This window comes from Humulus lupulus, chromosome 3 (genome assembly GCF_963169125.1).
Source record: "Humulus lupulus chromosome 3, drHumLupu1.1, whole genome shotgun sequence".
Taxonomy (NCBI): domain Eukaryota; kingdom Viridiplantae; phylum Streptophyta; class Magnoliopsida; order Rosales; family Cannabaceae; genus Humulus; species Humulus lupulus.
In genome coordinates, this window is record NC_084795.1 from 141,574,877 (window position 1) to 141,646,965 (window position 72,089).

General features: G+C 39.5%; 2 protein-coding genes across 2 annotated transcripts; both read right to left on the reverse strand.

Annotated features, from left to right (window-relative positions):
- Window positions 1-21,268: 21,268 nt before the first annotated feature.
- LOC133821386 (potassium transporter 4-like) lies at window positions 21,269-23,323 on the reverse strand. The gene is made up of 4 exons (XM_062253714.1): window positions 23,261-23,323; window positions 23,129-23,194; window positions 22,729-22,923; window positions 21,269-22,078 (listed from the first exon to the last, which is right to left on the reverse strand). Exons 1-4 carry the CDS (start codon window positions 23,289-23,291, stop codon window positions 22,068-22,070), a joined length of 303 nt encoding a protein of 100 aa, XP_062109698.1. The 5' UTR covers window positions 23,292-23,323; the 3' UTR covers window positions 21,269-22,067.
- Window positions 23,324-25,904: 2,581 nt separating this feature from the next.
- LOC133825107 (protein TAB2 homolog, chloroplastic-like) lies at window positions 25,905-29,359 on the reverse strand. The gene is given in 10 exon segments (XM_062258097.1): window positions 25,905-25,928; window positions 26,381-26,548; window positions 26,889-27,009; window positions 27,527-27,632; window positions 27,724-27,867; window positions 28,018-28,189; window positions 28,638-28,707; window positions 28,799-29,061; window positions 29,064-29,187; window positions 29,325-29,359. Coding segments are annotated over 10 exon segments (1,227 nt in total).
- Window positions 29,360-72,089: the final 42,730 nt, after the last annotated feature.

Genomic DNA, 72,089 nt, shown 5'->3' on the forward strand with positions numbered 1-72,089 from the left:
TGCAGATTGTTGAGTGTCAATCTCACTTTACAAAGATAGATAGAAAGATGAAGTATAATGTTTTTCACTCTCTTTAAGGTTGATAAATACTAGTTGAGAACCTAGGGAGAGATGATCACACTTACTAATAAATCCATAAATTTTTTGTTCAAGTGTGTGAAAACTGTTTTGGAATGATCTACATAGGGTAAGATCTAATAACATTTTCTCTAGCTTAATATTATGATTTAAAACTGGTATTAGACATCCATTAAATCTAGAAGTAAGTTTTTTTATAGAGGGAAGCAAAATAGAGTCGTTGGGGGCATTTTGGAGTTCTCTAACTTTAGTCGGGCGAGCAGCTGGTCGACCGAAAAATAGAGTCGTTGGAGCCGTACTTTCAAAATAAAAGCTGCCAAGCTGGGGTGACATGCCGGTCGACCAACATGCTTAGGCCGGTCCATCGGCATGCATAGGCTGGTCCACCGGCCTATGAAATTTCTAGGAAGGTGTCCTTTTTTGCTTTGGTAAAAAATTCAAGGTTTTTCGAGTTATAGATTTGTTACCATCTGGTTACGAAAATGCCACTCTTTCTTGATCATTTAAGTAAAAAACTTTCCAACAAGATAAACGTTTTTGCTAAAAAATCAAGAATGGTTAATGACATCATAATCAAATATTATATATCATAAAAACAAGAGTGGTGATGACCTTGAGTCAAGAATCTCCCCCTTTTTTATGATAGCAAGTATTTGATTATTTGAAGGGAATAAAAATAACTTTAAACAAGTAAGCGTAAGCTCCCCTTAAAATTATGACCAAAAGAATATTTTTATTTCTTATACTCTCACACTTAATCATATAATAAAACAAAATAGTCTTTCATTTTATGCATCAGCCGCAACAGGCTTACTGCACTATGCCCAAGTGCGTGACCGGTCCATCGAAAGCATACTTGAGAGGAATTTCACCAAGCCTTTCACATTCTTTCCTCAATTCCCAGATAGCATCCTAGCACCATGGAGGGGAGTTAGCACTGCAGACGCTGAGGAGACTAGCGATGAGGACGCCGATTGTGGCGATCAGTGATAGGAGGGAATGTTCTTTGCCTTATGTTTTTATCTAGTTTGTATTTGGACTGTTCTTGTTGTTGTAATTTATTGTTGCTGTTGTTCTTTGTTGTTTTTTGTTGGGTAGAATTGAGGACATTGCTCTCTCTTAAGTATGGCAGGGGGTGTTGTTTTTAATTGCTATTGTGTCGTCTTAATTTCTTGCAATTTCTTGTCTTAAGTTTTAGATGTTGCTTAGGGTTATTTTGTGTCGAGTATAGAGTCTAGGTTGTATTGGAATCAATTTTTGTAATGGTTTTGTTAAGTGTGGGATAGCTCGATGATAAAATTCTAGAAAAGCAAAATTGCAATATTTGTTAACTCTTGCGTATTAGTGAGCCTTTACTACTAAAAGCTTTTGGTGCTCATTCAACCATAGTGAGATTATGTCCCAATTGAGTATTCATAGTTTGACCATAAATTCCCTAAACCAAGAGTAAACTAAGTATTCATGAAGGTTTAAGTTTTTAGAATTGGCTTGATAAGTCTCTTCATTCGAAATCCTAGGAGGCTTAGTGAGAGAGGATTTAGGCAATTTTGTCGGACCGTTTGAGCTTTTCATGCCTACCTTGTAACTATTATCCCTAGTAACCCAACTTTGAGCTTGTTGGCCTATTTTGTTCAAATAATCTTTACCATTTCTCCCCATTTGATATCATCAAAAAGCATTGGGGAGGTGATCAAACTTGGAGGTTCTATTTAACCATAAGCATGTTAAGAGTCAAGCTTTCAAATCCTGAAACCACTTCTTACTCCAATGCTCTAGAAATGGCTATAGAGGTGGAAAGACTCCAAGAAAATGTTGTTAAGGAGGAGGCCAACAAGTCTGAACTCGTGCAACAGAATCAGACTCAGAATGGTCAAAGCCACAACAACAACCACCAGCACAACAATAATGGCCAGAAAATGAAGCATCCTAATAGTAAGCATGCCGACAATGAAAAAAGAGCACAGACAAATAATGGAAGTAATAGGTCAAGTGATATAGAATACCCGCAGTGCTCCAAGTGCCAGAAAAGACATCTTGGGGAGTGTCGTGCAAACACCAAAGGTTGTTACAGCTGTTGCCAGGAAGGTCATTGGAAGAAGGAATGTCCACAGTTCAAATAAGAAGAAAAGAGGGACAACAAGATGGTTCCAGCCAGAGTCCTTGCCTTGAACCAGGGAGAAGTCGAAGCTAGTAACAAAGTGGTCACAGGTCAGATTCCTATCCTCGATAATATATGTTCAATATTTTTTGACCCGAGAGAAACACACTCGTATATCTCGTTATGAATGGTAGAAAAATTAGACAAACCTTGTGAAAGAGTTAGAACTAGGTTTGTGACAGAATTGCCTTCAGGCGAAGTAGTCCTATCATCGTGAATAGTATGAGGAGTACAGATCATAATCGAGGGCACAAAACTAGAAGGAGACTTGATAGAGCTAGAAATCAAAGACTTCAACGTAATACTGAGCATGGATTGGCTAGCAAGGCATGGCACAAGCATCGACTGTAGACGTACGCAACTAACGTTCGAAACTCCTGACGGTCAGAAACTATGTTTTATGGGAAAGGTTTCAGGACTATAGACACCACTTATCTCATCTCTCCAAGCTCAGAAGATGATAGAGAATGGATGTCACACATTCTTAGTAAACATCACGGATGTTGCAAAAGAAGCACTACTAAAGGTTGGAGACGTCTATGTTATAAAGGAATTTACAGAAATATTTCCTGACGACTTACTAAGGTCACCGTCTACTAGGGAAATTGACTTCACAATAGAACTAGTACCAGGAACCGATTCTATCTCCAAGTCACCATACCGAATGGCACCTACTGAACTCAAGGATTTGAAAGCACAGTTGCAAGAACTCTTAGACTTGGGTTTCATCAGACCAAGCCATTCGCCATGGGGATCACCAATTCTATGCGAGTGTGTATAGATTACTGCAAGCTAAACAAGGTGATAATTAAGAATAAGTACCTGCTACCCCAGATCGATGACTTATTTGATCAACTCCGAGGAGTGACTGTATTTTTAAAGATTGATCTACGGTCCGGTTATCACCAGCTCAAGGTATAGGAACAAGATATACGAAATACATCTTTTAGAACTTGATATGGACATTACAGGTTTCTAGTTATGTCTTTTGGTCTTATCAACTCTCCAGCAAAATTTATGGATTTAATGAAACGGGTCTTTAAGGATTACATGGAAAAATTCTTCGTAGAGTTCATTGACGATATTTTGGTGTACTCCAAGGACGAAGTCGAGCATGAGGAACATTTAAGATTGACTATGCTACGACTGAAGGAGCATCAACTTTACGCCAAGTTTAAGGAGTGCAAATTTTGGCTTTTGCAAGTAGCGTTCCTTGGCCATATAGTATCCAAAGACGGAGTCATCGTAGACCCAACTAAGATTGATGCTGTGAAGGATTGGCTAAGACCTAAGAATGCGTCAGATGTTAGAAGTTTTCTCGAGCTAGCAGGCTATTATTGGAGATTTGTAGAAGGCTTTTCTCTTGATAGCCACTCTGCTTACTAACCTGACCCGGAAACAACAAAAGTTTAACTGGACGGATAGATGTAAAGAGAGCTTCCAGTTGCTCAAGGATAAGTTATGCTCAACACCAGTAATTTGTGTACCGACACCCAACGACAAGTTTGTAGTATACTATGATACGTTAAAGAAATGTTTGGGTTGTGTGCTGATGAAAAATGACAAAGTGATAGCCTACGCCTCAAGGCATCTGAAGGAATATGAGCAACACTATCCAACACACGATATGGAGTTGGTAGCGGTGGTCCTCACATTGAAAAGCTAGCACCACTATCTTTATGGAGAACGGTGTGAGATTTATACGGACCACAAGAGCTTATAATATTTCTTCACACAGAAAGAGCTCAACATGAGGCAACGCAGGTGGTTAGAACTAGTAAAAGATTATGACTGCAAAATCCTATTCCACCCAAGAAAAGCAAACGTAGTTGCAGATGCGCTAAGCTGGAAGAGTTACAGAATTCTAGCAACATTATCCGGTATAGAAAAGCCGTTTCAGCAAGAGCTGATTAATGTTGGAATAGAAGTAGTCATTGGTCAACTGGCTAACTTGTCCATCCAGTCAAGTCTATTAGAAGATATACAGATCGGGAAAGGGCATGATGACACGTTAGTATGATATACAGCTACATCCAAAGAAGGCAAGACCATAGATTTTTCTATATCAAGACAAGGGTTCTTGAGATATAAGGGCCGGGTATGCATGCCAAATGACCGTGGAATTACGATGAAGATTTTAGAAGAGGGACACACTATCCCATACTCAGTGCACCTGGGATCGACCAAGATGACTCACGACCTTAAGGAACTATAATGGTGTCTGGGAATGAAGAAATACATAGCAGAGTATGTGTCCAAATGTCTTGTATGCCATCGAGTAAGAGCGAAACATCAGCGACTGGCAGGATTATTACAACCGCTTAGTATTCTTGAATGGAAGTGGGAAGATATAGCCATGGACTTCGTGATAGGATTGCCACGAACAAATAAGCAGCACGACTCGGCTTGGGTTGTGGTAGATAGACACACTGAGTTAGCTCACTTCATGCCTATCAAGACTATGTACATTGCAGACCAGTACGCAGACATTTATGTTCAAGAAATAGTATGACTGCATGGAATCCCTAAGACCATAGTATCAGATAGAGGATCAGTGTTTACATCAAGATTTTGGGGAAGCTTGCAGCAAGCCATGGGTACCAAGCTAAGTCTTAGCACGACATTTCAACCTCAGACTGACGGTCAGTCCTAGTGTACCATACAAATTTTAGAAGATATGTTGCGCGCTTGTGTACTGGACTTTGGAGGATCGTGCAGTAAGTATTTGCCACTTATAGAATTCTCCTACAATAATAGCTGCCAGGCAACAATTGGTATGGCACCCTATGCGTTACTTTATGGAAGCAAGTGTCGATCGTCGTTACATTGGGACGAGGTAGGAGAAGGACAACTTCTTGGACCCGAAGCTTTTAAAGAGGCTCAAGATGCAGTGGCGCTGATTAGAAAGCGTATGCTCACTGCTCAGAGTCGACAAAAGAGTTATGCGGATGCCAAGCGGTGAGATGTGGAATTGAAAGTCGGATATCAAGTCTTCTTAAAGATGTCTCCTATGAAAGGAGTGAAGCGGTTTGGGAGGAAAGGCAAACTTAGTCCTCGATTTAATGGTCCTTTTGAGATATTGGACAAGGTGGGAACAATTGCATATAGAATAGCCCTACCGCCAGCTCTAGCAGATAGCCACAATGTGTTTCACATCTCGATGCTTCGTAAATATGTGTCAAACCCATCTCACTTCCTCAAGTACGTTATGATAGCACTCTAGAAAGACATGAGTTACGAGGAATGACCGATTAGCATCCTAGAGATGGGGATGAAGGAATTACTGTCTAAGAGTATTCCAATAGTCAAGGTCCTATGGAGTAATAGTTCAGAACGGGAGGCAACGTGGGAATTGGAGGAAGACATCCTAGCACGGTATCCAGAATAGTTTGGTAAGTAAATTTCAGGGATGAAATTCTTTTAAGTAGGGGAGAATTGTAGCGTCTCAGAATTTTACTTAGCTAGATAGTAGAAGTAGTAGCTAGTAATTGTGTGTATTATTTTAGTTTTCGTGGTTATTGGTTCAAGCCGGGATTTAGTTGGAAACTCATAGAAATAGTTATGGATTTTACAAGTTTAACCTATAGTTTAGAAATATTAATTTTAACATAAGGTTTTATTAATATAGTTGGTCCTAGAAATGTTATTTATTATAACCTAAGGTTTAGATAGAATAAATAAGAACGTGACACTTGTCACATGCTTGTTTATTAAGGATTTAAGGATTTTAGATGAATAAATTAATAAAAGATAGATCTAGAAGCTCTAGAAACTTCCAGCAGTTGTTAGGATCACGTTTTACTCAGTCAAAGCAGTTTAAAGAAATTCAAAATATGTTGAAAGAGTGCAAATATGTGTTTGATATATCAATGTATGCCGATATATCGCCTACGGATGATACGAAAAATATGTCGACTTCGCACGAACGAAACCATGGAGGCTCAAAGCATAGGCACAAGCGATTTATCACCTAGGGTAGGGCGATATATCGGCCCTTGGGTTGATTTTTGAAAACATGGTAGAACCGAGCTAGAAACAGCCCTCAACCACTTGGACTTACTCTTTAACATTTTTGACCGGGTTCTAGGCATCTGTTGAAACGAAAATTCCAATTTATTCAATTATTATTCATTTATTTATTCATTTTAAAAGGGGTTATTTTCACTCCTTCAACTTTATATATAGGACCTAGCACTCAGCCTCCAAGCTGCTAAGTTATTCTAAGAGAGAAAAACACTAGAGTTTTGGGATTTAAAAAGATTTTCAATCTAAGCTTTATAAACACTTGGGAAGTAAGATAGAGTGTTATTTCAGTATCGAGGTGTAGATGAAAGTTCTTGTCCATTCAAGGTATTCATATTCTCAAGTTTAATCAATCATAGTTCTTTTATTTTCTTTCAAATCCTAACTCATTATTATGGATTTTGGTCAGGTGTTTAAGTTTCTATCTTGATGGTTTAGATATCTTTTTCATCTCCATTTCTTTAGAAACTCATGATTCTTATTGTTGATTTTAGGAGTTTTCCAATCCCGTTCTTGTCTCCAATATCCCAGTTTTTGGTAAGGAAAATAGGTTAGAATATATGTGTTATGATATGTTTATATGCTATTATATGTTATGTGCTATGTATATATGCATAAATATGTTTTGTTGTCACTTGGGACTTATAGCTGCTTAGATAGAAAATCCCAAGATTTTTATCATTATCGTGGAGTAGAGTTATGATTTACCCTACCTCGATTAGTAGACAGAGGACCTAGATGGGTTATCATATACTACCTTGTGCTCTAACCTACCTCGATTAGTAGACGGAGGACCTAGATGGTTTTATCACATGCTACAGTAATGAGCTAATCGCCATTAATATTGTAGTCCTATATGATATACATTTTTACGCCATATGTTTTATGATATAGTCTTATGATTTATTATATATGTTTTACTAGAGTTTCCTTGGAGGGCATTAGGCTCATTCCTTTTATTTTAGACGATGTAGGAAAATGGGCGTGGAAGGCGAGTAGGATTCGTGGCAGATTGACATGTGTATTAGGGATGGACTGATTGAATAGACTGCTGGAAGATCGAGGGTGAAGTTATTTTATGTCATTATTTCTGTATTTATTTTCCACATATAGTTTTGGAAAATTAATTGAAGATTATGATTTCTTTATGTTTTTATGTATTAAACAATGGGATCTCGTACCGTATTTTGGATTTTTAATAAAGTTATAATATTTTATGTATACATGTATTAGAAAATAGTAGCTATGTCTTAGTAGTTTTTAATGGTCAGAGGTCTAGAAATAGTTGGAGTATTACACACACGAATCTTGAAGTTTCAGTACCTTCTCGAGATTAGGGCACGTGAATTAGGGGCACATGTGAGGCCACAAATCAGGGTATTAACTCTGAACATTGCTCGTAGATACTTTAGGTTGAGTAGTAAAGCCTTAGAATCTTAGGTTTCCATTTCTTCAATTTTTTAAACTAGGTTGCATCACTAGGTGGCTTCTATTGAATCATTTTGTTACTAGGTGAACTAAAAACAATTGTTATGGCCCAACTAAAGAAAAATACTGTTGCAAGCTCCTCTTCTCAGAGAAAGGATAAGTAGGCTGCCTCAAAGACCCCCATCCCCCACTTTGTTCCAGTGGTAAAGGATTAGATCGAGGTAGGACCAGAATGTTTCTTCGAGGCCTAGAGTATTGTGTCTCGTATTAATTCTCAGTCCATGGTGAATAAAATAATGAGTCATGGGATCAAGATGACCCCAAATTCAACTCTCGACCTCCATTGGAGAGTGAACAGAGTTATGCCCCATTGTAGGGACCTCTCGCTAGATCAGTACTTTGCAGACTTCTCGAACTACATGAAGCTCACCCCATTTTAGCTCCTGCCAAATTCTTATTGCCTCCTTGGTGGGTTAAAGTATCAGTTCCTCAAGATTTAGTGGGAGGTCTCCAACCCAGAGCATATTTTATATTTCTTCAATGTGAATGCTAATCTAGACATTAATACCTAGGGCGATGGTTTTATTACCTACCTGATTTCCCAAATATGCAAGAATTATGGACCTCCCCAACCATCCGAATGACTTAAAAGACCAGATCTGTAATGTCCCAAAAAAAATACTAATAAGGCTTAGTGCATTGATTAGTGTCCCGAGAGGGCCAAATTGGATATATGTGTGAAATTAATTGATTAAATGTGTGACTATGTGGCATACATGATTTAAATGATAATATGAATATATATGCATTTTTATGAGTATTAAATATGCATGTGGGCCGATTCTTGTTAAATAGGGCATATTTGTGATTTTGGCCCGTTGAGGGCATAAATGTGATTATATATGTGTAAATGATTAAGACCACATTATTATGTGGATATATTTGTAGTATTCGGCTCGAGGCGATCCTGGTGAGCAAATTAGAGGAATATTCATAATGGGGTCTAATACCCAGCTCGGTGTGAGCCTAGGGCATTTTGGGGAACTTAACGTATATTTGGGATTTGTCGAGTAACAGGTAATTATTTGGAGAATAATTGGGCGTGTCAGGATTAATTGAGAACTTATAGAACCACTTTAGGATTAGCGGGAAATGCGGTAAAGTGACGGGTTTGCCCTTAAGGGCAATAAAGGGCTGAGGTAACAGTAGGGGTATTTTGGTCTTTGTACTAGGGGATATACTTATAAGACTTTAGGAATTAGCCAGAAGCAAGACAACCATCTCTCTTCTTCTCCTCTCTCATGTTTATCTCTCCCACTTTCTCCCCATTGGGTGAACTTGGAAACCTTGCTAAAAACCTTGGGAAATTGGTTCAGAATTGACGAAGTTGGGAGCTTGAAGTCCTGGGATTTAGCTCAAGGTTGGATTCTCAATTGAGGTAAGGGTTTTATTTTGAGTTTTGGTTGAGCTATCTCTGTGAATTTCCATGGTTAGTATAGGTTTTCTTAAGTATTTAAAGTTTTAAAGGGCTTGTTGAATTCTTAGTTCCTAGGGGGATTTTTGTTAGATTTCTTGATGATTGTATTGCTCCAAGTATACTATTGTGGTGTATACGCCCAATTCTTGATTTGATGAACATTATGTTGGGTTTTTATGAATTAATCTGAGGAAAAACGTAGTGAAAATATGTAGGTTTTTCTTGGTTTTGGGCTCGAGCTGCGACCCTATTCATCAGGCGTCGCAGCCCGTGTGGGCAGGCCACGACTCTAATTGGGAGAAATAGCCAAATCAGTGTTTTGGGCTCAGATTCTAAGACCTAACTCCTCATGTGGGAAGGCCTCGAAGGCTAGTACATTATTCTAAATCTTTTAATTTGTTTAGGTTTTAATAGTTATCCATTATTGCTTTGTGATTAGGGTTACCGTTACAGCTCAGGATTGAGGATCGTGCTTGGGACTGCTCTACTCCTTCAGCTTAGATTCTAGGTATGAAAACTGCACCTGGTTTGTGAATGAGGTTGAGAGCCCCTGTAAATGAATATGTGTGAGTATGTGAATATAGTTGAGTCTGAGGATATCTGGATAGGCATGTTTGTTCGTGCTTCTTTCGATTGCGTGTATTGTAATCTATCTATCTGTTATATTTGATCTGAAAGTCCGACCTAACTGAGTCGGGGTTGATGTTAAGCATACATAACGCAGCCCGACCTTAGGGAGCTGGGTTCAACTAAATAACTAGAGGGCTTGGCCTAAGGGCGGCAACACTTAACTAACTGTACTGAATGTTGAGATTGAGTTATATGTTGGATTAAATTATTTATTATTGCCTTGCTTGTTTCTTATGTTATGCTATTATTGACTTGAATGGTTTGAATTTACTAAATGTATAATGTTGTTCAATTGTGAATGTGAATTAAGTTTTCTTGATGAGCCTTGGCTCATGGGTGCTATGTGGTATAGCTAAGGGTAAAGGAAAGCTGGACCAGTCGTGAGTTGGAGAGTTTTGGGGGCAGTGTGTACATCAACAGCTGTTTGACCGCCCTGATTGAGGGATTGATAGGGACTAGAGCCAAAATTATGTTTTGCCACTTAGGCTGGCTTTAGTGTTAATTATTTTGAGGGTTGTAATTGCCTTGTAAACTCAATTTTGGGATCACATGTACCAACTCTTATATTTATTGAATTTTAACTATTTTATGATTAAAATATTTTAACCTTAATTCGACAATTACCTTAGTAACACGTTTATGTCCAAATGGCTTGATTAGCAAGTACTGTACTATTTAAAATACAAAGTGTAATGGTCTTGGCTATTTAGGGCATTATAATTTGGTATCGAAGCTTTCTAGATTTAAGGGTTTCTGAAGACTATCTTGGCATGTACACTCGCCGCTAAAGACAAGATCAACTCAGGGTTTTTTAACCATATATGTGATTACATGTTTGATTATTTAAGTGAAATATAAATGTCTTATATTAGGAAGAATGAGATATACTGATAAGGCCTGACCCTTGACTGCTATGTGTATATGATAAGGCATTCTTATTAGCATTGCTATCTTATGTGAATTATTGTTAAAATGCATGTTTGCATTGTAATTTTATATTGTTGCTTGAGTCTCGGCATTAGACCATGGGGTGATTTTAAACTGTTATCATTGTCTGATCAGTCGAGTCATTGATTACAGATAAACTTGGAGAGTTATGCCTCCAAGGCAATCAATTCGACTAGCCGGGATCGAGTTTTGAGATGATGACCAGGGCTAGAACCCTCCGCCAATCCCTGAGAACTGGCAGTAGTTGCTTGCTGACATGCAAGCTAGACTTCACAGTCAAGAGGAAGAGATTCATCTTTTGAGGCAGCAGGCTCCACCAAGGAACGTTGCACCTAACTTGCCACCTGTTGTGGCACCAGTAGTACAGCCGCCTGAGATTGGGAACAGGTGTGAGCTGCTGTATGAAAGGTTTAGGAAGCAACATCCTCCAATCTTTGAGGGAGGATTGGATTCACTTAAGGCAGAAAAGTGGATGACCCTGATCTCCTCTATCCTGGACTTCATGAGGGTGGTAGATAATGATATGGTGGTTTGTGCCACTTACATGTTTCGAGATGATACCGGTATTTGGTGGGAGGTGGCATCCCCAACTCGAGATGTTTCTACCATGAGTTCGGACGAGTTTAGAGATATGTTTGACCAGAAATATTACAACATTGTTGTCATGGTGGCAACGGTGAATGAGTTCACCAGTTTGGTACAGGGCAGCATGACAGTTACTGAGTATGCCCTGAAATTTGACAGATTAGCGAAGTTTGCACATGATCTAGTGTTTACCAATGTAACCAGGAAATACAGGTTTGTTCGGGGGCTGACTGCTATGATAGCCCAAGATTTGCGGATCACATCAATACCTGGGAAGACTACTTATGCCTAGGTGGTTGAGAAGGCCCTCATAACTGTGGAGGGAGAGAGCAAGATATGGAGGGAGATCACTGAAAGATGGGATGTTCGTAGGGCAGTGCCTCCACTTACAGGATCTTGTAGGGGGAACGCCCCAATGATCATAAGAGGAAGACCCCTGACACCTCGACCACTGCAGGTCCTGATAGGAGGGACTGAGGTGTCCAGGGTGGCCGCCACAGTGGCAGTGAGACATGGAGAAGCTACCCAGAATGTGTTAGATGCAGGAAGCGCCATCTGGGAGAATGCCGGTCGAGAGCCTGTTACTTGTGTGGGGTGATTGGGCATCTCAAGAAATACTATTCGACTTTAAAGAAAGAAGAACTAGAGAAGGCAGACAGCTTGACTTCAGCTTGAGTGTTCACCTTGACTCAGGCAGAGGCTAAGGCTAGTCCCTCGGTTGTGACAGGTCAGCTTTCTAGTGCTGACACTTCATATACCTTATTGATTGACTCTGGTGCTACAAATTCATTTGTTTGTAGTAAAGTGATTGATAGATTGTGCAGGCCTAGTGAGTATTGTATTGTGAGGTTTGGGACTATACTGCCTACATGGGAACTATTAGTTCTTAAGAGATGGATTAGAACACTACCAGTGCTGGTCGACAACAATGAATTATCAATAGAATTGATTGAGTTGGGTATGGATGACTACGACATGATTTTGGGGATGGATTGATTAGTAAGAAATGGGGCAACTATAGATTGCAGGAAAAAGATGGTGACTTTTGAGCCTGAGGGTGAGGACCCTTTCATTTTTCTTGGTACTATGCATGGACCTTGCATTCCCATGGTATCAGCGTTGAAGGCCAGAGACCTATTATGAGGAGGTTGTATAGGTTTTCTAGCCAGTGTGGTGGATACCACTAGGTTCATTAGAGTTGGGCTAGGGGAGACTAGATTGGTATGTGAGTTCTTGGATGTGTTCCATAAGGACTTATTGGGAATGTCGCCGCATCAGGAGATTGAGTTCGTCATTGAGTTAGCATTGGGTACCAAACTAGTTTTGAGGGCACCATACATATTGGCTCTAGCAAAGCTAGAAGAGTAGAAGATACAGTTACACGAGTTGTTGAATATGGGATTTATCAGACCTAACTTGTCACCATGGGGTGCTCCAGTCTTGTTTGTGAAGAAGAAGAATGGGACCCTGAGGATGTGCATAGACTACAGGGATTTGAACAAGTTGACTATTAAGAACAAGTACCCATTATCGAGGATAGACGACCTGCTCGATCAGTTGCAGGGCAAGACAGTATTTTCAAAGATTGATCTTCGATGTGGTTATCACCAGCTGAGGATCAAGGATGAGGATATCCTGAAGATCGCCTTCCGCATGAGGTATGGGCGTTACGAGTTCTTGGTCATGTCATTTGGATTGACCAATGCCCAAGAAGCATTATGGATCTGATGAACAGGGTGATCAAAGATTACCTAGATCAGTTCATAATTATTTTCATCGCGACATCATGGTTTACTCTTGTTCAGGGGCAAAGCATGAGCAACATCTCCTATTGGTATTGCAGAGATTACGAGAGCACTGATTGTATGCTAAATTTAGGATGTGTGACTTATGGCTACCAGAGGTAACATTCCTTGGACATATTATCTGTGGAGACGGGATTAAGGTATATCCAGCCAAGGTAGAAGAACTTAGGGATTGGCCGAGGCCATGGAACACCTCGGAGGTTAGAAGTTTCCTTGGGTTAGTAAGACATTACAGATGGTTCATGGAAGGTTTTTCAAAGATTGCATTACCATTGACTGAGTTAACATGGAAGAATCAAAGGGTCCCATGGTTAGACAAATGTGAGGGTGGTTTCCAGGAACTAAAGCAAGGATTAATTAATGCTAGGTCTTCCTTCAGATGGGGACAAGTTTATGGTGTAATGCGACGCGTTGAGACTGGAGCTAGGATATGTGTTGATGTAGAGTGGGAAGGTTATTACTTACGCGTTGCGACAACTGAAGGAATACGAGCAACAGTACCCTACCCATGATTTGGAGCTATCAGTGGCGGTATTTGCACTGAAAGTGTGGCAACATTATTTGTATGGAGATAAGTGCGAGATATACACCGATCACAAGAGTTTGATGTATTTCCTCACTCAGAATGACCTAAATATGAGAAAACAACATTGGTTAGAGCTGGTAAAGGATTACGACTGCGACATCCTTTATCACCCAGGAAAAGCGAAAGTAGTGGAAGACGCTTTGAGCCGAAGGGGCCCAGGATAGTTGCTTAGCTCGATACAGATATCGAAGGAATTAGTAGAAGATATGACCAGAGCGAGGATAGAATTGGTAGTGGGCTAGTTGTCCAATATTACTGTAGAGTCTACCGTCTTGGAGAGGATAAAAGAGAACCAGATGGGTGATACACAGTTGCAAGAGATTAGAGGGGATGTCTTAGTTGGAGTAGCTACGGATTACTCCATTTTGGTGATGGAATTGCTAAGGTATAAGGATTGGATCTGTGTTCCGATGGGATTCTCGATGAATCTCATACCACACCATGCTCACTACATCCAGGCTCCACGAAGATGTATCAGGATATACGGTCATTGTACTGGTGGCCTGGGATGAAGAAGGACGTAGTCGATTACGTAGCAAAGTGTTTAACCTGTCAGCATGTGAAGGCTGAACACCAATGGCCAGCAGGGATATTACAACCTTTAGGTATTCCAAAATGGAAGTTGGAGGATATTACCATGGAATTTGTGGGAGGCTTGCCCAGGACAGTGGGGCAACATCACTCGATATGGGCAATAGTAGGCAGATATACCAAGTCAACTCACATTCTGCTAGTGAGGACAACCTATATTGTGGACCAGTATGCGAAGCTGTATGTGAGAGAGATCGTACGTCTCCATGGGGTTCCAAAGTCTATAGTATCAGACTGGGATTCCATATTTAATTCCAAGTTTTGGGGTGGTTTGCAGAAGGCGATGGGGACTCAATTAAAGTTTAGTACAGCCTTTCATCCTCAGATAGATAGGCAGTCTGAGAGGACAATTTAGATATTGGAGGACTTGCTTAGAGCATGTGTGCTAGACTTCGAGGGGTCTTGGAATAAGTACCTCCCATTGGTTGAATTTTCATCAAACAATGGTTATCAGTCAACAATTGGAGTAGCTTCATACGAGATGCTGCATGGAAAGAAGTGTCGATCACCCATTCATTGGGATGAGATGGGGGAAACGAAGTATTTGGGATTGGAGATGGTTTAGAAGACCAATGAATCTATTGAGAAGATCTGAGCTCGAATGCTCACTTTCTAGAGCAGACAAAAAAGGTACGCTGACCCTAAGCGTAGGGACATGGAGTTCCAAGTAGGGGACCACGTATTTCTATGAGTTTCACCATTTCGAGGGGTAAGGAGATTTGGGAAAAAGGGAAACTTGAGTCCTAGATTCGTAGGACCTTTTGAGATCCTGGAGAGGATTGGGCAGGTTGCCTACATATTGGCTCTTCCCCCATCATTATAAGGAGTTCATGATGTATTTCACATCTCAATTCTTCGAAAGTATGTGTCTACTACGACCCATTTATTGCGATAGGAGGATCTAGTGCTACAAACAGACTTATCATATGAGGAGCGACTAGTTCATGTCCTAGACCAAAAAAGAACAAGGTTCTAAGGAACAAGACGATTCTTGTAGTCAAAGTCTTATGGAGGAATAGCAAGGTCAAGGAAGCAACCTGTGAGCTAGAGTTCGTTATGCAATATCAACATCCCAAGTTATTCAGGTAAATTTCGAGGATGAAATTTTTAGTAGGAAGGGATTGTTGTAACGTCCAAAAAAATTTCTATTAAGGCTTAGTGCCTTGATTAGTGTGTCGGGAGGGCCTAATTGGATATATGTGTGAAATTAATTGATTAAATGTGTAACTACGTGGCATACATGATTTATATGATAATATGAATAGATATGCATGTTTATGAGTATTAAATATGCATGTGGGCCTGTTCTTGTTAAATAGGCATATTTGTGATTCTGGCCCATTGAGGGCATAAATGTGATTATATGTATGTAAATGATTTAGACCACGTTATTATGTGGATATATTTGTAGTATTCGGCTCAAGGCGAACCTGGTGAGAGGATTAGTGGAATAGTCACAACGGGGTCTAATACCCGGCTAAGGGTGTGTCTAGGGGTATTTTGGGGTATCGGGTAACGGGTAATTATTTGGTGATTAATTGGGCATGTTGGGATTAATTGAGAACTTATAGGACTACTTGAGGATTAGCTAGAAATGCTACATAATGTTGGGTTTGCCCTTAAGGGCAATAAACGGCTGAGGAAACACTAGGGGTATTTTGGTCTTTGTACTAGGGGATATACTTCGAAGACTTCAGGAATTAGCTAGAAGTAAGATATCCATCTCTCAGCTTCCCTTCTCCCACGTTTCTCTCTCCTTCTTTCTCTCCATTGGGTGCACTTGGAAACCTTGCTGAAAACCTTAGGAAATTCGTTCAGAATTAAGGAAGCTTGGAGCTTGAAGTCTTGGGATTTAGCTCAAGGTTCGATTCTCAGTTGAGGAAAGGATTTCATTCTAAGTTTCGGTTGAGCTATCTCTGTAAATTTCCATGGTTAGTATAGGTTATCTTAAGTTTTTAAAGTTTTAAAGGGCTTGCTGAATTCTTAGTTCCAAGGGGTATTTGGGTTAGATTTATAGGTAATTGTATTGCTTTGAGTATACTATTTAGGTAGAGGCTCAATTCTGAATTTGGTGCACGTTATGTTGGATTTTGATGAATTAGGCTGAGGAAAAAATTAGTGAAAATATGCAAGTTTTTTGGCTTTTTGGGCTCGAGTCGCGACCCTATTCTTCAAACATCGCGACTCGTGTGTACGAAGAGGCTAGGAGCCACTGAATTTTTCCTAGGCACCATGGCGCAGGTTTAGGCGCACTGCGGCCTGCGTCTCTTAGAAGAGTGCCTCATGGGTCTCTGACTTGTAGTGTGTCGTGACCCTAGGAGTAGGTCGCGACTCTAATTTGGAGAAATAGCCAACTCAAGTTTATGGGCTCGAGAGCTCAAACCTACATCCTCAGAAAGGATTCTACTACCCGATTGAGTAGAATTCGAGGTCCCGGATGCTAGTACGTTATTCTATCTCTTTAAATTGGTTTAGGTTTTAATAGTTATCCATTATCGCTTTGTGACTAGGGTTACCGTTAAGGCTCGACATTGAGGATCGTGCTCGGGACTGCTCTACGCCTTCAGCTTGGACTCGAGGTAAGAAAATTTCACTCGGGTTGTGAATAGGGCTAAGACCCCCCGTGTAAATGAATATATGTGAGATTGTGAATATATATTTGTCTGAGGATATCTGGATATGCATGTTTATTCGTGATGCTTTCGATTGCGTGTTTCACAATCTATCTATTTGTTATATTTGATCTAAAAGTCTGACCTAAAGGAGACGAGGCTAATGTTAAGCGTGTAGAATGCAGCTCGGCCAAAGCAAGCCGAGGACAACTAAATAACTAGTGGGCTCGGCCTAAGGGTGGCGACACTTAACTAACTATACTGAATGATGAGATTGAATTACATGTTGGATTAAACTATTTATTATTGCCTAGCTTGTTGCTTATATTATGCTATTATCGACTTGATGGGTCTTAATTTACAGTATGTATAATGTTGTTCATTTATGAATGTGAATTAAGTTTTCTTGTTGAGCCTTCACTCACGGGTGCTTTGTGGTGCATGTAAGGGTAAGGGAAAGTTGGACCAGCCGTGAGTTGGAGAGTTTCGGGGGCGGTGTGTACATTAGCAGCTGCTCATCCACCACGACCGAGGGATTGACAGTGACTAGAGCCAAAATTGTGTTTTGCCACTTAGGCTGGCTTCAGCTGTAATAATTTTGAGGGTTGTAATTACCCTGTAAACACCATTTTTGGGATGCCATGTACTGACTCTTATTTTGAATGAAAGTCAACTATTTTATGATCAAATTCTTTTAACCCTAATTTGACAATTACCTTAATTAGTAACACGTTTATGTCCAAAAAACTTGATTAGCAAGTCCTGCACTATTTAAAATATACAATGTAATGGTCTTGGCTATCGAGGGCATTACAAGTTCTTTTTGTGACACGGATTCCAAACTGCAAACACTGATACTTCCATCGACCTCTTAAGTATCTTAACTTTTAAACTATTCATCTGAATTCTTTACTTTTTCTATGTTTTAATTATTATGATAGAGTTTTTGTTACCTCCTATAGCCATTTACAACAGGAAAAAATGGTCTAAGACCCTAGGGGGTCAATATAATACTCTGGCTAGCACTCTTGCCGAGGAGAAAGAGGGCAAGGCGAAGGTGAATGACGTAACCATGGTGGCCTCCAAGCTGATAAGGGAAGATCAAACCCTAGCCATCATTCCTCGAGGTCCTCTCAAGAGGTCACCTCCGGTCACTGAGGAGGTCAAGGAAAAGAAGGAGTTCGACCCTTGGTGTGTAGGAGAAAGACTGCTGAAGGCTGGCAAAATAATGACCAAGGTCAGGCTTAATCGGGGGCAGCAGTCGACACCTCTGACTAGGGTAATAAATAAAGGGAATTAAACCGAGTTGCTGCCAATTTTATACTAACTCGATTCAATCTAAGGAAATTCATGAGCAGACATCTCGAAGATCCGAACCTGGATGTAACCTTGCATTAGTGTGTCGACCAATTGGTTGTTCGCCATGACATAGCCTACCCTTAGTACACTATAGTAGATAACACTTTTCACTTTAGGTCCACCTTTTTTTAACAATATGGTACAAACCACCGATCATGGCATTCCTTATATCATGGTTCCTTTACCCCACGTATTAGGAAGGCCAAATATGAGCCTAATGTAGATGAGGAACTCAAACTTAGTGAGCTATGCGAAGTAATAATGTTAGAGTCTCCCCCAACCCTAACCATATAAGATTAGAGGTTGTGCCTAGCCTTGTCCATAATCTGGAGCTAATCATAGTAACGTCCTCCTCCATTTTGGATAGTAGGGTTCTCACACTTTTTATTTCATTATTTTTTAGAATTATAAGTCTTAGTTATAACATTTCTGTTCGTTCTTGTAGAAAAAGATATGAGCCTCCAGGAAATCTTTAGCATCAGCCCTACCATCATGAGGCAAAGGATTTTCAAGAAGGTCATATCTGAAATTAGAGCTAGAGTGGGGTTTCCAGCCAAGACCAAGGGAACCAGCTCTAGCCAGCAGCAACCTCAGTACTTCATGATTACGACCAAGGAAGCTCCTCCCCCAGCTCCTCGTGATACTGTGGACACCCCCCAGGTCGTCCAAGCCGCAACCCCAGCAGTCATTATCCTAGGTTCTCGTATCAAGGTGGGGAAAAAATCAGATGCCCTACGCAGCTCGCTCGAAGAGATTAGGAATGACCTGATGGGGCATGCAAAATAGGTCAACACCAAAGAGTTGTAGGCCATAGAAGGGAAACCCTCTGCGACCATCCTTGACTCTGCACTGGGTATGTCTCTAACCGTGTGTGTAATGCCCCAAATTTCCTAATAAGGTTTAGGACCTTGATTAGAAGGCAGGGAGGACCATAATTGATTTATTATGTTATTGAATGATAATATGCATGTTTAGGTGTATTAAATATGCATGTGAACCCATTTCTGATTAATTGGGTGATTTTTATATTTTGGCCATTTCAGGCATATTTGGCACATATGTCATATATGTGTGTAGTGCTTTATTATTATTTGGTTACGCTAGGGTTACCCATCACGAGACGATCCTAGGAGGTAAGCTAGTGGGAAAGTCACAACTAGATTTATTCTTGACTCGGAGTAAGTCAAGGGGTATTTAGCATTACCAGGTTATTGGGTAATGGGAATCAATATTTGATGATAAATTGGGAGTTAGTAAGATCAGGGGGAAATTCTGGAGGTTTTGATTATTTTGCCTCGAGGGACGTTTTCGGGACCCCGAGCATTAGGATTTGTTTGAGGCTACTTAAGCTTGAAGTAACCTATTAAGAAATAAAAAGAACATTCAGTAAGTTCTCTCTCCCTTCAAGTTCCATTTTCGTCATCCGATCACATTTTCGAAGGAAACTAGAGTTCTAGGACTCGGATTCAAGCGAAGATCAAGGCATAGTGATCCTAGGAAAGATTAGACGCTTATTACCCGGAGGATATAGTTGGGAAACAACTCAATCAGAGGTAATTCAAGTTTTAAGTTCTAAGATTTTAAAGATTTTAAGCTTGAATTGGACTTTGTATTTTAGTGAGTTTTTGAGTGATTTGAGGCTTGGGTTATGTTGGTTTTGGATCATGGGGATGTTTGCGAACTTTATTTTTGAGTTTAGAGATGTTTTGATAGGATTTTGGAAGGTTTTAAAAGGTTAAAAATGGGGAAAATGGCTAGTCCGAGGTTGGGCCGCGACCTTGTTCTTGGGCGCCGCGGCCTAGGCTGGAAGAAGCAGGTGGAGAGTTTTCAAAGGGCTTGGGGCCACGGCGCTTGGTTAGGGGACCGCGGTGCTTGGCACTGTTTATGGCTAAAGTGATTTTTTGTTTAGGGGATCTCAAACCTTAGATATCTCGGAGGCTAGGTTTTGGTTCCAGGATTGGTTTTAGAACTTGAACACATTGGATCACCCACTACAAGAAAAAATGCTTTTAATAACACCAAAAATGTGTTATCAAGACATACGATAACACTTTCTGATGTGTTAAGACCGACTATGTTATCGTAGGTCAGGGTACTTTACATAACACTTTATCAGTGTTATACAGATGTGTTATTGTACTATCAACGATAACACAATTTCTGTGTTATTTATAGTCGATTATTGAACACTTTTTTTGTGTTATACTACACTTTAGTATAACACTTATTTTGTGTTATACTACACTTTAGTATAACACATTTTTTGTGTTATACTACACTTTAGTATAACACATGTGTTATATTAGCTTAGAGAAACATAATCTTTTTTTACTTACACAAAACTAGGAAAACAAATATGAAAGTTGAAGCCAAATAAGGTAACATAAATAGATTTTTATTAATTACTCAAATATAATTACAATATTTAGTCTACTAGTCTAGGCTTAAGAAATCATATTACAACATAATTTATGCCCAATTCAGATTCCTTTATCACTAAATACAAAACAGGAAATGTATACCAAAATTAGTGAAATACATTCTTCCATTCTAAAGGCCTCAACTACAAATGTTGTCAAGAATCGCTCCAAAGAAATCATCTAAATATACCTGCACATTGTAAAAAAAAAAAGTCCTTTTATTATTAAGAACAAAAGTTCTTGCCACCACAACAACAAACTTACAGTCTTTTCTTAAATGATACATTGAAAATACTTATCTGTTTTAGTTCAATAAAATAAGAGAGCTATCAAGAAAGAGCTAGGGAATTTTCAGATGAACAATAAAATAAGAGAGAATCAGTAGAGAATTTCTCTATGGTTATGAGTCTGATGACTCAAAACAGTCAGTTGGGACTGTAGATACTATACTGCTATATATAAACTATCATATTTAATGATATTCTTTTATTCTTATATATAAATATATATAAATAACTATCATAGCTGGTTTCTCTGCCAAAGCTAGCTAGCTCACGTTTAGAAATCATTTACATAAGAAACTATACATGACCCTGAAATTTTCATAGTATTAAAACAAAAGTGACCTTCCAATTTGAAATTCAAGTTATAAATGCTAACCCAAATGCTGAAAAACAAAATCATATTTACAAATAAAATGAAGAGAAATAGATCAATGGTGCTGAGAGAAACATGTATTTTGGTAATTTAAGAGATGAACTCTATCTCTAAACAGAGATATACACCACAAAATGTAAAAACCTATCATAACTTAAAAAAACTTTCAAAAAGATCACTCATGCAACTAAGAAGTTTATGCTCAGTCTAATATAAATTAAAATACTAAATAAGAGGAACACCTCATGTAGTTAATGACCATTAAATAAATAAGCTCCAAAGCTTTTTCAGAAGTTCAATAATGGTATCATGAATAAATATGCTTTGATTTACAACAAAAATGAATTTAATACCTATAACCGCTCTGTGAATATTGGGCTAACAATTCAGAGAAAGCAGGATGACTTTTAAGCTGGAAATGGAATTAAAAAAAACAGAGATATTATGCTACCTAAAATTTATGAAAAACTGAAAGAAAGTGAACAAGTTCCAGTTAAGATTTTAGTTAAAATGAGCCCTCAAAGAGCTCAATACTTCCCAATTAATTTAGGACAACATGCCTGAACTATTTATCTAAACTAACTATACCAATCTTAAAAGGGAAGCAACAAACTTTTTTAGACATGGTGCTCATCTTCTGAAGTATGGATACAGATAAACTTCCAGTATCACCAGCAGCTAATTTCTCAATCAAATGCACCATGACTAAACTAGCAGAAACCTGCATATATTTACAATATAAATTAACTTAAAATGCCAATAATCAGTAATCACATCAAAGAAGCCATCTAAAACTATATGATCTGCAAACATTTTGTTAGGCATCAGATATTGAATAGAGCTATATAGGATTAGTGTGTTGACTTGTAAATTTACTCATGTTCTATTGGTTGGCTAGTAAGTGTTATTGTTAGTCTATAAATAGTATAAGAGAATACTTGGAAGGGATATATAGAAGAATTTGGTTACTGTTTAAAGTTTAGAATTTCTACTCTAGGAGTTTTTTCTAGGTTTTCTCAAATTAACATAGACTTTGTGCAAGATTTGGTTCTTTTCAGTACAATTCATTTATCCTAACATGAAGTTTCTGACCTGTGCTAGAAGTTCTAAATTGTCCCAGTTCCAACATAGCTTCGGTTCCTGGAAGGAATTAGAAAATGCCTATCGTTAATTTAACTAACAGAAACATATACTCTAGAATTATAACGACATTTTTTTTAGGGTATTATAACGACATTTTGTCCTTAGTAAACTACATAGAACTTAATGGTTGACCAGACTTATAAAGATGAGTAGTGGCATAATGGAATTTAACATAACAAAGCCAATGAAAATGATGTTTATTTCCATTAAGTAGGATATAGCACATACCAGTTATAGAAAGAAGAATCCCACCATGAGAAATCCAACCATCTTTACCAGTCTCCTTAAAGAACTTGACAATATAATGGGGTGAAAAAGCATAAACAACTTTTGGGTTCCAATGTATTGTGTTGTAGAGACCAATAGAAAAAAAGGAAAATAACCAGATCAATACGATAGGTGCAAATAAAAAGGCAACACCATCTATAGAAAATAAATCCAAAACAGAAACTTTCAATCAACAATTTACAACTGAGCCTACAGCACTTGAATAAATAAATAAGTGCTACACAGGTCCAACTATAGTCTATGATATAATCTAGTTCTCTAAAAATCATTGGATATAAATGCAACTAAGTACACAATAAATAGATATTGTAACAAACAAACAAAAGTTCATGTTAAATACCTCCATACTCCTTGTTTTGTGGATCGATGTAAGAATCAGGGAGTACAAAGATAACTCCAGGTAGACCTGTTCAAGGAAAAAAGTTAAGAGCATGACTATTGAACTTCCATAAACTTTGTCACATTAAACTACCATTAAACTTCTCTGACTCTTCTTCGGTCATTACAGCTTGAAAGCCTGTGTAAGTTGTTGTGCTACAAGAATAAATTTTCTTTTCTCCTCTTCCATACTGTATCCAAGAAAGCAATTATTACAAGGCTAAATTATTTTGAATACAAATCTAATCTAGAGTACAAAACTAATAACATGTTACATGTCTTGAGACATAAAAGAATTTGCATAGGCCCTTCAAACTAATGTAAATGAAAGCAAAATATTATTATTTTTATATAAAAAAATGAAGAAACAGAAGACAAACCTAGTATCATGATCAATTTATTATCCAGCTATTCAAATTTTCTCTCCATCAACAGGGCAACATAAAATCTTTTTCCAAAAATCAGTGCCAGGCCACTGAAAACCAAAAATTTATATGAATCATTCTTCTAACTAGCTCTTTTAGTACAAAACAAAAATATGTTTAAAATGAAAAGATTCATGACATATAGTGATGTAGTAAAGAAACAAAGATGAAAACATTTTAAAAAAATGTAATCCCATTCAGGCCACCCCAACCCCAGGAAGAAAAAGTTATAAAACACATACATCCAAATTATTCAAAACATAAATATATAAATGAATAAGAAAATCCCATTTGATAATCATTTGGCCTGGTACATAATGAACAGAAAGAAACCAATAAAAGGCATCACCCAAAGAAATAGAATTCATGAAAATTTCTACTCATTTCTAATCTTATAAAATACAATAATAGAAGAAAAAAGAAAAAAAAAGGGGAACATATACCATATAAATATATATGTATATAGACAGAGAAAGGGTGAGATTAGACCTGATCATTAGCTCAATGAAGTGAATAAATATTAGTAAGAAAAGCATTTGCCCAATTTAAAAAGGCTGAGAAAAAATAAACATAAATAACTGATTGATTTCTCCAACTTCATGCGCTAAAATTTCTCCCAAAAATAAACATCAGGAAATAAAAATACATTAAACATTGAAGTATTCAGTATTGAAAGCTTTGCAATTATTATTCAATAAACAATACTAACTTGAGAATCATGCTGGTTATAGCCACTGAACTGGGGAGCAAATCGAGCTAATTTTCCCTTGAAAACACGTGGTGCAATTGTATTTCGCCCTGAGGACCATAATTTCCTCAATAGCTCACCAAAGGCGATTGCAAGCTCACCCTACACAGCTAAAATATACTTTAGAAACCGTATAAGCACCAGACCTACTTAAAATTCAAGTTATCCCCATAAAAAAGAATAGAAAGAAGATAAAAAAAGAACTAAAACCTACATGCATTCCCAAAGGATTTTCAGTATTGATCTCATCTTTGTAATCTTGCAAGAAATACTCAACAAGAGGAGGCGTGTGAACTAAACATTGCAGGGCACTGTTCATAAAGAAAGTATTTCCCAGATTCTGCAATCCAGCCAAACCTCCCTTTTCTCCTTTTGTTGACTTGTAAACATCATATCCATCATCAATATATGAGAATGACGAACTTACAACATTTCCCTGATATAAATTAGAGCTATATCCAGTTGAATGGCCATTTGACATTGTAGGCCCCCCAGCAATTGTAACTGAAGACCTGGATGGTTCTATAGATACCAAAACCAACTCATTTCCTGTTGAATCCTTGCCGAATGGAGAAGCATTATTTACATCTTACACCTCAAGAAGAATCTGCATATAAAGAATTCATCAAGAGGGTGTCTTTAGTCATATTAAAAACTACATACCCACCATACAGTCAGAGACAATTCTTTTTACTGGGTAGCTGGTGATACTGTCACCATACTTGAGGAATGTGAATGGATAACTAAATTAACGTGTATAATACAACAAAAGCCAGATTTTCATAGCACTTATTACATTAATACTCAACAAGGACAACCAAATTTCAGTTTAGGGTAACCTTAGTGATAACTTCTTAATTAGTTTGAACAATAAAAAAGTGCACGAATACGAAGGAAAAGTCTCCATGATAGAAAGAGGGAACCAAGTGCAGGGAAAAATAAATCAAAGAAATGTTATGATTCGAATCAATGATTTAAATAATCTTCAGCGTTATCAATTACTCACTTCTTGATCCATCTGCAAGTTTGCCTCCTCCAAAGTTTGGTTTGTGTTACTCAGCCTTGAATGATGCCATTTATTGAAATAGTCCCAAATAAGTACCTGACATTTAAAGAAAGACTACAGTTAAAAAAAATTACTTTTAAATTAAATAAACAAAACCATACAACAATAACAACAAAATAAAAAGAACCTTTTCTTTTTCTACTCCACGAAGGCTACACACCCTCTCATAAAGCTCCCTTGTAGGGGCCTGAAAAAATAAAACATGTTAAAACATTCTCATTGCAGGAAATCTCAGAGACCTTTAAACCAAATAGAAGCTCTACAAAAGAAAATTTATTTTATACAACCTGTAATTAGTTTTTTTGGAAATTATATTTCAGCAGAGCTTAACTGTAATACTACAACTGAAATTTAATTTTGTTGATATAAACTTTGAAACCCAAAGATTATCTATAAATATATACATATGAAGAACTACTAAACACTTAAAAATATATGTTTAGTTCAACCACACCGAATAAGAATTTCCAATCAGATCACCACTCATATAAAGTTTAGATTAAGAATCAATACCCACATCACCCTACATACACATAAGTTAATATACAAAATTAACCATGCATTAATGGCCTAGTTAATCAGCATAAAAAAGGAGCAAAAGCATTAGTGCTATGTTTGGTAGAGAAGAAAGAATATAGGAAAAGGAAAATATAGGAGAGATATAAAGTTGGAGGGAGGTATAGAAAGGAAAGTATATTTACTTCTTAGTTGTTTGGTATGTAAGAATGAAAGAAATTTTACTTATTCTAAAAATACTATAATATCCTTAAATTTTTAATATGCAATTTTTCTACAAAAAAGGGGGCTCCCTGATTAAACTACCTTAGACCAACATAAAGTAACAGATTAGCTAAATATATATGTAACAACAAAGATAAAATATGACAACAAAAAGACACACCATAAAGAAAATAGGGCCCAAAAAAAAAGGAAGAGAAATATATAAATATACCAAGACAATAGTCTTTCCCAAACTTGTTGGGAAACTAGAACATAGTCACGTCCTTCCTCCAACATTCTACGAAGCTCTAGTTCATCACCATCACTATCTTTGTTGTTTAGAACTATATCAGAATTATCAATCTGCCCGGGTCTATTTGCACTCTTTAAAGTAATAACATCCATATTTTGAGATCTAGAAGACTGCTCATTAAGAGACATTCTTACAAATGACTCTTCAAAAATTATTTGCAAAATAACTTTTGTGGTGGCTAAGCAAGCATATTCTATTACACTGACCAGCTATTATGGTTGCTCAATGTAAAACCAACGAGTTCATTTTGCTAATTTCACTATTTTACCTTGTTAACTTGGCCCAAAGAAAAAAAAAACTCAATTTTTAATATAGTCAACAATTAGAATTTCATAGAGTTATTCTAGATGATACACCCACATGTACGAAAACCAGGATAACCCAATAAATAAGAACAGAACATATATTGCCTTCACTTCACATAAAGCAAAATTTTATGAAATTCTTTACTTGCACCAAGCAAAGAAAGATACCAGGCTTGTTAGTTAAACTAGGCTCTGAGAGCCACAAAATATTCGAAAACCTAGCCAAACATCCAATAGCCCACAAATAATACATGTCCATCTTGAAACTATTGCCCAAAAAGAAAGAAATATAACAACGAGTAACTAGAAGACTGGGCTTGCAAAACCTAGTGCACTCATCAGATGTTTTGAACTTAATTAAAAAAAAATGAATTATATAAGTTTAGCATCTAATGGGGCAATATAAGCATACTTTGTTTCCATATGAACAATTAATTAAAGAAAACAATCATAAGTACATCCAGAAATTCGAAACCAGGCATTAAGAACGCAAAGTGGAAAAAAGAAATCTACCTATTTGAAATAACGTAGTACAAATTGCCTTCCTTCAAATTCTTCTCAGATTGGTTGGCGTGGTTAAATTATCATAATAGAAATCAGTCAGTAGCCACTGCTTTTTCTCTTAGCATGCTTATCTAAACACCGAAAACAACTATCCATGCAATTTTTCTTTTTCTTTTTTGAAACTAGACACCCCCACCTATTGGGGTCTAAGAAACAATAAATAACTCGCTATGTAAGTGCCTAAGAGGGACTCGAAGCTCAAATCTTATTGGAGCAAACCTCATGCTATTGTCAAAGAACTTAGTTTCTAAGCCTTGATTATCTGCTACTTTGGGAGGAATTCCAAATTTGTATGAAGAAAATGGTAGCAATTTATAGAGTGAAACTAACAAAAGATTGAGGAAATTAGGGCACAAATCCTTAAAAGGCTGTTGGCCTGTTGCTTAGTGATGCTTTGTAGAGAACAGAGTACGCACCTGCTAGCGGTTTAGCTCGTGAAGAAGAAACAGCCAACCCTTGGATCAATGTGCCGTCATCAATTTCAATCCCCAACAAAACCAAATCTAAACTTGAACCGAATACAAGTTTTGATTCTAAGGATGAAATCTCCTCCCGAACAGCTGAAAACATGGGGAAAAACTTAGTATTACTTACGGACTATAGTCAAAGAAAGAAAGCTCAATACAAGAAAAGTATAATGAGAATGCTTGTAAAACATGTCAACATAGAATCAGTAACGAGAAAAAGTAGTACTTTTAGCTATTTCTAACCTGACAAAGGTAATTGGACAAAAGCCCATCTATCCCCAAAAAGATTATCCAGAAGTTCCATTGGGAAAGGGTTATCTAACGCGAGAAGTGGCTTAGCTCCTTTCTGGTAACGAGGATGACGAGTATATATAGTCTCAAATCTTTCATCCAACCATAACAGCAGTGATACACACTGAAACAAACAAACCATAAGAATGCTAGACAGCATAGTAGAATAAGAAAGCTTCCCAATTTCACTATGTATTTAGCTAATCTCACTCCAAGTTAGCTAAGTTGAAATTAACAGCTTTATATATATGATTAGTTGTGTCTGTATACCTGTTGGCTGTTTGAACTGAAACTGGAGTTATGCACTAACTTGATAGGTTGTGACAGTCATTTTAAAGATGGAAACTCCCAAAACATCTTTTGGGTTTATGAAGGCTTGGAAGATATAAAAAGAGAGCTTTGCTACTTAGTTCTACACACCAAAACTCATTCTCTTCATGCTCTTTGTGTTCATTTTATAACTTAATTTTGCCACTTTACATGCTATCTTTTTCTTGAAGTTGCAATATTACCATATATTTCTAACAACGTGATAGGAGAACGTAAAGTTAAACAAAAAGAACTATGCATACCCTTTTACTAGGAACAGGTTTTATACTAAGCTCATTACAAGCCTTTGTTATAAATGTCTACATTTGTGACCTGAAATCCAATAAAAAAAAACCCATGAAACTCATAACTCTAAACTGAAAAACTCAAAAACTCATATGATTGTTGAGACCAATAAATATACCTGAAGTAGCGTATTTTATCAGGTAAAGGAATACCCAAATCTTCACTGATTCCCTCAATGGCGTCCTTCAAAGTAATACTATTGATCACATTATTGGGAAAGTACTTAGTATATTGCAATGACAAAGACTCATCACAAACCACAAGCTCCCAAAGCTTCTTCCCTCTGATATCAAGAATGGGTCTTGAGCAAAAATCAAGCTCCCCTTCAGTAAGGCCGTTGGGATTCGTTTCAGGGTCGAGATAGCAGAGCTCGACAGTTGGTCATCTTCTTCTTCTTCTTCCTCCTCAATTTCCACTTCTTCTTGCATCGAAACCGAGCCTGAAACGGAACTCGACCCCCCGAAACGACATAGTTTTGGCCAGCTTCTGGGAGGGTTCGAGGAGAAACTGAATGGGATTTTAATGGGTTTTGTGAAGTTGGAAATGGGTTTATGAGATTGAGTGATACAAAAATCTAAAATTTCTGGTAAGGAACGGTAAACTATTCACTCATGCATCATTCAAGACAAAAAATACAAATATACCCCTCAACGGCGTAAGCCTTATACCCAGCCACCATTTTCTTCCTCTACAACTCAGGATCGTTCAAGCTCCAGCTTGGTGCACACTCGGGGCTCTACAGCGGAACGGGTGTAGAATCGCGCCTGGTGGTGACTCGTGAATGGAAGTCGCATTGGGTCAAAGGCACGCAGAAATGGGCTCGCACCTGGGGTCACTTGGTTTGGGGGTTGGGTTCATGGGTGCCTGAGATTTAGAGCTTGGCTCGGAAAAAAATGGTTGTGAGGATGGTGGTTAGGTGGTCGGAGCTGAAGCATGGATTGACTTCGGAGACGGAAGAAAACGGGGGAGTTTTTCTTAAAAAAGAAGAAGGAATTAGTAAAAAATATAAGGCAGGCGGGTTCCCAAAATAAATTACCGCCCTTTTTTTCCCCACATATATATATATATAAATATACCATAACTCTTTTTAAATAGTATTATAATGATGTGTTATGGTAATGGGTGTTTGGTGTAGTGACCATTTGTGGTTGTGACTAGGTTATCACTAGAGGCTTGGAATCAGGATCGTGCTTGTGGCTCATTTATTGGTAACTTGTGCTTGGACTAGAGGTAAGAAAAATGCAACCCATATGTGACATGCATGGTTATTCTTGATGCATGTTGGATGTTTAAATGTGAACATTGATAGCATATCAAATGCTTAGCAACCTTGCTCACTTGTGTATGATTATTATTGAGGCATGCTGGGTGATTAAATGTGATGCATATTATGCACGAGAAACATGTGTTTAGGGCATGCCATGAATGTTGAATATGAGACTGATTAGAGCTTGAGTCTCTGTGTTTGTGCATGATCATAATTGTGCTAGAAACTGTTAAGTAAGCATGTTGAATGCCCTACGTTTGGATATTTGACATATGATATATGCCTGGTAGCATTGCTTACTTGTGCGTGGCACTAACTCATTAGTCATAATTGGCAATGGTGTCAGTATCAACTGTAAATTTATGACTCATTAGTCAAGTTCGGCAGTGGTACTGTGCCCTAGTCACATGGTATTGACTCATAAGTCAAGAACCGTCTTAGCGTGTTTAACGCAAGCAGATAAAAGATTAGATATAATCGACATCTGCATTGGATGACTTAAATGAGAATTAATGCCGGACCGACCTTAAGTTCGATGAAAATTAAAAGCGTTTTTCTAGTCTAAGGGCTAGTTATTAAGAGCCAGAGTCAGAAAGGCTAAGGTGACCTACATGTCACATGGCTGGGAGGGTATGGGACCTCCAGAGTGTGACTCATTAGTGACCTTGCAGAGTGTGACTCATTAGTCACTAATACAGAGTGCGATTCATTAGTCACCTATACAAGGTATGACTCATTACTCATCCACACAGAGACAGACTCATTAGTCATCCACATAGAGATAGACTCATTAGTCTTCTATACAGAGTGTGACTCATTAGTCACCTATACAGAGATAGACTCATTAGTCTTCTATACAAGGTGTGATTCATTAGTCACCTATACAGCGTATGACTCATTAGTCATCTATACAGAGTGTGACTCATTAGTCGCCTATGCAGGGTGTGACTCATGAGTCACCTAAGAGGAACTAGGGTTAAACCCTGTTTTGCCGCTTAGATCGGCTGGTTGTAAATATTTTCTTGTAATTGACCGTTAAATTATATTTTTTGGATTCCAATGTATATAGTAAACATTTTAGTGAAACATTATATCTTAACCAAAATTTTTAATCCCTAAACCACTAATCATAATTAGTTACACGATTATGGCGAAATGACTCGGTTAGCGAGTTTAGCACTGTTTAAAATGCGCACCGTAACGGTCCCTGGAGTTTAGGGCGTTACAATTTGGTATCATAGTGAGCCAAGGTTTATGGTTCTTGAAGACAAGTTGGGCATGTACACTCGTCACTGAAGATAGCTTTACTCAGGGAATGGTAACTATTTCTTTGGTTATGTGCTTAACTACATAATTAGAATGTAAATGCTATACCTGCACATTGTATTAGGGAGAATGAGATTCTAATAGAGCTTGGCTCTTGACTATATGATTATATGCTCCGTGAATATATATATATATATATATGAATGTGATCATATGATTACCTGCTCCATGAACATATATAATTGTGATATTTACATGCTGAAGTTGGAGACATGGTATGAATGTTGGAAGAGTAGGGATTATGATTGATGTATGAATGCCTTGGGCATGTTCTAGCACTCCAATGATTAGTGAATGTGGTGTGGTAAGATTTTTCCCATAGAGGGGAAAGCTCTTGATATGCTCATCATATTTAATGGGTTAAGTTGTTGACTGCAGATTCAATCAGTAGGTTTATATTGAAGGAAGATAATGAGGCCTGGTGGTGGTTTTACAGAGGTCGTGACTTACAGCCAGGGTTTTAGTTCTTCCTCTGCTCCTATGAATTTTCAGCAGATGTTCACAAATTTGCAATCAAGATTGCCGAGACAGAAGGAAGAGATTAGGGGTTTGAAGCAACAACAGAATCTGTTGGGAAGCACTTGTTCCTTTGCCATGCCAGAAGTGGCACCAGTTTTGGCTCAGCCTAAGGTCGAGAGCAGGTGGGAGTACCTCTGTGGAAGATTCCAAGAGTATTACCCTCCAGTCTTTGAGGGAGGCCTAGATCCATTCAGAGCTGAGCAAAGGATGGGCATGATCAGTTCCATTCTTGATAGTATGGGGTTGGTAGGTCACAATAGGGTGACCTGTGTGACGTGTGTATTGCGGGATGATGCCTGGACATGGTGGAAGGTAGTATCCCAGACACGAAACACAGCTATGATGGATTGGGAAGAATTTAGGCAGCTGTTCAATGAAAAATATTACTGTGATGCAGCGAAGACTGCTATGATGAATGAGTTTCTGAATCTCATTTAGGGAAATGTAACAGTAGCTGAGTATGTTAACTAATTTGATGAATTGGCCAAGTTCGCTGTTGACATGATACTCTCAGATGCAGCTTGAAAGAAAAAGTTTATTCAGGGATTGAATCCTGGAATAGCTCGAGGCATTAGAGTTGCCCCAGTGTGTGAAATCTCTACCTACGCTCTAATGGTAGGGAAGGCTCTTTCTATTGAGAGTGCAAGAAATCAAATTGGGCAGGAGAGTGGTGGATAGCACGGAGCTCAAGTAGTGATGTCTCCATTTATTGGAGCAAGAAAAAAATAAGAACTTGAGGACTTGTCCCGTATGTGTTCAGTGCAAGAGTCATCATTTGAATGGGTGTTGACCAAAGATATGTTTCTTATGTGGCATGGTTGGGAATTTCAAGAAGGATTGCCCAAGGCTAAGAAAGAATGAGCAAAAGGGGATGTTTATTCTGAGGCAGTCAGAGATTGAGATTGAGACTGAGACTGAGACTAGTTCCTCAGGGGTGGCAGGTCAGCTTTCTAGTTCTGATTTGGTGATATGTTGACTGGTTTTTGTGTTATACTATTTCTTGGTTTGATGCATCTAGAGAAGCATAGAGTCGTTATGCAGATTCCATGGTTATATTATGATGGGAAACTAATACTGTATTGGTGATTTATGAGATGAGTTAGGTTATATTGGGAATGACTCATCAGTTCATATGATAAGGTTGGTTATGATTGATTTTGAGATGATCCTTCATTTGGATTGGTTAGCCAAGTGTGGGGCAATGCTAAATAGCAAGGAAATGATAGTAACTCTTGAGCTTGACAGTGGGAAACCTTGTGATAGTTGGCAATGTGCATGGATTCTGTACGCTTATGACATCTGTATTAAGAGCTAGAGTTTTATTGCAGAGAGATGCATGGAACTCCTAGCTAGTGTGGTAGATACCACTTAGATTGTGCCAGTGGAGACAGGACATACTTGATTAGTCTGTGAGTTTTTGGATGGGTTTCCAGAGGATTTGTCAGGATTACATTTACAAAGAGAATAGAATGGTGATTGGATTAGTGCCAAGGATTGAATAAGATTTAGGGCACTGCATTGAAAGGTTCAGCAGGGTTGTAAGAATTAAGGCTCAGTTATTGAGTAAGATGGTATTCTCCAAGGTGGATCTTTGATCTGGTTATTACCAGCTAGAGATCAGGGAAAAGGATATGCAGAAGATTGTTTTTATATTAGATAAGGGCACTGGGAGTGCTGAGTCATGATTTGGGGGTAATTAATGTGGAGTGTCTTGATGAATTAGATGGACAGAGAATTCAAAGGATTATTTGAATGGGATTTGTGATTGTCTTGGACGATGGTATCGTGATGTTTTCTCTATAGAGATTTGCCGGGGTCAAGGAATGCCTCGGTAGGCAAGAGTTTCCTTGGATGGGCAGTATATTATATGTACCTTGGGAAAGAGTTCTGAGTCTTCTTATAGATCAGAATCAGTTTGTAGGTTATTATGACACCTCAGTGGCAAGGAAAAGGATTGCCTATGCAATCTATGGGTTAAAGGATTTGACCAGAACTAGAGTAGAGTTTCTGGTGGGCCAGTGGCCAGTTTTATGCTTGAGATTACTATCTCAAAGAGGATTAAAAGGAAATTAATTAAGTGAGCCACAGATAGGAAAGATTGAGTGGAAAGTCTTAGCTAGATTAGATAAGGATTAAACAGTGTCAGGTATGAATTTATTATTGTATAAGGATCAGATTTGGAATCCGATGGACACTGAGGTTAATTGGGAGATTCTGGATGAATCTCATGCTACTCGTTTATTCTCTTTATTCTGGCATCATGACAGTATATCAGAGTTTGAAAGTTTTATAGTGATGGCCTGAGATGGAGAGGGGCATAATGGAATGCATGGTAAAGTTCTTAACCTGTTAGCAGGTCAAGACAGAGTATCAGAAATCAGTAAGGCCATTGTACCCAATGAGTATTTTATAATGGAAATAAGAAAGCATCGCGATGGGTTTCGCGGTGAGGCTGCCCAGGATAGAGGGCTACAATGAGTGGGCATTGGGTCATTACGGACCAGTATTTAAAGTGAGTTCATTTTTATCAGTAAGGACGAGTAATACAGCTGACTAGTATTCAAATCTCTATGTGAAAGAGATAGTGCGCCTTTATGAAATTCAAGGTCTATCTTATCAGATGAAAACTCTATTATTACTTCCAAGTTTTGGAAAGGTTAAGGAAGGCCATAAGTATATTGATGGAATTCAGTACAGTTTATTGTCCTCAAACTGATGGTAAATCAGAGAGAGGAGAGAGAGAGAGTTATCTAGTATTGGAAAGGTACCTTATGAGATGAGGTATGTTTGAGAATGTTTATCACCCATTCATTGGAATGAGATGGGTGAGATGTTACATCTCGATCCTGAGGTGGTTCAGGGGACCATTGAGATTATTAGAGGTTAGAGCTTGGATGCTCACTTCTCAGAGTAAATGGAAAAGTTTTACTGAATTGAAAGGCGGGAACATGAAGTTCCAAGTAGAAGATTTTATCTTCCGTCAAGTATCACCATGGAAAGGGGTGAGGAGATAAGGCCAAGTTGAGCCCTAGATTATTTTGATAGTTGAGTCCTGGATGGGGCTGGTTAGGTTGACTTTGAATCGGCCTTATCTTTGGCACTATCAGTTGTATACAGTTGTGCTGAATTTATATTCCGGGCAGTTCAAATAAATTTCGAGGACGAAATTTTTGTAAGGAGGGGATAGTTGCAATGCCCAAATTTCCTAATAAGGTTTAGGACCTTGATTAGGAGGTCAGTAGGGCCATAATTGATTTATTATGTTATTAAATTATAATATGCATGTTTAGGTGTATTAAATATGCATGTGAACCCATTTCTGATTAACTGGGTAATTTTCATATTTTGGCCATTTCGGGCATATTTGGCACATATGTGATATATGTGTGTGGTGCTTTATTATTATTTGGTTATGCTAGGGTTATCTAGCACGAGATGATCCTAGGAGGTAAGCTAGTGGGAAAGTCACAATGGGATTTATTCTTGACTCGGAGTAAGTTAAGGGGTATTTAGCATTACCAGGTTATTGGGTAATGGGAATCGATATTTGATGATAAATTGGGAGTTAGTATGATCAGGGGAAATTCTGGAGGTTTTGATTATTTTTCCCCGGGGGACGTTTTCGGGACCCCGAGCGTTAGGATTTGTTTGAGGCTACTTAAGCTTGAAGTGACCTATTAAGAAATAAAAACAAGGTTCAATAAGTTCTCTCTCCCTTACATTTCCATTTTCGTCACCTGATAGCATTTTCGAAGGAAACTAGAGTTCTAGGACTCGGATTCAAGTGAAGATCGAGGCATAGCGATCCTAGGAAAGATTAGAAGCTTATTAGTCAGAGGATTTAGTTGGGAAACAACTCAATCGGAGGTAATTCAAGTTTTAAGTTTTTAATCTTGTATTGGACTTTGTGTTTTGGTGAGTCTTTAGTTGATTTGAGACTTGGGTTATGTTGGTTTTGGATCATGGGGATGTTTAGGAACTTTGATTTTAGAGTTTGGAGATTTTTGGATAGGTTTTCGGAAGGTTTCAAAAGGTTACAAACGGGGAAAAATGGCTGGTCTGGGGATGGGTCGCGCCCTGTTCTTGGGCGTCGCAGCCCAGGCTTGAAGAAGCAGGTGGAGAGTTTTGAAAGGGCTGGGGGCCACGGCACTTGGATAGGGGGCCGCGATGCTTGGTGCTGTTTATGGCTAAAGTGATGTTTTGTTCAGGGGAACTCAAACTTTAGTCCTCGAGATCGTCCCTACTACCCGAATTAGTGGAATTCGATGTCGTGGAGGCTAGGTTTTGGTTTCGGGAATTGTTTTAGAACTTGAACTCATTGGATCACCATTTGTAATTGTGAGTAGGTTATCACTAGAGGCTTGGAATCAGGATCGTGCTTATGGGTCATTTATTGGTAACCTTTGCTTGGACCAGAGGTAAGAAAACTGCGCCCCATATGTGACATGCATTGTTATTCTTGATGCATGTTGGATGTTTAAATGTGAACATTGATAGCATATCAAATGCTTAGCAATCTTGCTCACTTGTGTATGATTATTATTGAGGCATGTTGGGTGATTAAATGTGATGCATATGATGCACGAGAAACATGTGTTTAGGGAATGCCATGAATGTTGAATATGAGACTGATCAGAGCTTGAGTCTCTATGTTTGTGCATGATCATAATTGTGCTAGAAACTATTAAGTATGCATGTTGAATGCCCTATGTTTGGATATTTGACATATGATATATACCTGGTCGCATTGCTTACTTGTGCGTGGCACTGACTCATTAGTCATAATTGGCAATGGTGTCAGTATCAACTGTAAAGTTGTGACTCATTAGTCAAGTTCAGCAGTGGTATTGAGCACTGGTCACATGGTATTGACTCATAAGTCAAGAACGGTCTTAGCGTGTTTAACGCAAGAAGAAAAAATATTAGATCTAATTGACATCTGCATTGAATGACTCAAATGAGCATTAATTCCGCACCGACCTCAAGTTCGATGAAAAATTAAAAGCGCTTGTCTAGTCTAAGGCCTAGTTATGTAGAGCCAGAGCCAGAAAGGCTAAGGTGACCTACATGTCACATGGCTAGGAGGGTATGGGACCTCCAGAGTGTGACTCATTAGTCACCTATGCAGAGTGTGACTCATTAGTCACTAATACAGAGTGTGATTCATTAGTCACCTATACAGGGTATGACTCATTAGTCATCCACACAGAGATAGACTCATTAGTCATCTATTCAGAGCGTGATTCATTAGTCACCTATACATGGTATGACTCATTAGTCATCCACACAGAGATAGACTCATTAGTCACCTATACAGAGATAGACTCATTAGTCTTCTATACAGTTTGTGACTCATTAGTCACCTATACAGAGATAGACTCATTAGTCTTCTATACAGGGTGTGATTCATTAGTCACCTATACAGGATATGACTCATTAGTCATCTATATAGAGTGTGACTCATTAGTCACCTATGCAGGGTGTGACTCGTTAGTCACCTACTCTGAGATTGACTAATTAGTCATCTATTCTGATGCAGGACCCCATAATCATTTATTTGTACCTGCGTGCATGCGTGGTGAAGGCTATTATTGCTAGGCATGCACATTATGATTTGATGACATGTTAGTACTGTTCATGAGAATATTGAGTTTTCTTGCTGGGCTTCGGCTCACGGGTGCTATGTGGTGCAGGTAAAGGAAAAAGAAAGCTGGACCATCCTCGAGTTGAAGAGCTTAGGTGATGACATGTACATATGCGGCTGCTCGACCGCCACGGCTGAGGGTTGAAAGAGGAACTAGGTTAAACCCTATTTTTCCGTTAGATCGACTAGTTGTAAATGTTTTCTTGTAATAGACCTTTAAATTATATTTTTGGGATCCCAATGTATACAGTAAACGTTTTAGTGAAACGTCATATCTTAACCAAAATTTTAATCCCTAAACCGCTAATCATACTTAGTTACACGATTATGGCCAAATGACTCGGTTAGAGAGTTTAGCACTGTTTAAAATGCGCACTGTAACGGTCCCTGGAGTTTAGGGTGTTACAGTATGTCTTATCCTTATCCTCCTTTTTTAGTTCCGTGATTTCCTGAACTAACCCCTCATTAATTTTTGGTTGTAGTAATATATGACTCAGATCCAGGGTATTGCTCGGACCTGTGCTGAGGTTGAAGAGGCCAAGGAAACTCTAAAAGAGGCCAGGAGAGCTCTGGAAACTATCCAGAATAGCAAAAAAATTGCTAAGGCGCAAGATTTGGAGGTGATCCAGGGTCACGACCAACTGTCGAAGGAGATCGAGGACCTTAAGTTGATGGTCTCCGAGGTCGAGGAGAAGTCCAAGTCCAAGGCCAAGGAGGATGCTGTCAGGATCGAGGAGCATGAACTTCAATTGAAGGGCCACGGGGTCAAGATTGAGAGCTCCTTGGAGAATTTTTTTTATTAGATTTGGTCGTACAGTCAGGACGGGGATTTCTAACTCCTCAACACCGAACTCTAGGGGCACTACCTCGCCATGTTCCAGGACTGGTTGCCAAAGGAGTCCGCAAAGAAAGTGGAGATGGCTTCCATGACTGAAGCTGATTGAGGGGAGGAAGAGGTGTCATCCCAGCAGCAAACTACCAAAGATCGAGGATGAGAGGCTCTTCCATACATTTGTTTTATATTTTTTTCTTGGGAGTATTTCAAACCCCTTGTATTTAGGCCTTTTAAGCCGAGACAATTTCCTTAGGGCACTCCTCCCCCTTTCCATTGATTATTAATGTGTTTATAAACCTTTGAAGTTTTTATACATTTTCATAGTTATAGGGAGTGCTTTTTAGGGCAAGACATGTGCATGATGTCTTGACTAGTATATTTCTAGTCGTTAACCTCGTTATATCAAGGAGTTTTGACCACCTATTTGTGCATACATGTTACGATTTAGGTTTCAGACCTTGTTTCGCTTCAAGATTTTTGTACCTAGTTAAATTCTAGGACTTTTATTTTTTCTTTTAATTTTCTTAACTTATTTTACATTTGGAATTGCTTTGAAAACTTGAGCTTTAAAAAGTCGCAGGCTTTCCAAATTTCCAAATTCTAAGTTGCAAAAATTTATCTTAAGTTTGCAGAATATTTCAAAAACTACTGAGGGGTTATATGCCCCTCAAGCGATCAGAATTTATAAATATTCTAGATCGCTTTTGCATAATCTACTAGTGCTAAATAACAAGAATAAATTGAAAATTTCCGGCATAGTGTTTAAATTACACAACAACCTTATACTATTCAAATTCAAACAACAGAAAAAATTGCTTTTATACTTAAGCCTTACAAGAGATGAAATAAATAGAGTCTAATAAAAATTTCCTTTCACTGGTAATACTTATTGACATGCAAAGCATTCTATGTTTTTGGAACCATCTCTCCATTTAACGAGCTAGTTTGAAGATTCTTTCCTGTAAGATCTCCATGGTCTGATAGGGTTCTTCCCAGTTCGGTCCGAGTACACCATTTTTGGGGTCTTTGTTAGCTAGGATTACCCTTTGAAGCATTAAATCTCCTTGCTTGAGTCTCCGCTCCTTGACCTTCGAGTTGAAATAACTCTTCACCCTCTATTGGTAATGGGCGAGCAATATTTGAGATTCTTTATTTCGTTCTTCAACTATATCCAAGGATGCATTAAACAGGCTGTGATTCCATTCCCCATCAAAGGTTCTTTGCCTTTGTGATGTCACTATAGCCACGACTAGGAGCATAGCTTCGCTTCCAAAAGTTAGAGAGAAAGGAGTATGCCAATGAAGGTGTGATGTGAGGTCTTGTAGGCTTAGAGCACTTGTTGGAGCTGTTAAGGTCATAGGCCATTAGCATCCTCTAATCGTTTCTTTAGACTCGCCTTAAAAGTTTTATTTACTTCCTCGACCTGCCCATTGGCATGCGGGTATGCCACTGAAGAGAAACTCCTAATTATGTCATATTTCTCTTAGAAATTTGTGAATAGATCGCTATTAACCTATGTTCCGTTGTCAAACACGATCTTCTTTGGGAGTCCAAAGTGACATGTTATGTTCTTCACTACAAAGTCCAGTACTCTCTTCGAGGTTATAGTCGCCAGAGGATTGGCCACAACAACCTTTGTAAAGTAGTTGATTGCGACAATCGCATAGCGAACTCCTCCTTTGCTAGTTGACAACGAGCCAATTAGGTCAATCCCCCATATAGAAATTGGCCTAGGTGAGTAAATCATGGTTAACTCCATGGGTGAAACTATGGTAATGGAGGCAAAGCATTGGCACTTGTTACATGTTGACGCGGTTTTTCGCCAACAGTAAATTATGAAAATAGCTTGGATGGATTAGTGCTTAATGATAAACCGCAATAAGAAAACGATGCTTAACAACACTAGAAAAGAAATATTAACAACACGCGGTTTTACCTGGTTCGGAGGTTAAAATCCACATAGTCCACAAGTCTGTATTATTACTGTTTTTCTCTCAAAATTTTGAAAGAGTTTTTGTATTACAGAAACAACACCCCTTTCCCTATCCAATGTCTTAGTATTTATAGAGAAAATCCATTGATAGGCATTGGGGTCATCACGTGAATCCAACCCTTAGTGTGACCTGCTCACACTAATTATAAATATTACAGTTTATCCTAAGGTATGGCCTAATTATTAGGTAAAACTGATCATGGATCCTCAGGAATAATCGGACATGCGATGTCTGATCATGCACGATTATATTACGTGTTTGAGATTTTAAGGATTTATGGACATGCTATGTCTAACCATGCACGTCTATATAACATATCCATGTTTATAAAGATCCAATGATGCGGCAGATCTCTCGCATTCCCCAAGATGAGTGTAGCGTTAGCTCGTGTCTCGGATGCTATGCTTGATGAATGTTTCTAGTTCGTGCCTATTGCTTTGTATTCACCAGCTTGTGCTATTGACCTGGGGAATTGTGCTACCTTTACAGAGGAAATATGGAATTGTGGATCATCTGTTACAATTCTTGGCTAGCTAGCTGTATGCGAGCTGACTAAAAGACTCGTGCTGAATTTTAGGACTACATTACACTTAAGGACATATGAGGTCGAGTCCTTTGTTAGTGTGGGCCAAATGTAACCCTATGTTTGAACCTTCAAGGCCAAGCTTTGCCCCCAAGCATGGTCTCTGAAAAATCCTTCGTGGATCTCTTTGAGGATAGCCTGCACTTCCTCAGGTAGAACACATCTTAAAGTGGCATGGAATGACCTGGCTTATACATAATCCCCTTGACTATAACATACCTCGGGACCTCTTATAGCAATTTTCGTGCATCCTTGTGGTCTTTGGGCAGTTTTCTGGACGTGAGATATTCTACTATTTGGGTCATCTATGTCGTTCCTTAACGAATAATTTTGTAACGTCCCATGTAACTATGGCTGCTTCTTGGAATGACGACTAGCTCTATAAAACAAACACGATTCTTTCCAGTGTGCTTTGTCCTCACTCACACACTTCCTGGGAAAACATCAAAGGAGGTCACCCATCATGAGACTACTCTAGGTCAAGCACGCTTAACTTTGGAGTTCTCAAGTGATGGGCTACCGAAAAGAAGATGCATTTTGTTGGCATAGGTAGTAACCATCAATCCATTTAAAACATCTTCAACTGTGTAGTCCCATACATGCACAGTCTTAGAATCATCACACTTGACCTTCCCCAGGCGATGTGGGATTGCACAACTTTTACATAGATTTTCCCCCAGTGGATCACGGGATTCTGATTGTCACAATCACCCACCCTTAGGGGTCTGAAGTCCCCATCGGCCACACTTCCGGCTGGGTCAAGGCTCTGATACCATTTGTAATGCCCCACATCACTATGGCTGCTTCCTGGAATGACAACTGGCCCTACAAACCAACACGAGTCTTTCCAGCGTGCTTTGCCCTTACTCGCACGCTTCTTGGGAAAACTTCCTAGAAGGTTATCCATCATGAGACTACTCCAGGTTAAGCATGCTTAACTTTGGAGTTCTCAAGTGATGGGCTACCGAAAAGAAGAAGCATCTTGTGTGGCATAGGTGCATTTAAACTATCTTCAACTGTGTAGTCCCATACCTACACAATCTTAGAATCATCACACTTGACCTTCCCCAAGTGATGTGGGATTGCATAGCTTTTACCCGATCTTTGCCCCTGCGGATCACGGGATTCTGACTCTCACAATCACCCTCCCTTAGGGGTCCGACGTCCCCGTCGGCCACACTTTTGGCTGGGTCAAGGCTCTAATACCATTTGTATCGCACCACGTCATTATGGTTGCTTCATGGAAATGATGACTGGCCCTACAAACAAACACAATTCATTCTAGTGTGCTTTTTCCTCACTCGCACGCTTCCTGGGAAAACTTCAAAGGAGGTCACCCATCATGAGACTACTCCAGGTCAAGCACACTTATCTTTGGAGTTTTCTCAAGTGATGGGCTATCGAAAAGAAGATGCATTTTGTTGGCATAGGTAGTAGCCATCAATCCTTTTAAAACATCTTCAACTGTGTAGTCCCTTACCTACACAGTCTTACAATCATCACAATTAATCTTCCCCAGGCGATGTGGGATTGGATAGCTTTTACTAGGTATTTCCCCATGCGGATCACGGGATTCTGACTATCACAAATTCTAACCTTTCTCGGCTCCTCTACTATGCTAGAATTTTATAAGAATAACTTGGGGACTACACTCAACATGTCATCTTATTTGTTGGTGGCGAGTCAGGCTAGAGCGTCAGGATTTTTGTTTCGCTCGCAATGGACTTGCTCGATGAAATAGAATTCAAATTCTGACTGCTCACTTTTTACCTTAGCTAGATAAGCTGACATTTTGATTCCTCGAGTTTGATATTCTCCTAACAATTGATTAACCATGAGGTGAGAATCATAAAATCATTGAATTGCTTTCAATTTCAGCTCATTTTCTACCTTAACTCTAGCAAACAAAGCCTCATACTTCGCTTCATCGGTTGACGCGTCAAAATTGAATCTGAGAGTTGTATGGAAGCGATGTCCTTCAGATGTAATTATGATTATTCTAGCACATGATCCAATTTTTTTGGATGATCCATTAACAAAGAGTTTCCACAATTCTTGTACTGGTTCTATAATAGGTTTGTCTTAGAATTCGGTACATTTAGCTTCAAAATCGGAGAGTGCCTAGAACTTTATTGTTGTTCGTGGGATGTAAAATATCTCAAACTAACTGAGCTCGATAGCCCACTTCAACAGACGTCCCGATTGTTCAGGCATTTTTAAGACGTGCCTTAAAGGTTGATCGATTAAGACGTGTATAATGTGGGATGAAAAACACGATCTAAGCTTCCTTGAGGCTAAAATCAACCAGAAAACAAGATTTTCAATCAAAGGATATTAAGACTCAGCTCCGGGAATCCTCTTACTAATGTATTACAGTGGCTTCTGGGCCCAATTTTCTTCTCAAACTAACACAACGTTAATCGCGTTATTCATTATTGCAAGGTACAGGTATAGACATTCCCCAACAACTGGTTTTGATAAAATTGGGGGTTCAGGGAGATGCTTCTTCAGATCATGAAATTCATGTTCACATTCTTCTGTCAAATCAAATCTTCTATTTTCTCTGAGCATATTATAGAATGGAAGGCATTTGTCTATGTACTTGGATATGAACCGAGTTAAGGCCGCAACATTTCCAGTTAGTCTCTGGGCTTCTTTATACAACCTAAGCGACAAAATTTATAACAACGATCTTATTTTTTTAGGGTTTGCCTTGATCCCTCTTGAGTTAACTATGAAGCCTAGAAATTTCCTTGACAAGACCCCAAAGGTACAAAATTGTTGGTTCATCTTCATATCATACTTTCTAAGCACGCCAAAACATTCTTCCAGATTGAATACATGGTTATTGGCAGTTTTAGACTTGACGAGAATGCCATCCACATAAACCTTCATGTTTTTCCCGATATGGTTCATGAACATTTTATTGACCAGCCTGTGATACATGTCACCAACATTATTTTAGCTCAAATGGCATGACATTGTTGCAGTATACATTGTGTTCAATCAAGAAGCTGGTGTGCTCTTGGTCCGCAGGGTTCATTGCGTTCTGGTTATATTTAGAATACGTGTCCTTGGAAGTGGAAAATTGTCTTTTGGACATGTTTTGTTGAGGTCAGGGAAGTCAATGTAGGGCCTCCATTTTCCCTTTGGCTTTGGAACCAAAACGGGTTTTGTAATCCAAGTCAGATACTTTGCCTCTCTAATGAATCCGCATGTCAGTAGGCGAGCAACTTCTTCCTCGATAGCTTCTCCTCGCTCCTTCCCCAATAGCCTTTGTTTCTGCTCCTTCGCATGCACGTTTTTGTCCAAGTTTAGGGTGTGCATAATCACACTCGGACTGATTCCCACCATATCTTCGTGTGACCAGGCAAAGACGTTGAGGTTTTTCCTTAGAAACTCGACCAATTCCATCTTTCATTCAACTCCTAGATTCTTTCCAATCTTTACAACTCTCAAAGGTGTCTCTAGATCAAGAATTATTTCTTCTAGCTCCTCCAAAGTCTGGAGCTCAGATCGGTCTTCACCTATCCTTCGGTCTATTTTCTCTAGATGGGCGACCTCATTTTTTGCAATTTGAGGTTCTTCCGCCTCTTCAGCAATTACCATTGCCTGAGGCTCCTCATTCTCTTCAATTACCACCATGGCTTGCTTTCTAAGTTGTGATTTTCCTTTCATGGCAATGCTGTAGCATTATCTGGTAGTGAGATGATCTTGTCTTACTATGCATATCCCCGAGGTGGAGCGAAACTTTATGGCCAAATGCGAATAGAAGTTATGGCTTCAAATGCCATCAGTGTTGTTCTTCCCAAGATTGCATTGTAGGTGTCTGGGCAATCAATTACAACAAACTCAAGCATCTTCGCAACAACTCCTCCTTCATCTCCCAGAGTTACTACGAGGTCGATCGTTCCTATTGCTGCCATTCCTTACCTGAAAACCCATAATAAGTCATGGAGGTCGCCTTAGTATCTGCTATAGATAGTCACATCTTTCCAAGAATGGACTTAAATATCAAATTCATCGAGCTTCCATTGTCAATCAGGATTCTTCTTACTCTCTGGTTAGCGAGATGAATTGTTATCACTAGCAAATCATTATGAGGGAATTGGACGTGGCTAGTGTCCTCTTTCGTACAAATAAAGCATTGTTTATCCAATATCTACTGTTTAGATAACCTCTGCTCTAGAGTAAATAATCCACCCTCGTCATATTTTACCTCCTCAATATATCTTTTTTGAACTCCATTGCTCGTACCTACAGGATGAGGTCTACCTGTAATGGTGACTATATCCCTTCCATTGATAGCAGGAGGGATCAATTTGTTGTTTGGACCTTGGAGAGCTGGTGGTGAATTGTCTTGGTGTCCTTGAGCTTGTTGAGAATTTTTTACTGCTAGTTGATTAGGAGCTACCCCTGTTCCGAGCATATTCCATTAACAGTCCAGCTTGGATGAGTGTCTTGATCTCATCCTTTAATTATCGACAATTGTCAGTGTTATGGCCGATGTCATTATGATAACGAAAAAATTTGGCGGGGACTCTTTTTGCTTGTTGATATTTCTAGGGCTCTATCTTTTTCCATGGAAGGAGGGTAGAATTATCCAGATAAATGTGTTACTGCGTATCTATTAGGTCAGTATACATGGTGAAGATACAAGTGCACTTCTCCCCATGCTTATTCTTCTTGGACCCAGTTTGGTCACCCTCACTATTCCATTTCTTTTGTTATTCCCTGCCTGGTTGTTATAGACCACGGGCTAAGCCATAGCTACATCATCCGTTGCCACTCTAGCATGCTGAATAGGGGTCTAGCTGCTTCCTACGACTATAGACTCTTCCTCGTCGAGGTTGATCCATTCCTTAGCTCGAGCCAAGAACTCATCCGTACTCGTCACTCATGTCCTTTAGAGTTCCTTCCACAGTTCACCTTCCAAGGTGATCCCTATCCTCATGGCCATAAGCTTGGCACTATAATCAACATCTATAGATCATGCCACTATGTTAGTGAATCCATTGAGATATGCCTTCAACGATTCACGTGGTTTCTATTTTATATTGGCTAGGGAGTTGGCCTCTACTCGAACTTCTTTCACAGTTCAAAACTACTATTTGAACTCAGTCGATAACTGTTCAAGAAAGTCATTGAGTACCTTTGAAACTTGTTGAACCATAATTTGGCTTCTCTTGTCAACGTGGCTGAGAACAGGACACAACGCAAGTCGATGTCGACATTATGGGCTCCTGTCAAAGTATTGAAGGTCTTGATGTTGTTCGATGGATCAGTGGTTCCATCGTATGTGGGCAAGTTTGGCATTTTGAAGCAATTGGGATAGGGAGCGACTGCGATGTGAGGAGCAAAAGGCTCGAGCTCCTCATCAGAATCTCAATCATCGACGTTTTTTCCATATAGAAGTTTATTTATATGTTCCTCAATTAATGCCAGTTGTTCGAGGGTTGGATACTTCATCTCTAGGTTATTTGGAAATTGGTTACCAGCACCCATCCTATCTTGCGCATTATGTGGGTTATTTTCCCTCCAAGCCAGAGCTTGGTTAGGCGGGACATTCCCATTTTCGCACACGATTGATTGTCCTCTTTTTTTGTTTAAATGGTCACACAGGTTGGACTAAGGATTGGAATGCAAGATTAGGTCGAGCTCAACTAAATTTTCAGATCGCTTTCATGTCTCTGGGAGTGTCTCGCGTGCACTCTCGTTTTTGCCCCCACGATGGCTCTCTGTCCACTAGCTACCATCTGCAAAGCTTACCGCTCATGATCGAGGTCACGGGTCTTGATTGTTCCTGTGAGATTGCGGGTCGTATGTATCTTCTGTGGGTACAAAATCTCTACTATAATTCCCGCGAACTTAAACATTCCTCTATGGGCAAGCAGGTGTCATATGACGTATAGGCTATGGAGGGTGCCTTATTGGTGATGCCATTCATCACCCGTCAAGACACATCAGATTAGCTCACCCATTGTCTACTTTAATTTCAAAAATTAGTGGCAACACGGATTCATTTCTTTGCACCTGAGCTGCTGGTTAAGGTGCCACTCGATTTGCAAGGACCTCTGCCCTTCTCAATGCGATCTCAGCAGCTCTCCCTGTCTGGCTTGGATGACTTCATGGGATATGAGATGCTTGTTCATTCCTTTTAGTATTAGCAGGTGGGTTGAGTTTAGGAGTCCATTCAGAAGGCATGGAGCTCGGGGTTATTATTATGACAGAACGACTAAGTTTGGGTCGATTACTCCAGTGGGACAGAGATTGGTGGGACCCACTTTTCCTACTTTCTACATTCTCGTCAGTTGCAAAGAGAGGTAATTGAGTCATTATCTTGGCTATTCATCAACTCGAACCTCATTCTTCTGCAGTTGATGTTACGGATCAGCCTCACTCTTCAGGCTTGAAGACCTGCATCTTCTGCCGATTGTCAGCCTGTTCAGCTGACCAATAACTAAGTTGAAGAGAGAGCGGGGCAGGCCATAGACGAAAGTGAACTATAGACTACTTACCGGAGACCATAGGCAATGGACGAAAGATCAGCGGAAGGGCCTTAGTCGCCGAGGTATTCCTTTTCATTTTTCTCTTCGTAGACTATTAGGCCTCATTAAAAAATCGCACATATTGTGTGCCACCTTATAGCCTGGTGATGTGGATCCTTAGTTGGGCATTGTCCATTTCAATGGCAATCAGATATCCAGGATTTGGGTTCGGAGGGCGCGAAGTTGAACTTCCAATATCGTCCTTGTTCATGTGTTGTTTTTCAAGACGTCACTGCACAAAGGTGCCCTCTCTAGTAAGGCCAGTCGTACAATAATATCCATGATCAACAGGTCTCTCTGATTCACCTTGTTGATTGTTGAGTTGAATATTCTCTGACAAGTTTCAAGCCTAATTGCTCTCAATGAAAGCAACAATATGTTGACGTGGTTTTTTTTTTAACAGGGGATTAAGAAATTCAATTTGAGAGATTAAGCTTGCTAATAAACAGTAAACATAAACTCACAAAGTTTTAACGTAGTTCAGTAGTTAAAATTCACCTAGTCCATGAGTCACTCTTATTCTCATTTAGGAACTCTTGAAGAAATTGTTTATGACAATTTCAGCAAAGTATTGGCATACAAGATGTCAGTCCCATTTACCGCCAATTTCCCTTATATTTATAGGGAATTATGGTGGAAAGTATTGGGTAACTGTACAATAAACGGTGACATAAAAAAGTTGGTTAAATTTCCAAATAAATAGATACATAAATACCCTAATTAAGTATATTGTCATTATATTGCGCATATTGGCCATCCAAGTCTGTTGTGATTCTTCCATATGTGCGTCCTTGAACCATCATGAGCTAGATGAAACTATTGAACTAGATATGAATGGAGTAGGACGGCTTGACTTAGATAATTCTCGTGCTTGTGGAGGGCGATCTGGACACTGGCAACCTCAATCTCTGTCATTGGCATTTGAGACAATTTGGAGGAACCCGGGTTGTCCCAGAGTCATTGACCTCGAGCTGTTTGATATGGAGTTAACAAAATATATCCGAAGTCTTATAACCTTTATTTATTGCTTGTCAATTGTACCCTGAGCAAGATAATCAAGCTCATATTTTTAGGGTACAACACGCTTGAGCACATAAATCATTCAAAAACCAAAAGAAATTTTGGTAAATTTTCAAAATTTGGAGCTTATAACAAAACAACTCACATGCAAAAACTAAGTTTAACTCATTATTTTAAATAAAATTCTTTTGATACACTTCAATATACTCAAATAAACATGTTCAAGCAGTAAAAAAAGTAAAACATCAAGAATTTAATGATTTTGGCAAGTTATGCAAAAATAAGCCTAATATGAGCATAAAAACAAAGTACATGCCTAAAATGAGAAATATGCATTGTTTTTCAAAAACTTCCTTTCAAAAAGTTAAAAAGCATAATTCTAAACATGTTGATGCAATCCATACACTTAAAATGCAAAAGCATGAAAATTAAGGCAAATAAAACAAACATGCGTAGTAATCAAAACTTGAAGAAAATATGTACAAGATAGTATGTAAAACAAATGAAGATAGTGTCTAACCTTTTCATTTTATTTTTAGTTCATTAATTACATTTTCATTATTGAGTTCAAGAGAGCTTACTTCATCATTGATTGTTATGAGACACAAGCTAGAAACCTCATTTGGATCTTCATCATTTGAATCACTTCAAAATGAGTTTTCCTCTTGTTTTTCCTTTTCTTTTAGTCACTTCCTTTGTAATTCTTCTTGTTTTCTCTCTCTTTCAACTTCATGAATTTGTGAATTTTCTTGCCATTAAGACCATGTCTTCTATTTCCCTATCATTCTCATCATCAAGGGCGGTGGATTTTAATGCAATAGTTTTCTTCTTTTTGTCTTTCTCCTCGTCTTGACTTGCATTCAAGAACAATTTCATGATTTATTAGGGAATGAATGAACTCCTCCAATGGAATGGTTGAGATGTCTTTTGCTTCTTTAATTGCAGTCACATTTCCATCGTAGGCTTTGGTCAAACTCCTTAAGATTTTGCTTACCATCTCTTTTTGTGAGAGGACCTTGCCAAGAGTATTTAAACAATTAATAATAGTTGAGAAATGTGTATACATATTAGAAATGGTTTCATGAGACTTCATCCTAAAGCTTTCATATTGAGTAAAAAACAAGTTGATTTTAGTCTATTTCATGTTGCTAGTACCTTGTTATGTGACTTCTAACATATTATATATCATGAGCTTATGATGCTTGTTCTATATTTTTCACTATGTCTGTATCTAATCGACATATTAATGCATACTAGTCCTTAGCATTTTTAGTTAGCATATTCATCAAAATCTTTATATTCCTTTACTATCTCTATGATTTTCTTTAGGACATAGGGTCTTTCACTATAAATGTGCCAAAGATCATAATCTATTGCTTGGAGATATGTTTACATCCTAACTCTCCAATATGCAAAATCAACACCATCGAAAAAGGATCCCTAGTTTTGTTGAAAACTTCTAGCATGCAATTTCGCAAAGTACTTGGAAACGCCATACTCTAGATTGTAAAATCTAATTAAATATGAGCATCTAAGCTCTGATACCAAATCCTAGCCCAAGATTGGCTCCCAAAAGGGGGGTGAGTTAGAAATTTAAAACTTATTGCGAAATTTAAATTTCAACTATCTATTTCTAGCAACTTAGTGAAACGTTCATGGAATAAATAGATAGAACCAATGTAAATAATACAGTAAGCACAAATGAAAAGGAGTTTAAGGTTATAGGGATACAAACTTTCTTTTTTCAAGGTTCGGTGGAACTAAAGCCATCTACATCCTTGGTCTTCAAAGTTAGGCCTAGCTTTGATTTCTAGTAACGAGCCAAGTTAAAATACTTGACTAATCCTTTTACAACCGAGAAATTTTCACCAAGGTTTGTTTGTTCAGTGCCAATCTCACCAATGTCGGGTTATTGTGATTCTAGTGCCAACCTCACCCCTCTTGCGGATTGTTGAAGTGTCAATCTCACTTTAGAAAGATAGATAGAAAGATTAAGTACAATTTTTTTCTCTCTCTTTGAAGATGATAAACACTAGTTGAGAACCTAGAGAGAGATGAACACACTTACAAATAAATCCTTACAATTTTAGCTTAAGTGTGTGAAAAGTGTTTTGGAATGATTTACAGAAGGTAAGAGCTTAAAACACTTTCTCTAGCTAAATACTATCATATAAAATTGGTATTAGACAGTTATTAAGTCTAGAAGTAAGTCTATTTATTGATGGAAGAAAAATAGAGTCATTGGGGGCATTTTGGAGATCTCTGACTTCAGCCAGGCGAGCTGCCGGTCGATCAGCCAAAAGATTTGTTGGAGGCGTACTTTCAAAATAAAAGCTGCCAAACTACAATGCCCAGAAGGGGTGACATGTCAGTCAACCGACATGCATAGACTGGTCAACTAGCCTGTTCAATTTCTAGGCAGGTAGTTTTTCTGATTTGGTAATAAATTTTTGGTTTTTCTGGTTACGGATTTGTTATTTTCTGGTTACAAAAATGCAACTCTTTCTTGATCATTCGAGTAAACTTATTTCTAATAAGATAAATGTTTTTGCTACAAAATAATGAATGGTTAGTGACATCATAATAAAATGTTGTATATCATTAAAATAAGATTGATGATGAATTTGAGTAAACAATACCAACACCACCCAGGCGATGGGGAGATTGTACATGAGATCACACATTCTATGCTTCACCCAGAGGAGCCATCTAGTGGTGGGGCTTCCCAACATGCCCACATGCTCTCGACATTACTTGTTATATATGTTTTCTATAAGTCCTTAACTTTTAGAAATATTAATATATGCCTTTGTTTCTGCAGACCAAATGAGGTTTCAGAGGCAATTTGTTACAAGAGGCGGTGAATGGAAGGTCCGACCAAAGTTGAGGTGCCCGTGGCTCAAGTTACTATGCCTGGGACTCTCTTTGAGGTACATGTGGCCCAAGTTGTGGGGCCTACGGTCCAAGCCAAAGGGCCTCGGGTGGTGGATCCACCCGTAATTGACCTTTTGGGTAAATCTCCAACCCTCAGAGAAAGGACTTCTATGGGAGCGAAGTTTTCCAACCTTGTGGCCACTTGCTAATACTCCACCACAAAGGTAAGTGCTTGTCCTTTCTTACTTAGTCTTGGAGGATCTCTCCCAGTTTGTGGTTTAACTTTGTTTTTGTTCAGGCTGTCGTGATGTATCAACGCCTGGGAGACATCATGATTAGGAATTCCTTCGAACTGAAGCAGGCCCCAGAGGAGTTGGCCATGCTAAGGACCAGACTAACCGTCCCTTCCAAGGCCCATTCTCGGGTGAGTAAGGATGCACTGTGAAAGGCATATTAATAGTTATAATTATTGTTAATAAATTAATTTTTTCTAATAAATTCTTGCATTTAAATTTATAAATGACTAATTATTGTTGGTTAGTTAGGATTAATTTTTTTTGGCAAAATTGTTTATTTTGGAAATAAATGTCATAAATGAGTAACATTGCCTAACTTTTGTTTTGAAAAATCTGAGAAAGCTCAAATAAAAATTTCATAAAATGTTAGGTTTTATTTGGGCCAAATTGAACATGTAAATATTCAATCCCTCTCTTGTGGGTAGTTACACTTGTGAAGGCCCATTTTCTTTGCATTATTAGATTGTGCCTAATCGATTGAATACTTATTAAATATACGAAGGTTTAAATTTCTATCTTTTTTGGCTTTGTATGGAAGTCAGGGAGCCTTAATAGTGGGTATGACATATTGAACCCAACTCTCCTCAAAGAAAGCTCGAATTGTTAAGGTCCATTTACCTAAGTTGGACTTTATTTTATTAGGTTAATCTTTTTAGTTGGACCTAATAATTTATTAAAACAAATTAATTTTATTTTTTGGATTAATTTTCAATGGGTAATTTTAGAATTAATGGGAAATTTATAAAATATTGTTTATTGATTTTTTTAATAATTTGGCAATCCTAAGTTTGTTTATTGATTATAATTATTTTAATAATTTGGTAAACCTTAGTTGATAATTTTTGAAATAGAATAAAGTACTAAATCGGGAAAAATTAAATTATGAGTTTTAAAATTTGAATTCAATCACCATGGCACTTTGATTTAGTCTCCCTACGAAAGGTGTTCAGTGGACTTCTTAACATGGTTAAATTTCTTAGGATATAGGGTTATAGATGGACCTTCTATAGGCTCACCCCTTTGGTGATTATAGGAATTAAGTCTATAAAAATCAAAACTATGGGTCAAACTCATAAAGTAAGAAATATTTGTGACTCTCACCTACTGGGACACATAGGCTCAAGTTACTTTGATCGAATGGATAGGTAGTTAATAAAAATCTAGGATGTTTTATTATTTGAGATGTTTCTCTATTTAACTAAGTGAATATTTGTGACTCTCTCCTACCGGGACACATGGGTTCATGGCTAGTTAAAGTACCTAAGAAATAGAAGATAAGTGTTTTAGTATTTTACTTATCTCAAAACATTTTGTATGTTATGCTATTTCTAAAATTTTTATAAATAAATGTTTGCCAAGCAATCTGTTAACTTCTACTTAGTTGATAGTCGTAGCTTTAGGTTTCCCACCCCATACTCTCTCTATTCTTTAAGAAGTTACTCTATGGTGAGAACCTCACCAAATGCTTGTCCAACATCTAGTTCATGATAATCAAAGATATTCCTGTTTTTCCTATGCAACGATCACCAAATCCTATAAAGAGGATGGTTCATGGTGGACTGAGCAGAGGATAGAAGGATAATACTACAAAACATTCTCAAGGAGAACTGCGTTAAGCTTCTTCTTTGAAATGCAAATGAGGAAGAAATTCAAACAAAAAGAACAAGAAGCCCATTGGCAAGGCACCAAATGATGCAAAGGATCTTGGAGCAAGGCCTAATTATAAGTAAACTAAAGAGGAGTGTTTCTAACTTTAAGGAAACTAGGAATTGGGACAAGATTTCCCGGTATTCAAGTCATATGGAACCCATGATAATGAAATATTTTTCTTGGATGCATGTGATTTTAGAGGATTAATCTTTGGTTTTAGATCGTTGAATCAAGATCTACTAAACATGCATGTACTATTGAGGGGAAAATGACAAATTGTCCATTCTTTGTGATAGGAGAAAGGGCCAAAGAACCATTAGGGCTAGTATGTTCAAATGTATGGGGAAAATTGAATGTTCAAGAGAGGGGTGGTTATGAGTATTTCACCACCTTCATTGAAAATTGCTCTATTGAGGGAAAAATGACAAAATGTCCATTCGTTGTGATAGGAGAAAAGGCCAAAGAACAATTAGGGCTTGTATATTCAGATGAATGCGGAAAATTGAATGTTCAGGCGAGGGGTGGTAATGAGTATTTCATCATCTTCATTGATAATTGCTCTAGATACTCATGTAAGTACCTACAGTATATGAATTCTGAGAATTTGTTAAGAAGTTCAAAGAATTAATTTCTAAGGCATTAAAACCAAGTTAGGTATAACATTAAAGATCTTGAGATCTGATTGGAGTGGAGGATATTTTGATAATCAGAACCAAGATCATTTAATTGAACTTTGAGAATTTTTTAAACCAATTTCCCAACAACTTCGCAATAGAATAGTGTTGTTGAACGACGTGAATCGCGGGCTTATGAAAATGTGTGTTATATGATAAGCTAGTCAACTCTACCGACTTCTTACCCAAATCTTTTTTGGAGACACACTACCTAGACCGCATGTGACATTTTTTAATGTTATGCAGTCTCAAAGTTGTCTCCAAGACACCACACAAATTATAGAATGGTCGTGAACTTGGTTTACGTCAATATTCAACTTGGGGGTGTCCTGCACATGTCCTTAGGAAAAAGGTAGGAAAGCTAGAATAGCGAACTGAGGTTTACTTGTTTGTTGGCTATCCTAAAGGTACCTAGGGTGGTCTTTCTTATAGTCTAGTAGACAAGAAAGTGTTTGGCTCTACAAGCACTACTTTTCTGGATAAAGACTACATAATAAATTTCAAGTCGCGTAGCAGAATAGTATTAGATGAAAAATAATGGGTATGTCTGAAAGGGGTCTTTGACTTGAAGACGAGTGCCAAGAAATTGAGTGTAAGTACTGTAAATTTGTATTAGATCTCGTAGATGCACCATTGGACTTTAGAGACATTGGGTGCAAGTGGATCTATAAAAAGAATAGAGGAGTTGATGGAGTGGTCAAAAAATTTAAAAGGCTTGACTCGTGGCAGAGAGAAGAAGTTTACTTAGAGAAAACTTTTTCTCCGGTAGCCATGTTAAAATTCATTTAGTATATTCTTATCCATAGCCACAACTCTTGATTAAGAGATAAGGAAAATGGACATCGAAGAGGCATTTTTAATGGCTATCTTGATGAGACCATTAACATGGATCGATCAGAAGGATTTACAGTAGATGGATGGGAAAGTAGGAAAGCTGAGTAGGTAAATCTATGGACTTAAACAAGCTTCGCACTCCTGGAACTTATGGTTTAAAGGAAACATTAATATCTGTGGTTTTGAACAAAATGCAGTTGAGCCTTGTGTTTAACTAACTTAGGGAAAAAAGACATTGTGGTATTCTTCATCCTTTATGAAGATGATATCTTCCTCATTGGAAACAATGTCAAAAATTATTAGACATATAGAACTGGTTGGAAATGAAATTCCAGATTTCGTTCTAGCATGTCATGTTATTGGTATCCAGATCATCAGGGATAGAAAGCACTGGATTTTGGCTCTAACTCAAGTGGCCTACTTAGGTGACGTGCTTGGGCGTTACCCTATAACAAATTCTAAGAAAGGATGTTTAGCGTCTTGACATGGAACTTATTGTTGTAAGCAGCAGTCTCCACAAACTCCTCAAGAGAAAGAATAGATGAAATGAATTCCATATGCTTTTGACATTAAAAGTCAAATGCATGTTATGTTGTGTTCTCTAACCGAAAATTTGTTATGCAGTGGGAGTGGTGAGCAAGTACTAGTGAAACCTTGGAAATAAAAAATAGATAGAAGTCGATATCTTAGATAAACAAGAGACTATATGTTAGTCTATTCTGGTGGATCTTTGAACCTATTAGGCTACACAGATTTAGATGTTATACTTAAATTGATGACAGAAATTCCACTTCTAAAAAAGGCATTTACTCTTGGGGGTGGAGCTATGATTTGAAGAAGCAGGAGATTGTCTACCATCTCAGTAGCTGTGATTTTGAGAAGCGTTAGGCTATCAGCCATTTCAGATTCCATCTTTGAGGCTGAGTACATAGCTGCATCTTTTTGTGGGTTTTTCCCTTAAAGTGTAATTATAAATGAACGATTACTGTAAATTAAATAAAGTTAATAATTTGCACTCATATTTGTATTTAATTAAACATGCCATCTATCATGAAGATCCAAAATTATAGATGTGGTCTTGAATTAAGTAAATGTAAAAGATATATATAGAAAAGGATTTAATTCATGATAATAATATAAAAATTGTATGTAATCTCTAAATAAAGTGGAAACTTTATTTAATAAAGATTATGAGTATGATCTATCTTTTGTTTAAGACAGAGCAGTTTATCCAGGCTATCTAGTGTAGCGACACAAGAAGATAGATGTACCGTATACAATGTAGAATGTATTGGACAGGGACACGATGAAAAAAAGAACTTCTGATAATCTCCATTAAAATATAAAAGTTCAACATTCATCAATCAATGGTAGTTTGAGACTTGACCTCAATTATGAAGTGAGTAATAAACTCCTATTTTTGCTTTTATGACTTTTTGACTTATCACGTAAGGTTCAATATTCCTATGACCAAATTCTTGATATCTTGGAGTAAGAGAAATACAACTGGCTGAGAATATACTTCATAGATATGTAATCTATTCCTTACATAAATGAAAGCAAATTAGTTGTTCCTTTTAGTGTTGACTTGGGCCTTGAACTTAAAGCGCTCAATTTATGTTAGAGAACAAAAATTTCACTCTATAACTAAATTTATAGAATAATGCTCAATTTCTTGTGTATCCTACCAAATAGCATAGACATCCACCTGTCTCCTTCTCTTTGTTCGAGCAATGGTATGGAATATGGTGGGTTAGAAGGCTAAGACGCTATTCGATCTACACATGTTCTACATCTATAAATATGTATTTGAATTTTTCTTTTGTTCAAATTCATGTCACATGAGAATGAACCCATTCTAGTTATGAATCCTAGAGTGATTCGATCCCATGCTTTAATAATTGTTATTATTGTATTGAAATATTATCCCATGCTCATGCTACACTGTCAATCACATGATCAAAACCAACACGTCTGTGGCGGCTAAGGAAATAATAAGGTTGAGGAAGTTCTATAAGAATCTCAGTGTTATTCAAAAAATTTATAAATCACTCATTTTCTCTAGTGACAATAATGACGCAATAACGAATACGAAAGAACCTTGAAGACACAAAAGCGCAAAGTACATAGAGAGAAAGTACCACATTATTGGGGATGTGTGGTGAAGGCGTGATGTGAAGATGATGAAGATAACATTGGAAGGAAATCTTCATATCCTTTACAAAGATATAAGCAGATTTTATAATTGTGAAGCATGTAGAATGAATTATTTTGAGAAGCATGTCTCATTTGTTGGAAAAGGGCAAGTGGCAGTTTGTTGGGTTTTATGCCCTTATAAAACCATGTTGGACATGTAATACGATTTTATATTTTCAATAAAAGGAGTATAAATTATTTACGTTGACAACCGTGTTGCTTGCTTGTTTTATAACATGAATATTGGAATAATACAAACATTTATAAAATTAAGAACATATAAATAGTTACAATTATAGTGACTAGATCACAGTGAATTATAATTGTAATTATATGTTCAAAAGAACGAGTCCTAAGATTAAGTTGGTGCATTGGATTTTCACTGATATGGTAATGTACGATATGATCTACTTACACATTCAGGGTGTGATGTCTTTTCCAAGGAATTTACCAAGTATATGGGTACATTGAACTAGGACCGATATTGATTATTCTTAGATAAATAAGTATCGTTGTTATCAAATCTAATCAATGTCACAACGTTGACCATAGGTCAAGTTGATCTTAGTTCTAAGTGATAATCTCTTGACTTGTTCCTTACCAGCTTACCCTACGATCTAGCCCTTACTTACATCTTGGAGATTTAGTAGTGCAATTGAGTGGGAGTATTATTCATAGATATGAAATCTATAGCTTCTGTATGAGAGGTGAAAAGATTACTTCCTTAATAGCTTTGTTCGAAAACGTAAATGATTGAGTGCTCATATTTCTGATTAAGGTTACAAATTTATCATTTACAAGGGTCTTAGTGGAAGTTAAGGATAAAATACAAATGAGGGCTAAAATGGTAATTTTCACCCAACTTGTTAGTAAGTCATCAATAGAGGATTGACTAACTGTAACGATTATAACAACGGATAATGTATTTGTTGTTTGGTATAATACGTTATGTGCTCTCAAGAGTCCAATTCCGAGTCTATAGTAGAGTCACAAGGAATTAATAAGATTTGGGCTAATTTATTGTAATAAATAAGCTCATTCGAACTTATTGTAGCTTAGGTTCATGGATCCATGGTCCCTATACCGTCTCTAGTAAAACTAGATCTAATAGTTTCAAATAATTAATTCAATTATCAATTAATAATATCGATTTTACTGTGTCAACATAAATAAATAACGGTCAACTATTTGTTGGTATTAGGTGAGAATTAGAAATAAGTGAATGTTTGAGAATTTAATTGGAAATACTTAAAACTGAGTTTTATAGACATTTGGGTAATTTTATTGATATTAACAAGTTAATATTAATATTATTAAAATAAATTAAATAAAGAGACAAAATATAAAAAGTTATTTTGAACAAGTATTTAATTAATTAAATCAAAAAGGGTCACTACTCTATTTTTTTTTCCCTAACATTAGTCTATAAATATAACCTTAACTGAAGAGATTTGGAAAATAGTCATTAAGGTAAAAAAACTCTGTCAAATTACTCAATAGGTTGCCCCTCTATTTCTCTCTTTCTCTATATTTTTTTCATCTCATGCGTTGAGGCTTAGCCCACCCATTGTTAGATCTAAAATAGAGAAAGGTTTTGAAGACTGTGGTGGTTTTTCTAGGGGTTTGAATTCCTTGCAATACCTAGCATTCTACCAGGACAAAAGGATAGGGAATTCAAAGGAAGGAGTCATCGTTCGCTGCGTTTTCGTAAGTTTCTGCGTCTTTGTATGCCACGTTATTCTATGATTCTATTATGTTTTTTGAAAAGTAATAGGGAGCATGCATTTAGATTTAAATTTCAAGATCGTACAGTGTGTCCAAATTTCGTCAGCTTGAGAGTTGTACTCGAGTCTTGGCGAATCACGATTTGAAAGCCCATAATAATTTTTGCTCTTTGGAACTTAGTGTTGCTTCGCGGGTGCTTGCTCCTCGAGAAGTAACTTTGAGTTCTTTTTATCTTATGCGCCCAGTCTAGGAGACTTAGGTCTTTGTGACCATGTTTAGGTAACTTATGAGTCGTGGCTGAGTTTAGGCGACTCGAGTCTTGTTTGCTTAAGTTTAGGCAACTTAAGGCATATACCTGAGTGTAGGTAACTTGAGTCTTGGAGCCCTTTTACCATTTTTGAATTCAGGAACTCAGTATTGCTTCATTAATTCTTAGCCCTCGAGAAGTACTCTGAGTTCTATTCTTGTAGGTTATTTAGGTTTATTTGTGACACTAGGATTACTTGTTGGAACTTAGTGTCTCTTCACGAGTTCTTAGTCCTCGGGAGTTACTTGAGTTCTCCACCATTATAGGCTTTTAATTGAATTTCCTAGGTCATGCTCTGCGAGCAGTTATCACGTATGGTGACCCCCACCTATGCCCCCTAAGTGATCAGAGACTAGTCTACATTCACTTGTCCAGGCCAGCGAGCGAGTATATCATCAGATAGTAAAACTTAAATAAATAAAATTAAAAAAACAAGAACATTATCTGAATTTCTTCTATCATGTTTATTATACAAGAATTTCATTAAGGTTCCTGTATGCTATATATGATTCATAAAATTTAGAAATACAATTGCTTGCATCACTGGTAATATCGATCAAGGTGCTTTGCATTCCAGGCATGGGGTACTAACTCCCCGTTTAATCAGGCAAACTTGTATGTTCCAAGACACACTTGACTTGGTATGGACCTTCCCAACTAGGCCCCAACACTCCAGCAGTTGGGTCTCGGGTTGCCAGGAAAACTCTCCGCAACACAAAGTCCCCGACCTTGAATTTTTTGTCCTTCACTTTAGAATTGAAGTACTTGGCAACTTTTTGTTAGTAGGACACTACCCATAGTTGTGAAGCTTCTAGGAGCTCCTGAACAAGGTCCAATGATTCTTGAAGTAAAGAGTGGTTCTTGGTTGGGTCAGAAGTAGCTTGTCGGTGCGTGGAGACTGCAGGCTTAACTGCGAGCATGGCTTCATACCCGTAAGCCATGGAGAATGGCTAATGGCCAGTGGATGTCCTAGAAGTGGTATGATAACTCATTAACAGTTTAAGCAGCTCCTCGGGCAAAGCGCCTTTCACGTATTCCAGCCCATTTTTCAAAATGGCTTTATGCGTCTTGTTGACCACTTCCACTTGTCTGTTTTCCTGAGGATGTGCTATTGAGGAGAAACTCTTACTACTCCATGCCATTCACAGAAGTCAGTAAACAACTCAATGTCGAATTTTAGGCCATTGTCAGAAACTATCTTCCTCGGGGGCTCGTAGCAACAAACAATGCTATTCATGACGAAGTCCATCGCCTTTTTGGAGGTGATTGTAGCGAGAGGTTCGACCTCAACCCACTTTATGAAGTAGTTGACTGCCACAATCGTGTACTTTACTCCTCCCTTTCTTTTGGTCAAGGAACCGATTAGATCAATTCCCTAAACTATAAAGGGCAAGGGACTTATCATTTTAGTGAGCTCATTTGGAGGAGCTCGGGGGATATTAGTGTAACGCTGGCATTTGCCACATTTCTTTATTTAACCCATCGAATCGACATTCATCGTAGGCAAGAAGTATCATTATCTTAGAATTTTCTTGGCAGGCCTCTGCTCCAAGAGTGGTCACCACATAACCCTCATGCACTTCTCAGAGGATGAACTTGGCTTCTTGCTCTGACACACATCGGATTAGTGGCAATGAATATCCATGCTTGTACAACTTATTGTCCATGATTACGTACCGAGGATCTTGATAAAGTAGATTTGGAGCCACTTTCTTGTCCTGATGTAGTTCTCTAGAGACAAGGTACTTCAATATGGGTTCCATCTAACAATCTAAGAGTTGGACCATTTCCACTTCCTCAAGAGCTGTGATGCTTGGAGATGCCCAGTAGTCAATTGGGACAACATGGATCATCTTCACATCCTTGGTTGTAGCTAGCTTTGCTAGAGGATCGACATTCCAATTTTGCTCCACTGGAACTTGTCGGATGGTAAACCTTTTCAAATTGTGTAGCATCTCTTGGGTCTTGGCCAAGTTCGTAGCCATCTTTGTTCCTTGAGCCTGGTACTCTCCAAGGACCTGGTTCATCACCAGCTGAGAATCACTAAATATCTAGAATCCCTTTGGTTTAAGCTCCAGGATAACTCATAGTCCAGCTATCAAGGCCACATACTCAACTTCGTTGTTCAAGGAATTGAACCTGAATCTCGGGGCATTATGAACTCTTTGTCCCTTCAGGGACACCAAGATAAGACTTGCTCTGACCTCGTTCTCGCTAGAAGACCTATCCACAAATAGCTTCCATACATACCCATCAAGTTGGCCCTCCCCGGGCCTTTCATGCATTCCATTGCACTACACGATAAAGTTTGCAAGAGCTCGAATGGTAAGTGATGTCGAAATGACTAAGTTCAACTGCCCATTTAAAAATTCTTTCAGAGAACACCGACTTTTGGAGGTCTGGCCTTAAAGGGTGATTGGTGAGGACTTTGATTGGATGTGCCAGAAAAAAAGGCTTGAGTTTCCTAGGAGCTACTATCAAACAAAAGGCCAACTTATCCATGAGTGGATATCTAAACTTCGCCCCTAGGAGTCTAATACTCACATAATAGAAGGGATGTTGGATGCGACCATCCTCACGAACCAGGGCTGCACTAATTGTATTTTTTGAGAAAGCCATGTAGAGGTTCACTGTCTACAAGCTTCGACAATATTGGTGGTTTGTCATGTCCACTTTGAGTTGCTGGAAAGCCTGCTCACATTCCTTCATACGTTCAAATCTCTAACCTCCTTGGAAGGTGTTGAAGAATGTGGAGATTGGTTAGATACATGGTGAAATTCTGTTAGGCACGAAAAGGTGCTAAATATTAACAATTTCACAAAAGTTAACAAGTGAAAGCTAATTTTTGTATAGGCATTTATATATCAACTTTTTGGGTCCAAAATTATTTTCTACAGAATATAAGAGTACCCAAGAAGTTTGGGAGAATTTAGAGGTGTATTTCTTGGAGTGCGAAAATAGAGGCATCAACAATGCGTCACCCAATGCTTAGACTAAATGAACCAGGTGATGCATCGCTTGGTCATAGGAGATACAATCCTTCACAAGCGATGGATTGCCTGGTGCCAGGCGAAGCGTCGCTTGGGTCGTTATCGGGTGTCCGTACGGTTACGTAATTTAGCTCCAAAACTTAAATTTTGACGTTCTAATCTCATTGGTTGAGTCTAATTAGGGTCCTATCCTATTTAAGGGGTTCATATGAGTTAATTGGCTAATTGGTGAATTAAGGGGTTCACATAAAATCATAGCTTGTGATTTTATGTTCCTAGGGTTTGTTCTTCAACACAAGTCCACTCTAAACTCTTATCTCATTGTGTTTATGTAATTTGTGTTTTACTATTTTCAAAGGGTTATTTACTTTTATCTTTTGTCTTTAGTTGTTGTACAAACCAAAGGTTATTCTCAAAGATTGTCGTTTGCCTTATCCACAATACAAAACCTATATGATTATCAAATGTATATCAAAACGACATTTCTAAATGGTAACTGTGGATGCTCAATATACCGCGCCCACAAAAGATCCAAGACGTGCCTAGCCGCGAGGCCCTGCCTCGCTCAGCCATGTCTGGGCGTGAGGCCCCGCTTCACTCTCAGCACACCCACGCGAAGCCACCCTTGGCCACGCGAGGTCCTTCTCGGCGTCGCACCTCGGCCACCCTAGGCCATGCAAGACCCGTCTCGGCGTCGCGCCTCACCCACGGGAGGCCCTTCTCATCATCGCACCTCACCCACGTGAGGCCACCCTCGGCTATGCACGACCCATCTTGGCGTTGTGCCTCGCCCATGTGAGGCCACCCTCGACCACGCAAGGCCCTTCTCGTCGTCGCACCTCGGCCACGCGGGGCCATCCTCGACCATGCAAGACCCATCTCTGCGTCACGCCTTGCCCACGCGAGGCCCTTCTTGGCGTCGCACCTCGCCCACGCGAGGCCACCCTCGGCTATGCACGACCCCTCTCAGCATCGCGCCTCAGCCACGCGAGGCCACCCTCGGCCACGCGAGGCCCTTCTCGGTTTAGCACCTCGGCCACCCGGGGCCACCCTCGGCCACACGAGGCCCTTCTCGGCGTTGCACCTCAGCCACGCGGGGCCACCCTCGGAAATGCAAGACCCATCTCGGCGTCGCGCCTCGCCCACGCGAGGCCCTTCTCGGCGTCGTACCTCACCCACGCAAGGCCACCCTCGGCTATGCACGACCCGTCTCGGCGTCGTGCCTAGCCCACGCGAGGCCACCCTCGGCCACGCGAGGCCCTTCTCGGCGTCACACCTCAGCCACGCAAGGCCACCCTCGGCCATGCAAGGCCCATCTCAGTGTCGCGCCTCGGCCACACAAGGCCACCCTCGGCCACGCGAGGCCCTTCTCGGCGTCGCACCTTGGCCACGCAAGGCCACCCTCAGCCATGCAAGGCCCGTCTCGTGCTTAGCCTCGGCCACACGAGGCCCAGCGTCCCAGCGCCTCGCAAGCAAGGCCCGTGCCCAGGCGCGGACGCGTCGTCACCCCACCTTGCACTCATCCACGACCGCGCGAGGCCCTGAAACCTTTAGATGTAAGGCCACGCGTGGATGATGTCAGGGTTCAAGGTGGCCCACAAGAGGCAAAAAGAATATGAACAAGGTACCTCTAAAGGGGTACGTGCACGCCTACAGGGATCATGGGGACAAGCCTGACATCTGTACCCGACAAATAGTGGTGGTTGGGAATAGTACGAGGAGTGGCTACACCACCATCACGTCTCTGACACCCGTACAAGATAAGTAGTGGAGTCATGACCGGGTACAAAAGCTGAGGTGCTCCCACGAACTCTGACCATGTACCAGAGCCGACATCACTACCCCTGGAACCACTCTCATGTTAGTGTACTCGTGTACCATCTGGTCCCCTAGACCACCATGTACCCAAGGCCATTAGAGCCTACTATAAAATGAACTCTAATTTCACCTGAAAGGGGGTTGGAAAATTTACTGTAGCAAGTGCTTGAGAGTGAATGGAAAATTGATTTCTCCATTGTTGTTCTGCCATTATTCTTGAGATATTACTTAAATTTTTAAGGCTATTTTATTGACAGTCTTTACTTTGCAATTTTTTCCAACTTAACTTAGTTGACGAGTTCTCACCGTCAACAGTTTTGCGCCGTCTGTGGGAACGTAAGTTCCAAGCTACTGTTCTACCATTACTTCCGGAAAGAAGAAATTCCAAGGCATTCAAAGCGACTTAGGGAGCCACGGGAGGTGGAGGTCCACCTTACCAAAGTCCAGCTGAAGGCCTCCATGAAGGACCCTCCTCCACCCAGAGGCGTGGAGCCCCCAAGGGACCCTGGGGTTCATGAAGGTGATAGAGAGGCCTCGTCACCGACCGCTCCACCTGGAGAGAGTCCTCCAATAGCACCACCAGAAAATGCTAATGAGTTCCCTCTCCCTAAATCACCACAGGTACCGAACTCCGGCCGGCAAGACCCAGGCCCCTCTACCCGTAGGCGTGATAAGCATCCCCGGGTCCATTCTGTGAGCTCAAGTTCAAAATCTTGATTCTGTGAAGAAGAAATACGTGAGCTCCACCGTAAGAACCAAAGGTTGGAGACCACCCTGGAGAACATGCAAGAGGTGCTAAATGGCCTATTGTAGGGTAAGTCAAGCGTGACCTTGCCTAAGAGGAAGGAGAAAGGTTGGGAGGGGGTGGAGACCACCGTACCAGTAGATGATGGGAGGACCCGACACTCTACCAGTAACACCCCCCGAGAGAAGCGACGCGAACATCCTGAACCACCGAAGCAGGCCCAAAAACCAGAGCCAAGGACCAACGCTGCCCCTCGCAACAAGGACGAGGTCACCTCTAAGAGAGCACCCTCAGATTTACGGGAGGAGCTCAATAAAAAGAGGGCGGGTAAAGGGACCACGCCCCCTATGGCGCCTTGGGAGGGCAAAGGGGTGGGTGATCCTAACCTGTCTGCTTTAAAGGACTCCCTAAGCAAGAGAAGGCAGAACTTGGACACAGAAATGAAGAGCCTGCGAAGCAAGATCGTCATCGCCCAAGAGGTCAAATTTTTGAGGAGGAGTTCGACCATGAGTCACCCTTCGTCAGGGAGATCCAGGCCATCAGGCTCCCTGCCAAATTTAAAGAGCCCCACATGACCCCCTACGAAGGAAGCACAGATCCAAAATATCATCTAGATACATTTAATGACCTGATGAAGCTGAGGGGAATTGGCAGCGGGGCGAGATGTCATTGCTTCGCTGTCACATTAAAAGGACCTGCATACAAATGGTTCAAGAGGCTTAGACCGGGGTCCATCTGATCTTGGCAACAACTTTCTAATGAATTCCTCCAGCAGCACCACGCTGTGCGAGACTACGCGATGCTAGGCACCAGCCTCGCCAATGTGAAGCAAGGAGAAAACGAGAGTCTGAAGAGCTATATCCACAGGTTCAACATGGAGGTGGCTAAGGTAGGAAGCCTGACCCACCGAGAGCTGAAAATGGCCATCACGGCAGGAGTACGCCCAGGGAGCAAGTTATGGGATAACATGCTCAAGAGGGAGGTCACAGACTTAGATGATTTCTACGAGCGGGCACAAAAGTACATTCGCGTGGAGGATGGTCACGAGAACCTCAAGGCTTGAAAAGGCCCATCGCCCCCAAAACCTTCAGTCCGGGATAACCAAAACGGTGCAAAGAAGAAGGGGGTTTATGAGGGAATGAGGGATGATCGACCCCGGAAGCACCAACGCTCTGATGAGCACACACAGAGCCCCTACACCTTTTACACTGACCTCACCCACTCGAGGGAGGATATTTTCATTACGAACGAAAATCAGGTCCCTTTCAAAAGGCCCCCGCCAATGAAGAAAGATCGGTCTAAAAGAGACCCCAGCAAGTATTGCCAATATCACAAGGATATCAGCCACACCACCGCGGAGTGCAATCATTTGAAGGTGGAAATTGAGGAACTCATCTGCAGAGGATATTTGGGTAGGCATGTGCGCAAGGATAGCCAAAGGCCAGAAGAAGGAGTGTCTCCACCGCAGGCACGAGAGGTGGCCCCAGAAGTGCAAGGGGAGGTCAGGACCATCTTTGGAGGACCAGGATTCAGAGGCGATTCAAGGAAGGGGCGAGACAAGTACGCCAAGGAGGCCCGACGAAGTCCACCACCTTGCGTTTTAAGTTTGGAGCAACGCCCCCCGAAGAGCTTCAAGGGTGAGAATGACTCAATAACTTTCACTGAAGAAGACGCGCAGGGGGTGCATTTCCCTCATAATGACCCCCTGGTGCTAACTGCCCAGCTTGCTAACATGAGGGTACATCGGGTCTTGGTGGATAACGGGAGCTCTGTGGACATCTTGTATCGAACGGCACTGGAAAAGATGGGATTGAGCCTCCGTCACCTAAAGCCTTGCACTGCGACTTTGTATGGGTTTACGGGAGACTCGATGCAACCCCTGGGGGAAATTGAATTAGCCCTCACCATGGGGGAGCAGCCCAGGCAAACCACCGTAATGGTTAACTTTGTCATGGTGGATTGCACCTCAGCCTTCAATGCGGTATTAGGGAGATCCTCTCTGAGAGAATTGAAGGCGATAACTTTTGTGTATCACCTAGCTATGAAATTCCCAACCCCCGGGGGAGTATCATGCGTGAAAGGGGAGCAAAATGAAGTGAGGGAATGCTATAACATGTCCCTCCACGCAGCCACCAAACCATCTATACCGATGACAAAGGTTGTGTATGAAGGAGCGACCCACACAAGTTAGATCCGCACAAGATTGGACCCTCGGGTTACGGAGCCTCTCGAGAAGTGCTACCAGCAAGGCTTCGGCACTCAGGGCAACAAGAACCTATGTTTAGTTTGTTCCTCGTTGTTTTAGATTAAGTAAGTAAGAATCAAAGAGGCTACCTAGGTAACCTCCTAATTAGATGTAACCCCTTTTATTTACAAAGTTGGCTATAAACCGCATGCTATGAATGAAATTGTTTGCAACTTCATATGTTGTTTTTCTTCACTACGCAGGCATTAGCCAAAGTGCCTGCCGAAATAAATTTCACCAAACACATGGGGGGCAGGACAGGAGGCAAAAACATATAGTCAACAGGGGGAACCAAAAAAAAAAAGGGGGCTCCTGAGAAGGACCCTCTAACGGAGGATCCTAAAAAGGACCCCTTGCCCTCCTAAAAAGGAGGCTCCTAAAAAGGACCCTCTATCAGGAGGATGGTAAAAAGGACCCTTTAACGGAGGATCCTAAAAAGGACCCCTTGCCCTCCTAAAAAGGAGGCTCCTAAAAAGGACCCTCTATCAGGAGGATGGTAAAAAGGACCCTTTAACAGAGGATCCTAAAAAGGACCCCTTGCCCTCCTAAAAAGGAGGCTTCTAAAAAGGGCCCTCTAAGAGGAATCTTAAAAAGGGCCCTCTATCAGGAGGACCCTAAAAATGATCCTTCATCATGAGGACTCAACAGGGACAATGAACCTAAAAATGACCCTTTAGCGGGGGATCCCATAGGGACCCCTTACATCAGGGCCTTAAGCGAAGTCCTTACAAGGCATCCCCTGGGTTCACAAGTATTAGCTACTCTTGTGGACATCAAGGAGGCGAAAGGGACTTACAAAAAAAAACTATGGTAACAACAGTAAAACTATGGTAATGACAGTAATAAGTCTAGAGCGGCCACCAAGCCGTCTAGCCAAAAAGGGTCCTAAAAGAGACCCTTGCAAAAATAGTACTATGAATAACAACGAGAAGGACGCTTCATGCAACAAATAATAAGCGCGCGCAAGAATATACAAAAGGATAGCTAGGACCGAAGGGGTCAAAATATCCTTATAAAAGTAATCAAGAGGCACCAAAAGAGGTCACAGTGAACCCTTTCACATGGGCTCCAAAGGACCTCCAGCCTGGTAAATAAAAGAGGGGAACCAACCAAACCCCATCATATAGGCTTAAAAGGGCCTCGAATGCAGTAGAATAATAGGTAAATAGCAACACATGTATATATACATTGAAAAAGAAAGTTTTGAAGACAGTACAAGAGTTACAAAAGAAAAATAGTAGGAACGATAATATTACAACGACCCAAGCAAGCATACATCTACTACAGGCTGGTGGAGGTAATGAAATAGCAACCTTAGGGCCTCCTGCCCCTGCCGCTCCACCCAGCCGCCCGGGTCACGGCATACTCGCCAAAGGAGGAGAAGTCAAAATTGGGGTCCTGCCTCCATACGCCATAGAGAGCGCGCTCTATAGACCTATGCTCAGTAGTCACCCTCTCCGCTTCTAAAGAGGCAACCCTCTCCTGCGACGCAGCAACCTCAGCTCTAGCAGTTTCAAGATCGACCTCCAGGGAGGAGACCCTCGCCTATTCAGCAGCCGCGGTAGCCTTGGCCCCCTGGAGTTCGCCCTCCAAGCTGGTAACTTGGCCCATTTCTTTAAATAGGGGCATGTTATAAATTTGGCCCGTTGAGGGCATAAATGTAATTATATATTTGTGATGTGTGATCTCAGACGGTTGTAGAGAGTGGATTAGCGAAATAGTCACAACGGGGTTGAATACCCGGCTTGGGGTGAGCCTAGGAGTATTATGGGAACATAATATGTGTTTGGAATTACCGGGTAATTTGTGGTGATTTAGTTATTTGAGTATGTCAGGACTGGTTCAGGATTTATAAGACCACTTGAGGAAGTAGCGGGAACAGTGAGAATGACGAGATTTCCCTTAGGGACATTAGAGGACTAAGAATATACTTAGGGGAATTTTGAGAGTTCTACATCTGAGGACAGACTTAAGCTTACTAAAAGTATAGAACTAGCCAGAAGGGGGAAACATATCTCAGCCTATCTCTCGCTCCCTACTTGGCTATCACTCACTCTCAATGGTGTGCTTGAAGTTTTGGTGGAACTTTTGAGAATTCAGCTGAGGAATCAAGGATTAAAGGTTGGAACTTAAGGAACATCAAGCTAGGAGAAGGTCTAAGACAGACAAAGGGGTTTGATTCTTCAGTGAGGTAAGGATTTACCCTGAATTTTGGTATTTTTAGTTGTGGTTTAAAGTTTTTCTTAAGGTATAAGTTTTTGTCTAATTTTTTTAGTTATGATGGATTTATATGATAAGTTTTGGGGTGGTTATACTGCCTTAAGGTTTGGGCCGCGACTCAAATGGGCAATGTTGGCCAAATGGGTTATAAGCTTGGGAACTCAAATGTTAGGATTCGGGAAGGGTTCTACTACCTGGTTTAGTAGAATGTGAGGTTCGGAAGGCTAGCATTTTAATATGAAGTCTTTAATTGATTAGGAATTGATGGAGGTTTGTTTATTAATGCATTGCGACTAGGTCTTACCGCTCAGCCTCGGGATTAGGGATCGTACTCGGGATTGCTATGGGTTGACATGTGGTGAGTGGTGAGTGGTGTTTGTGCCCGTAGAGCTATGCGGTGAGTGGTGTTGTGTGTATTGTTTATAGCTATTATGGCATACATGTGATTGTGATGGATCTGCAATAGCCGCAAGCAGCAAGAGCCATGAACGGAAAAATTCGATATCGGCAAGAGCCGGAAACGGAAAAAGTCAAGAGCGGCAAGAGCCGGGAGTGGCAAGAGCTTGGAGCGGCAAGAGCATGCAGCGACAAGTGCCGAGAGCGGAAATGGGCCGGGATCGGTGTTAAGCGTGTTGAATGCAGGCCGCCAAGGCGAGACCCTGTAAGGGTGGTGTACACACCTACTCGGTTAAGACCGTTGACTTGGTGGTTGATAGCGCACACCAATCGGCGAAGGCTGCTATTGCATTACTGTACTGCTATGCTACTATATTGTAATGTTGTTATGCAACTGTGCTATTGTGCTGTTATACTGCTGTAATTTTGTGTATTCCAATAGAAACTTATATTAACTTGTTGTCTTTGATTAAGTATGTATTTGTTGAAATAAATAATTGTATGCTCTGTTGTGAAGTTCTCTTGCTTGGCCTTGACTCAAGGGGGCTCTGTGGTGCAGATTTGGGCAAGGCAAAGGTCGATCAACCATGATTTGGAGGGCATGGAGCAGTGCGTACATGTTTAGCCTACCTAGTTGCCACGACTGGGGTATTTTGAGGAGCAGGTTATAAATGGCTGATTTTGTTGCTTAGGTTGACTGTATTCACATTTTGAGTTGTAATACATTTTCAAATAGTATTTTCGAATCCCAAATGTATAACTTTTTTTATTTTAATGAATGAACAAATTTTATAAAACCAAAGTTGTCAAATGAGTCTTTATTTCAATTTAAATCACAATTTTTGGTCCAATACCTCGATTAGCGATCTAATGGCATATTTATAAATCACAGGGTAATGAATCTAAGGTAGTAGGGCATTACAACTTGGTATTAGAACATGTCAAGGTTTATGGTTCTTAGAGATTGACCGAACGTGTATGCTCGCTACTAGAGACAAGCTCGACTCAGTGTTGGTTGGTATTAAATGCAACATTTTCTAAATTCTTATTTGAGTTGCCTTATCTACTAGAATAGGTAGGGAGCATGATTGATATTGTTATCCCCAAAATTTGAATACGATGACGTGGCAATAAAAGTGACAAGCGGCAATGCACGGTAGTGAGTGACACATTAATAGTCAATAAATGTATTGACCAAGGAGGGCAAGGGTTTGAGATTAATCTTCGGAGTTGTGATATTACTGGTCATGAAAATTATTTATCTGGTTTGGAAGTGATTTGACCGACCAGGTAGAATTTTTGTCCGACCGGTAAAGATTTTTGACTGACCAGTGAAATATTTTGGCCGACCAGTCATTTGTTTTGGCCAACCAGTGAAATATTTTTGCCAACTAGTCATTTGTTTTGCCTGAACAGAAGAGTGTTTTGATCGACTAGTCTCACTCCAGGAGGTAGAGTTGGCCGACCAGATAGACTAGAAGGTACTCTTCAACAAAATTTCAATAACAACTTCAGTTATAATCATCCGTAGTTACAGCGAAAATCTCTCACATATCTCGAAGAAATTGCTTATGTTATTTTTTATATTTGATTATTAGTGATATTAGTTAAAATAACCCAATTATCCTCATTATTGGGGGATTTTTTGTACGATCATGGGCCTATAAATAAAGAGCTCATAGCATCATTTAAGGGGACTCAAATTCTGATTTTTTTGTAGAGAGCATTTGTATTCTTGAGAGAGAAATCTTGTACTTTTTCATTCAAACTTAAGAAACTCAGTTGACACATGTTCATCTGATCTTAAGTGTAGATCTATATATCATAACTCCAAGTGGATTAGGCTATTACCAATAAATTGGGGCTGAACCACTATAAAATTATTGGTGTTGAATTTTCTCTTGAAGGCTTATTGTAGTTTTGACGTCTACTCGTCGTTGGCCAAAATGGTGGTCAACATTTTTGGTGCTTTCATTGAGAGCCTGAATAGAAGAAACACAATACAATCATATCAGATGGTGCCCAAGAATACCAACGTGGCATCCAAGAAATCAGGCACATCAAAAGAGCCTGTTAGATCAGAAGGTCCTGGACCTCAGAACACTGAGACTGAGCCCAGGGTCTTCCTCGAGGAAATGAATCCAGAGGTTGAACAACTCCAGGAAGCCATGGGGGCCTTCCAAGAAGAGCTGATGCAATTCAACGCTCGACAGGAGTCATTTGCTGAAGAAATGGCCAGGTAGAAGGCTGCATTTGAGCAGCAAAGATGGGAGATGGATGCCAAAAGCGAAGAGATCAGACGACGGCAGGAAGAGGCTGATTGACAACATCATGAGGCTGCACTTGCTCTGGAAGCGGCAACACAGTTGACCCGGGCCAATGCCCAGACCGCAGTAGAAGGAGCAGCCACATAGGGAGCAAAGAATAATGATGCCGGTCAGAGAACTGCTAGCACATCCAATTCTCGAGGCCCAGATCGAAGTAGAAGTAATCCTCCTGGTTGGGAGGATTATGTGATTCACTCCAGAACTGCTTCGACACAAAGGGAGAACTCTAGAACTCCCTCCAAGAGCCACCGGTCAGAAACTTCTAGGTCAGGATGTCACCGGTCGGGCAGTAAAAAGACTCCTCCAAGGCAGGATCAAACCAGAGCTCCTCGTGATAAGGGAACTTCACAATTCAAAGATGGACATGGTCGTGATG

Bases quoted from the DNA above. Each gene is read 5' to 3' on its own strand.
- LOC133821386 (XM_062253714.1), bottom strand. From the start codon at position 23,291: ATGACCGAAGAAGAGTCAGAGAAGTTTAATG. The intron at 23,195-23,260 runs GTAGTTTAATGT...TTCCTTGAACAG, and splicing joins AGAGTCAGAGAAGTTTAATG to GTCTACCTGGAGTTATCTTT. The intron at 22,924-23,128 runs GTATTTAACATG...TATTTTCTATAG, and splicing joins ACAAAACAAGGAGTATGGAG to ATGGTGTTGCCTTTTTATTT.